General features: G+C 36.7%; 1 protein-coding gene across 1 annotated transcript; it reads right to left on the bottom strand.

Moving 5' to 3' along the window:
• Positions 1 to 23,993: 23,993 nt before the first annotated feature.
• Positions 23,994 to 24,536, bottom strand: LOC149848969 (uncharacterized). The gene is made up of 2 exons (XM_090006255.1): positions 24,316 to 24,536; positions 23,994 to 24,150 (listed from the first exon to the last, which is right to left on the bottom strand). The coding sequence occupies exons 1-2, from the start codon at positions 24,534 to 24,536 to the stop codon at positions 23,994 to 23,996; spliced, it is 378 nt and encodes a 125-aa protein (XP_089862381.1).
• Positions 24,537 to 72,089: the final 47,553 nt, after the last annotated feature.

The following is a 72,089-nucleotide window of genomic DNA, read 5'->3' as shown; positions in this document are numbered from 1 at the left end:
AAGTAAAATTTGAGTGGGGACCAGAATGTCAGCTCTCATTCGAACACATCAAGCAGTATCTTCTAAATCCACCTATTCTGAAGCCACCAGAACTCGAAAAGCCACTCCTTTTATATATTTCTGTCAACCATAATGCTTGCGGCGGATTTCTTGCACAATACGAGGAAGGCAGCCGGATAGAGCATGCCATCTACTACATCAACAAGACCTTCATCGATTACGAGAAAAGATACTCTCAGATAGAAAAGACATGTCTAGCCTTAGTATGGATGTGTCAGAAGCTGAGACATTATCTTTTAGCTTCAGAAATTAAAATTCTGTCAAGACTCAATCCTCTCAAGTACATCCTTGAGCAGCCTTTTCTTACTAGGCGGATTGCAAAATGGCAAGTCCTCTTGATGCAGTACAATTTGGATTATGTGTCTCAGAAGTCAGTCAAGGGTCAGTCCATCGCAGATCAGTTGACAGATTTCCCATTGACAAAAGAGATCAAAGCGGAAGATGATTTTCCCGATGGTCGCATCTGCAGCGTTCAGGAGTCCCCAATTTGGACTCTATTCTTTGATGGAGCCAGGAATATGTCTAGTATAGGGATTGGGATCTTGTTGATCACTCCTGAAAAGGAGATGCTCCCTTATCCCCTCAAGCTCAACTTTCAATGTACTCACAATATGGCCGAGTATGAAGCTCTAATACAAGGCCTCAAGATTTTGCAAGACTTTGATGTCAAGAGAGTACACGCCTTCGGCGACTCATTGCTTGTTGTCAATCAAGTTAATGCTGAATGGAAAGTCAAGGATTCAAAATTAATCTCCTATCAGAAGGTTACCTTAGCTCTCATAGGCAACTTTGAAGAATTTCAGCTCAACCATGTCAAGAGGAAGTACAATCATATAGCAGATGGCCTAGCCTGTCTGGGTTCCATTTTATCTTTCAAAGACAGTGAATCCTGTCGTTCCTTCGAGATCGGCAGACTTGATCAACCTGCCTACATTCCAGCTGAGCAAGTGAACCAAGCCACTCAGAAAGAGAAGCCTTGGTACCAAGACATCAAAAGTTTTATTAAAACTGGTAAATTTCCATCAGAAATGCCAAGAAAGGAGCAACACGCGATTCAGCGCATGTCAGCCCGTTATTTCATCCTTGCCAATACTCTCTACCATCGTGGGTTCAGTTCTGAGTACGCCAGATGCTTAGATAAGGATGAAGCCATGGAAGTTGTCCAAGAGGCACACGAAGGAATTTGTGGTGGTCACGTCGGCTACCAAACACTCGTCAAACAGATTATCCGGGCAGGATATTACTGGAAAACCATGCAGCAGGATTGCCATCAATTTGTAAGGAAGTGCGTCAAATGTCAAATGCACGCACCTTCCATTCATGCGCCTGCCGCATACTTGCAGTCTGTGGTCTCTCCTTGGCCCTTTTCGATGTGGGCCTTCGACGTGGTTGGCCCAATGACTCCTTCGGCTTCTAACGGCCACCGATATTTCCTCGCAGCCATAGAATATTTTACCAAATGGGTCAAGGTCGTGACTCTGCGAACCGTAGAAGGCCGGCATGTGGTTTCGTTTATTCATAAGAATCTTCTTTGCCGCTTTGGCGTCCCACATGATATTGTGTCAAACAATGGCAGTCATTTAAAAAATGAGAGGATGAAGACCTTCTGCTCGAAGTTTAGGATTCATCATCACTTTTCGGCTCCTTATTATCCTCAAGGAAACGGCCAGGCAGAGGCTACCAATAAAATCTTGATCCGCATTCTAGAAAGAACTGTGGAAACGGACCGCGATTGGCACGAGAAGATGCATGACGCACTTTGGGCATACCGAACCACCATTTGGACCCCAACCAATGCTACTCCTTCAGAGCTTGTCTATGGGACTGAGGTAGTATTACCTCTCCACGTTTAGAACCCCGCACTCAAGTTCGCATCACTCATCGAACTTCCGCTTGATCAGTATCAGCAGCAGAGGTTGGTACAGCTTCATCTGTTAGATGAGAAAAGGCTCAAGGCAGCAGAGCATGCTCAGGCCTATCGTCAGAGGATAGCTCGACACTACGCCAAATCAGTTATTGAGAGAAGATTCCGAGTCAATGATCTTGTGCTCAGATCGACAGCTTATCTCAAGCATCGGCCGAAGGGCAAGTGGTCACCCAATTGGGAAGGCCCTTATGTGGTTAAGGAAACGCTGCCTCGTAATTCCTATCGCCTAATCAACGCAGATGGAGTGGAACTGCCAGATCCTATTAATGCTTTACATTTGAAGAGATTTTACACTTAAATTGTTCATCTTAGCCTTTTGTACTCTTCAAAAGTCTTTCAATAAAGCAATAATCTTCTATTAAATTCTCACATTCTTCTCCCTGATACTCAGGCATTTTTATTTTCGATCTATACTTCCTTCATCATATGCAGGCAGGATCAGACAAACTCTTTTTCTAAAGAATCTTATCAACTTTTCAATTAATCTTGTTGTCTTTATTAATTGCATTCATTTCATTTTCCAATTTAATCAAATTTTCATCAATTTATTATTTTTATCAATTTTTGTCAAGTTTTTATCAATTTTTCATCAATTTTATTAAATTTTATCAAATTTTATTCTTTCACATAACCCCTTCAGGTTAAGGGATAAACCTGATGCCTCTTTCCCATGAGGTATTCTTTTATTCTTTTCCCTCTCAGGTTAAGGGATAAACCTGATCCTCGTTGTCCGAGGTGCTCCCATTCAGGACAAGGAATAATCCTGAAACCTCTCGTAGGAGCAATAACGCTACCTATGAGGATTCTTTTGTAAATACCAGTTTCGTCAACCTTTATTGATTCTCTAAATTTATATCAATTTCTCTTCATTTATTTTTCTTAAATTCTATTCTTTTCCCCATTCAGGATAAGGGATAATCCTGAGACCCCTCGTAGGAGCAATAATGCTACCTATGAAAATTCTTTTACAAATACCAATTTTATCAATCTTTATTTTCTAAATTTATATCAATTTCTATTTAAATTTTATTCTGTTGTTCCCATTCAGGACAAGGGATAATCCTAATACCCCTCATAGGAGCATCAGTGCTACCCGTGAGAATTTTTTTCAAAGTAAATTTTCAATAAATTTTTTTTTTCTTCCCCATGTTTATAAATTTTATTCTTTTCCCTCTGAGGTTAAGGGGTAAACCTGAATTATTTCTCATAAATTCCTCAATTCACATCAAATTTTATTCTATACTCCTTCAAGATAAGGGAAAATCCTGAAGCTGTCATAAATAGATTCGGATCTTAGGCCATCTTGGGTCAAGGGTCTCGAATAAATCTCCCATCCTCTTCATTGTCGGAATCTATTCATACATTTTGTCAATCCTTCTAAAATCCGATTCTTGGGTAGAAATTATTTCCTTCCCGTCTGAGTTCCGACTCAGGTTTTTGTTTTTGTTTTTGTTTTCATTTTTGTTTTAAAGATCCGGGTTCTGACTCGGGTTTTTCCTTTTTATATGGCATCTGAAGTTTTGAGTTCCGACTCGGACTTCCTATCGGATTCAACATGCGTGTTGGAACCGATCATTCCGTTGAAGATTCGAGTTTTCAAACTCGGGTTTTTCCCTTTTTATTATTATTTTAAAAATCTGGGTTTTGACTCGGGTTTTTCCTTTTTTTATATGGCATCTGAAGTTTCAAGTTCCGACTCGGACTTCTTATCGAATTCGACATTCATGTTGGAACTGATCGTTCCGTTAAAGATTCAAGTTTTCAAACTCGGGTTTTCCTTTTTTTATTATTGTTTTAAAGATCCGGGTTCCGACTCGGGTTTTTCCTTTTTATATGGCATCTGAAGTTCCGAGTTTCGAGTTCCGACTCGGACTTCCTTCTGGATCCAATGCTCGTATTGGAACTAATCGCTATGTCGAAAATTCGAGTTCTCAAACTCGATCCTCATTCATTCTTCTATTTTTGAAAAATCGAGTTCCGACTCGGATTTTCCCTTTTGTATATTCTTATTTTTTCCGAGTTCCGACTCGGACTTCCTTTTGGATCCAATGCTCGTATTGGAACCAATTGCTACATCGAGAATTCGAGTTCTCAAACTCGATTCTCATTCATCCCTTTATTTTTGAAAGACCGGGTTCCGACTCGGGTTTTCTCTTTTTTGTATATTCTTATTTCTGATGTTCCGGGTTTCGACTCGGACTTCTTTTTGGATCCAATGCTCGTGTTGGACCAATTGCTACGTCGAGAATTCGAGTTCTCAAACTCGATTCTCATTCATCCCTTTATTTTTGAAAAACCGGGTTCCAACTCGGGTTTTCTCTTTTGTATATTCTTATGTCTGAAGTTCCGGGTTTCGACTCGGACTTTCTTTTGGATCCAGTGCTCGTGTTGAAACCAATTTCTACGTCGAGAATTCGAGTTCTCAAACTCGATTCTCATTCATTCTTTTATTTTTGAAAAACCAGGTTCCGACTCGGATTTTCGCTTTTGTATATTCTTATTTTTCTCAAGTTCCGACTCAAATTTTCTCTGTTAATCCAATGCTCGTGTTGGACCAAGTTTCTCCTCGCCTTCCCTTTCAGGTTAAGGGACAAACCTGAACTTCCCCTTCAGGATAAGGGATAATCCTGAAACACTGACAATCATTCTCGCTTAAATTCTCAAGTATCTTCGAATGTCGGTCTCATTTTCAACTCTCCATTTGAAAACCAGTGCTCGTACTGGTATGCATTTTCGAAAACCAGTGCTCGTACTGGTATGCATTTTCGAAAACCAGTGCTCGTACTGGTATGCATTTTCGAGAACCAGTGCTCATGCTGGTGTGTATTTTTCGAAAACCCAACGCTTATACTGGGGCATTTTTCGAAATCCAGTACTTGTACTGGTGTGTTTTTCAAAACCCAATGCTCATGCTGGTACATCTTTAAATACAGCGCTCGTACTGGTACATCTAGCGCTCGTGCTAGTGTTTGGTTGACTGATTAGTTAGCACTCCAGGTTCAGTCTTTATACTAACCATTCATCACATTCAAACTCTAAATTCTCAAATTCAACCTTCGGGTAATCATTTTGTCAAAAATCAATCTTTTTCTCTTGCGAAGGACCCTCTTCAGGGAGAGTTCGAGGGAGTTCGTTCCTTTCGCATGTAACCGTCTTTCGTTCGCAAGAATCCTCTTCCAGGGAGAGTTTGAAAGGACTCATTTTCTTCACGAACAGTTTGCAAAACAACAACCAACTTTACACAAAAGAACCTTTTTTCCAGGGAGAGCTTCGACGGATGCTCGTTTCTTTTTGTGGCCCCTGTTTTTTCTCATCTTTGGCCAACCCCTTTACAAGAGGACCCTCTTCTAGGAAGAGTGTGATGGACTCGTTCTTCTGTGATACTTTCTCAACTTTGTTTTTCGGCCGCCTTTCCATTAGAGAAGCCTAGAGATAGGAAGTTTTGACGAAAACTTAATTTCTCTTCGAAAGTTCTGTTTTGCAAACACCTCCTCTTTGGGGAAGAGAGGAGTATTTCCAACTTCCTATTCAGGTAAGGGCTAAAGCCTGAGTCTCTCTTTTTGGAGAAAAAGAGAGGAGAATTTTGTTATGGATGTGTCGATTCGATATCAAGCGTTTTCTTTCATCAAGGATTTCTAGATTACTTTGCCAATTTGCTATCAAAAATCATTGTTGATCTCAAAATTTTCATAAAGAATTACCTCAAACTACCTTTAGTATTATTTCCAAAAAAAGCCAGACTTTTGCGAAATAAGAACTAAATTCAAGCTTTTTTCTATTGGTCAACCAAGAGGATGAAGAAAAATCTTTGATATGACCGGCAAAGGAAAAATTCAATGATGTTGAAAAGCCATAAGTGAATTGATATTGATCATAGCTATGGCACATTCTTAAAAATCATTCTTTTGGAAGTAAGACAGTGGAATAATCCTGGGTGGTAAAAAAGAACCTACCCAATCCATATCTCCTCAGTCCTTCAAAGCTGCAATCAAATATCCGCAAAAGGGATCTCTCAATTGTTGTCAAGATGAAGACGAATTATGCGAACTAGATCTCTGGGGCCAAAGAAGATTTGGATCATCTCCAAGATGAAAGAGTTTGTGAAGGATCCTTCCAGGGAAAGTTCAGATCACCGTCAAGATGAAGGCAAGTGTGATGGACCTACCGACAAACCCTAAAAGATATTTGATTTCCGCTATCATCTAGAGATTTTTACCAATAAACCTATATCATCAAGCCTAATTCCTAAGAAAGAAAAAAAAGAAGGATCGGAACATTGTAAACACCCCAAATTTTCACTCACCTTCTTGATATCGCCCTCAATCACCACATTTCGGTTCTCCGAAACCCATGAAGGGCAAAATGGTCATTTTCCAAGATTGAACCTTGCAGAAAGTCCTAAATTTCATTCTTGAGCCTCAAAATTTCTATATTTAGGTTCAGAGACATCTTCAAATTGCCAAATTTCAAAATCCGCTTTCTGGACAAAAAGTTAGAATTTCCAAGTCTAAGCTCAGAGTGACATTTCACTGAAACATGTCTTTGCATCGCATTGCATGAACACTTTGCATCATTTTACTGCATAGCATGTCATTTTGAGATCCAGAACTCCTGATTTTCAAAATTGTCAATCCAGATTTGATTTTTAAACTTTTTCAAATTGATTTTTAAAACCCTGGGTATTCAAAATTACCAAATTTTCCCATTTTACCCCAGGACTTTGAATTACAAAAACAATCTGGATATTTAGATATTGATTTTAAAGATTTTATTTCAAAACTTTTTGCAAAAAGGATTTTAAATCTCTTTACAAATTTTGTTTTTACATTTATCCATATTTTTGCCCTGAAAAACCAATTTTCCAAATTCTTGAAAAACAAATAATATTTTATCTCATATCTTCAAGTAAATGGAGCGGGACCCGCCTTTTGAACTAGCATCATACTCAGACTCTCAGGTAAGTTGTTTATTCTCAAGCGGGACCCACCCGGAGTTCATACCAATTCGCAAATTTTTCTTCATTTTTCAATGTTTATTTATTTATTTAGTTATGTATTTATTTTTTTTTAGCTAGTGGGCCCACACACATGTGGCACCCCAATTGAAAATAAAAGATTTTACAAAACAAAATAAAGCTTTATTTTCAAAAAGGATTTTAAAAGTGGATTGAGGTGGCATTTCCATAAAAGCCTCTCATTTTTTTATTTTATTTCTTTTTATTTGTTTAAATAAGTTTTTTTTTTAGAAGGAGGCAGCCTTAAATGGCACAGCCGAATTTCCCTAAAATCATAAATTTGATTTTGCCTAAAACTTAGGGAAATAAAACCAAAATTTGAAAAAAAAAAAAGGAATGCGCCTCTCTTGAAACGGCCATTTCAAAATTTTTTAAAAAAATGAGGTAACGGAACCTCATAAATGAAAGGGGTGCGTTTTTTTTAAAAGGGCTGAAAAGTTTTTAAGAGGAAGAGGGTCGATTGAAGGGAAAATGAGGGGGGATTGAAGGAAGGCTACAGATTCAAGGGGGGAGAGCAATTGAATTTTCCTTCTTCGGTGGTGTAGGGGTCTTCTTCTCAAGGGAGAGGCTGCCCAGCTGCTGAAGCTGGCCTTCAACCCAACCACAGGGAGGCTATCATCCACAGGCGCAGGGAGGTCCATCACGGCAAGCTGCCCATCCCACAACTACTGCAGCTACCTTCTTCATTCCAGCCAACCGCAGGACTTCCTCTAGATCCTTCCCTTCCTTCAACCCAGCCAGCAGAGGTTTTAGCAGGGAGCTCCTCCTCACCGTGTTGCTGCCCATCCCACAACTGCTGCTCAGCCCTTCTTCAACACATATCCTTCCTTTCCTGCAGCCCAGCCAACGTTTTCCCCCTTTCTTACTGCCCATTTCCTGCAGCCCAGCCTACTGCTGTCCAGCCCAACCCTTCCTCATTCCAGCCACCGTCTACCCTCTTCATTCCAGCCTTTCTCCCCATTTGCCTTCAGCCAGCCAACGTCTACCCTCTTCATTCCAGCCACCAAACACTCCAGCCGGTTGCTACCCATTTTTTCTTCAGCCCACTTTCCTCCAGCCCCACGTTGTTACCCATTTCAGCCCCAGCTAGCAGGAGATCCAACATTTCCCACCTTTGCTTCAGCCGAGCAGCAAGGAACAATTCTCATTTGCTGTCTACAAAGGTCACAAAGTGAAGAACGTGGCTGCCTCTTTCCTTCAAACCACCAGCTACAGTGGATCTAGCAGCAAAATTGCATCTCCACTTCAGCCCAAACAGCAGGAGATCCCCAATCCAGCAGAGATTTCAACGTGTTCTCCACTTCATTCAGCCCAACTACATCACTATTTGATTTAGGTGATCATGTTTTGTTTAAGCTTAATGCTAAATTTTTGTTTTAGGAAGCTATGTTGGAATATCATTATTTGATTTATGAAATTTTGTTTAAGCTTGCTGCTAAAATTCTGTTTTATGAAGTTATGGCTGGAACTTCATCATTTGATGCTACAATTTCTGTTTTTATGAAGCTATGGGCTAGAACATCATCATTTGATTTATGAGCTTGATGTTCAAATTTCTGTTTTATGAAGATATGTTGAAACTTCATCATTTGATTTATGAAATTTTGCTTAGCTTGAGGGTAAAATTCTGTTTTATGAAGTTATGGCTGGAACTTCATCATTTTATGCTACAATTTCTGTTTTATGAAGCTATGGGCTGGAACATCATCATTTGATTTATGAGCTTGATATTCAAATTTTTGTTTTATGAAGATATGTTGGAACTTCATCATTTGATTTATGAGCTTGATATGCAAATTCCTGTTTTTATGAAGTTATGTTGGAACACCCTCATTTGATTTATGAGATTTTGTCTAGCTTGCTGTTAAAATCCCTGTTTTATGAAGCTATGGCTGGAACATCACCCTTGGTTTTATGAGATTTTGCTTAGCTTAGTGCTAAATTCTTGTTTGCTATATCACCCCATTTGCAGCACCAATTATACATATTATTTCATCATTTTCCACGACATTTTCACCTATTCACCAAGCTTTTCATATCCTTTTCATGATATCCTTGAAATAGCCCATGATGCTTCCATAACCCATTTCCTGCACATATTCATTTTCTGCTGCAAGTGTGCAGTCTTGATATTTGGCCATATTCATGAACGGATATCTCTATATCCAATCGTGATCTCCCAACCATCTTTGGCGTGCTTCATTATGGATATATAGGGAGGCTCCATACCTATTTTCACTGGAAATTGCATTATAATTTGAGAAGTATGGTTGTGTGAAATCACCTACAGAAACTGTATATACCTGTAATTTCTGGTTTTACCTATTATACGTAATTTCCATTAGTATGTACATATTTTCTCATTATATGTATATATATATCTATATATATATGTATATCTATATATATTTACCTATATGTATACGTATATATGTATATATATGTATATATATATACATAGATATATACTTTATATATATATATATATATATATATATATATCTTCATGTGCTCTTATTTCCATGTATGAACATTCATATATTTTCTCCTATAGTTACACCTCCATTGTTACATGACATTTAGCACCTATTTTAGCATTTTGATATATGTATATGTCTCTTCGTTGTATATATTATATATATATATGTTCATTTCCTTGGTTATTTTGTACTAACTCTCATTTTGCAGGAAAATCTAGAAGATGCAGATTCCTTGGCTCCATTTCAATTTTCTTTTACTTTATGTTATGCAATGTAACAATCCAATGTAAACTTTGGAATAAGATTTACTTTTACTGCTTAGATTAGGTTGCATCTCATATAGTTTGATTTCAGTAATATCCTGATTATATGATGCATATATCTCAATTTTCCAAATTCACCGTGGATGAACACGAATGGCACATGCACCAACTCTTAGAGAGTTGATGAACTCGGTGGAGTCCATATTTACGGCCCTAGTCGGAGTATGGACGAGACCCAGATCCATCATCTCTCCACCAGTCACATTGAGCCTACACTCTTAGGCTATCTTGAAAATGCACCTCATATTTCCAATGTTTTCAACATATTGTGAATTAACTCAAATAAATCCTGAATATATTCATGGCCATAGTCAGAATATATGAAGGATTTACTTTGGCTTAATCCACATTTTTCCAACCAATTTTTCAGAAATCTTTTCAAAGTGCATTCATTCATTCAAATCATTTGCATCATTCGTTTTCTCATGATTTTCTCAAGAAATTTTCACTTCATGGAATCGATTTCTCAAGAAACTATGATGATATTCGAAGTTGGATTTTCCAAATCAAAGTTTTCCCGTGATTTTCCCTAAAAATGTTATTTTTCTTGAGATTCTTTTCAAAAGGAAATTTTCATCTTTCTCCAGAATCAAAGCTGATTTTCAAATATTTCAAAGATAAGATTCCCAGGATTTCAATTTTCTAAGTTCTGAATTTCCTTCTCCAATGATTTTTCCTATAGATTTTCCCTCATTTTCCTAAGAAAATTCTCAAAGTCTGAGTTTTCCCGATAAGTGCTTTCCTTTTCAAATGTTCATCTTTTCTCAAGAATTCCTTCAGTTTTCCTAAGATTCTCATTTCTTCATGGTTTTTCTAAGTCTTTCTAAACTTTCTCAAACTTTTCCTGAGATTCTCATTTCTTCATGGTTTTTCTAAGTCTTTCTAAACTTTCTCAAATTTTTCCTGAGATTCTCATTTCTTCATGGTTTTCTAAGTCTTTATAAATTTTCTCAAGATTTTCTCGAGATTCTCACTTCTTCAAGATTTTCCAATTCTTTATAAACTTTCTCGAGATTTCAAACCTTCTTCGTCTGAGTTTTTCTGAGTAATTGATTTCCATCTTTTCCTGAGAAATGCTTTTCAGCTCCAAATGTTTTCTAAGCATACATCATATTTTCCAATTTACATTTTCCAAAAATCTCATAGCACATGCCTGAATTCTTTGTGCATTTAGGATAGAACACAATTTCGATAATTTTACTGAGTCAAGCATAATTTTGGTCCTTGGTTCGATTACCCCTATTAAAGGCGACAGGAACGGTCGAACCTCGTACCGACAGGTCGAGCCCCATCCCATGGATTTTCCCGCAATTTTCAAAACGGAGGCGAGTATTTTTAAAACAATTTCCAAAATCCGGTCAAGTTTGAATCGCGAAACCATTTCCATCTCTCTTCTGCAAGGAAGGGAAGACGGGGAAAAATTTTGCGACGATAACAAACATCTCCAAGATGAAGGAGTTTGTGACGTACCCTTCCCCGAAAAGAGAGAAAAGTCAGGACATCTCCAAAATGAAGGATGATGTAAAAAGCCCAAGAAAGCTCCATGACTCAAAAGAGTGCAAAAAGATCATCATGGGAAATGCCCAGTATATGAAACTGCCCAAAACTATCAGGAATCATCTTTATTTATGTGAAATTCTTCTATCAATATCTTTTTGCTCAATCGCTTTTATGAAGCTAAGAATGTTTCCTCTCTTTTCATATCATGAAAATTGATATCTTCCTTGAAGAAACTCAACAACAACAAATCTGAATTTGACTCTTGATTCTACAGAGTTAGCCCAATTGGAGCTAATACTCTAGGTAGAAAGAGGTGATATTTTCACATATATGCACAATTCAATCATTTTTTAGTCAACTACAATTTTGACATCTTATTGGCAATATTTTCTCGTTATCCCAAAATGAAGTAAGAACTTGATGTTCGTTTTGACGTATCCTGACATCATTCCTCCTTAGGACTGAAAAGTCCTTTCCTTCCGTCTAATCTGAGTGTTCTCAAATTTGCACACATCCTTGCGTTCCCCACTGTCCCACCATAGATAGTTCCCGCTCAGAATAAGGGTTAAACCTGAACTTTCTGCGAAAGGTCTGTTATTGTCAAAAGCTATTTTCAGTCTCAGCAATGAGACGCCCAAGAACAACCCCTTTTCAAGCTTTAGGGACCCCCATTTTCATCCTTTTGCAAACCCCTCTCGAACTTGTTGTGTGAAGTCTAGAGGTCCCATCACAGTTTCCCCGCTCTTCGAGGATTCTGTATCCATTCAGGCTAAGGATTAAACCCGTTACCTCGCTCCTCGAGGTATCACCCAAACCTTCTGCGAGAGGTCGTCTGTTTTTAGAAAGCTGATTTAGTCTCAGCAATGAGACGCCCCAGATCATCCCCTTTCCAAGCTTTAGGGAATCCCTTGTTTTCCTCTTCTCGCAAACCCCTTCTGGATTTGTTCGTCCAAACCCCGAAGGTCCCATCATGGTTTCTTCATTTGAGGATTGTGTATGGTCGCCCCTTTCAGGTTAAGGGTTAAGCCTGAACCTCGCTATGCAAGGTATCTTTCCATTCAGGTTAGGGTTAAACCTGAATCCCGTTCGACTAGACATCCTTTCTAGTCCCACCACGGTTTCTTCATTTGAGGACTTTGTGCGATTTCCCCCCACTCAGGTCAAGGGTTAAACCTGAATCTTGCTTCGACGATTCATTTGTTGTCCCATCACGGTTTCTTCACTCAAGGATTCTGTATGGTCATCCCTTTCAGGATAAGGGTGAAGCCTGAGCCTCGTTCTGCGAGGTACCTTCCGTTCAGGTTTGGTTAAACCTGAACCTTGTCTCGATGAGGTAATCCTTCCAGTCCCATCATGGTTTTCCCCACAAAGGAATCCATGTTCTGTATATCCATCAAGGAAAGGATCATGCTTGAAGTTTCATCTCACGAGGCATTTTCACAAAAATGCCCCATCGAGGTCCACTTATATTCCTTTCCCCATCCAAATTATCTTGATCTATCTTCGTCCCATCCAGGTTAAGGGCTAAACCTGAGTCATTCCAAAAGGCTGATCTTGTCTCACCCATGAGACTTGATCAAAATGCTTATCTTTCATCATTTCGGGATCTTCATCCAAAGTCCCGTCACGATTTCCTCATTTCTATTATCCAGTCATATCATTGTCGAGGATTTCGTCCCCCTAGGACCATTCAGGATAAGGTTTTAAGCCTGAAAAGCCATGCTTTCAAAATAAATTCTTCCATACCCAGTTCAGATCTACTGAATGGAACATTTTTCAAAATTTTGAGTATTTCTTTGCCACAAAGCTCAGCTTTCAAATCGGCTTAGTAGCAAAGAGGGGCATCTGTGAACACCCCAAATTTTTCAAAATCTTATAAATATTCTCCTTTTGCCCCTGACCCCATTTTTTGAGCAATCGAGTCAGTTTTAAATCTAAATTCCAGTTATTTCTCAGATTTTATTGAAATTAAATTAATTTTATATATCTGACTCAGTTTCGGATTCGGATTCGGATCCATTACCAAAATCCAAGCCTAAGCCTCGTTGTACAGTTTTCAAATCAAAATTACAAAAATACCAAAAATAATTTTTGAATGGCTCGGACAGTGCATCCGGCATCCGTTTGGATTCATTGCTCGATATTCCTCAATTCGAGGTTTAAAACTCAAATATTTTCTCAAAACTTGGGTCCAAACCCATTTTTTTGAAGAAATTTCTCCAAAATAGCCTTGAATTCTCAGAAAACCCCTCTTTTGTAAATATTTCTCAAAAATACAAAAAATTTGTTTTAATCTTTGTTTTCTCATGAATTTTAGGGTTTTATTCCAAAAACATAAAAAAAATAATATAGAAAATGAAGAAAAGAACAAAAAAAAATAATAAAAAATATAGAAAAGAAAAAAATAGTTTTGAAAACCTCCTTTTTGAAAAACATATTTTAAACTAAAACCATTTTTTTGAAAATACTTTTGAAAAGGACCACCTTTTTGAAAAGGGTTTTAACAAACTTCCTTTAGGGCATTTTCGGATTCTAGCTCCTCTCTTTCTATCGCACCCTCAAAGGCCCTTCCAGAACCCTCTTCCCCATCTTCGACCCTTCATGGCCATCTCGCTCAATCCATCCCCATGGATCAACCATCCACCCTCCATCACCAATGGCTCCAACCCCTTGTTCTCAACCCTTCATCGCCTACTCTCTCCCTCCTCCGTTCATCTTCAACCATTTCCCCTCTCGAATCTTCCTTCTCATCTTTAAAGAGAGCATTCGGATGCCCCTGGGGATCATCCATTTTTTTTGGTTTCTCGCATTCATCTTCCTTAAGGGAAAACACTATCGATTACATCCGCTTCAGAACTTCTGCAAAATCAGTCTCATTCCCCCTTTTCATCCTTGATGGAGTGAAGAAGATTCAGTGGCAAGGAGAAACGAGCTAGTTCTCTCCTTCTTCATTCTGTCTGAAAGGAGTTTGGTAGCCAAGCCCCCATCTCGTCCAGATTTCCGCAAGTCGCTTCTATTTGCATTCTCCTGCAAGGATTGTTGCATGTTCTGAATAGGAAAAGACAGAGATCTTGCCAGGGGGTTAGGATGTTCTCTATACGCAACAACTTAGAAGATACAAGCATCCCTCCGCATCTAAAAAAAAAAAAAAAATTCATGGAGAAGTGAAGGACACTACATTAAGCTCTCTGTAGGCTGATTAAAAGTGCAGCTCCATACCCGACCCCTGTCAACTATCTTCATGCAGCCATCTTTTCATTCTGATATCTACTTAGGTATGTAATAACAACTTACTGCTGCCTCACAATCACCACTGCGTGTTGGTAAGGCTGCCCAAGTGAGTTGTATCAGATTTTCTGCTTGTTGCTCAATGCATATGAAGTCGTTTTGAGACTAGATGTTTGGTTCACTTTGCATAGCATCTTCATACTAGGAGCTGTGAGTGTTTTGTCAGAATACCCTGCATAGTCATTTGCACCTCTCTATGCTGTCACTCGTATTAAGCACCTGCTAAACACACTGTTCCACCACCTGTGTCTATTTCTTATACTTAGTTCATTAAACCGCTCAGCATCAATTTGCATCATCCCCATCCATGCCTCATGTTATTCTTTATTTTATAAAGCATTCAACGTCATATGGCATCAATTCCAGCATATCATTCATGCCATTTCCGCATGATTTACTATTCTGTACATTAAATCTAATTTATATATATATTGTAACTCTGTAAAGCATCACTTCATACTTTACATTTGCTTGATGTTGCTTAAATCAAAATATTCATAAGGGTCTCTGCCAAATTTTTTTTTTTCTTCTGCCATACCTTTCAATTTACATGTTGGAATTTATATCCTGCTATGAATCCTTGTGTGCATAAGTTCACATACATCTGGTAATGTTAGCTGGTTAGTATACAAAACCCAAGAATTCTGACTCTACAATCTTGAAAATCATATCAGAATTCACAAACTATTATCAGTAAATGGTTGGAAGGCCAGAATTAAGTTCAAGATGAGTAGTTGTGTTGATCCTTTACTATATGTTGAACCAGATCTGAGTAGGGGTATCCTGTCTGAAAGTGAGACCATCTCATATGGCTTTACCAGGTATCGATGTTTACTTGGCTGCATCTTCTTCTTTTGGCGTATGCATCTACGTATGCATGTCACAGATGTATACACGGTTTGTCTGTTGTAGTATAGCTAGGTCATGTGTATTATACCCACAAGGATGTTTGCATTCTCTCCCTCAGCAGCCCAAGCATTTCTCACTTTAGCATTCCACCCAATTCTGGTTAAAGCATGGAAAATTGAACAACATCTAGGTAGTTCACTAGCTAGCATATGTGCTCATCCGGCTGCACCCTACAGCAGCACGAGCTTCACATCCACGACAATGTCTTGTCGCAGCCTATTACACAGCAGCATATGTCTAATAGCCTACTTACCATACAGTTGAACACTCAATCTTCACACTCACATCTCTCATATTGCCTTATGCCCACCATTTCCTACAAGCCATTTTCACTCATATATGACAACTTGTAATATACATATCTTTCATCTAGTCTAGGTGTCATCTATAGCTAAAGGTTCACGCATGTAGACATTCTGTGTGTATTTTGAAAGTGGCATAAAAATGATAATTTGTATATCCTCCAGTAAAGCAGATATAGACATCTGCACTCGTGTCTTGATATAATATATTTTCATTCACCTTATATTGACTCTTGTTCTTCTTCCTTTTTCCCAGGAATTAGGTAGAAGATGATGTCTTCCCTTCATAACTTAGAAGTTGCAATTTTATCTCGAATTCAAATATTGTAAGAGCTAGAATATAATGAGAAATTTATATTTTTGCAATAGAATATAATGTATGAGCATCCAAATATTTTGAATTGTATGTTTCATATCATCTTTGCTTTCATTAGTCCACTAATGGTGAAAACACGAATGGCACATGCACCATTCTAATAGGAGGTGATTAAATCCTAAGTTGATGATTTGCATCAATGGCCATAGTCAGGGTGTGAACAAAACTTAAGATTTTCATCTTTTATGGAATAACACTGGATCCACACTGGATCCTCTTCAAAATCATCATATTTTCAAATATTTTTTTCTTTTATTAGAGTTTAATTTAAAATTGTCTCAAAATATATATCAATGGCCATAGTCAGGATATATGGAGAGTAAATTTCATTTTAAACTCTATAAAAGCACCAAAATATGTTTTATTCTTCATATGAATTTAAATACAGATTATCATATAATACATTCAATGACCATAGTCAGGAGTGTATTACATTTTCAATCTTATTTTAATTCACTTAAAGAATAAAATATGATTTTCAAAATCAATTTCAAATTCTTTAAATTCATTCCATCATTTAGGATAGAATTGCATCATATTTTCAAATTCTTTTTCAAAATCCAAGTAATCTTGAATATCTTTCTTCAAAATTCATCAATTCTATCTCATTTTCAAAAATCCAATTTCAAAGTCCAATTCGACTTTGAAATTCCAAATTCATTTTATATTCAAAACTCCAATTAAATTCAAAGTTCAATTTAACTTTAATATTCTTGATTCATTTTCTAAATTCCAAATTCAAGTTCCAAATTCAAAGTCTAATTTGACTTTGAAATTCATTTATATATTCAAAGTTCAAAATTCTCAAGTCAATTTTCAGAATCTCAATCCAAAGTTAGATCCTAATCCCAACTTGGACCCAGATTTCCAAGTACAAATCTCCACTTTTTGGATCTCAGATCTCAGATCCCAAAATCCATTTTAGGATCCATAATCCAATCTCATCTTGGATCTCAGATTTCAGATCCAAATCCATTTTAGGATCTAGAATCCAATTCACTTTGGATCTCAGACTTCAGATCCAATTCCATTTTAGGATCCAGAATCCAATTTCTATTTTGGATCTCAGACTTCAGATCCAAATCCATTTTAGGATCCACAATCCAATTCCATCTTGGATCTCGAACTTAAGATCCAAATCCCATTTTTAGGATCTAGAATCCAATTCACTTTGGATCTCAGATTTCAGATCCAATTCCATTTTAAGGATCCAGAATCCCATTCCATCTTGGATCTCAGACTTCAGATCCTAAATCCATCTTTAAGATCCAAAATCTATTTAGGATTCAAAGTCCAACCCTACCTTAGATTTCAGATCTTGGATCTAATTCTATTTAGGATCCGGAATCCAATTCTATTCCCAATTCTAGATTTCAAACCCAAGTTCCATTTTCAGATCTCATCTGAATCCATTTCTATTTCCTATACCATTTAGGATTTCTCAAGTCCATTCTGATTTCAAATTTGAAATTCAAAATCCATTTCAAGTATTCATTTCCTTTCCTAAAATCCAAGTTTAAAAATTCAAATTCAACTTCAAAGTCTATTTCTGACATTGAAGCTTCATTTCCTTTTTCACTCATCTCCAAATCATTCTTTTCAAAATTCAAAGATTTATTTTTCCCAACTCTGATTATTTCAAAGACTTAGAATTTCAAATCTCTGATCTATCTCAAGTTCTAAAGTTGGAATTTATCATCCAAAAAACCATTTCTTCATTCCATTATCAAGTCTATCTCAGAAAACTTGGAGATTTCCAAAACATCTTTCAAAAGAGCATACATCCTTGCATTACACAAGCATGATTGTTTGTGCATTTAGATTTAGAATAAATTCTTAGAAAATATTTAGACAAAGCAAAAGGCATAAATTCGATCCTTGGTTCGATTACCCCTGGTAAAGGCGCCAAGAACGGTCGAACCTCGTACCGACAAGCGAATCCTGTCTCTCTATTTTTCTGCAATATATTTCAAAACGGAGGCGAGTAATTTTCTAAATATTTTCAAATCAAGGTCAAGTGAGACCCCACAAAAGAATTCCTCTTCTCTCTCTTCATTTTTTTCTCTTCTCTCTTCTTTTTCTGTCTTTTACTTTCCTCCCTTCTAAAAAGGAGGAAAATAGAGGCTAGAAAAGGAAAAGAGAAGGAAGAGAGAGAAACCATAAGAGAGGAAAAATTTTGCGATGATCACAAATGCCCTTGCCCAGTCCAGAGTTCTAATAGTGTTGCAAAGTCCCCTATTGTTCAGCAGTAGGAAACCTCAACTCTTATACCATTAACAAATCTTTTTGCCAATATCAACCGTCACTTGAACCCGTCATAATCCTGTACACTCACATTATGCACAGTATGGGCTATACCTTAATCTGTTATATTCTGCAATTTTATTCACGCACAGCACCTGTAACATCATTTTACATTTCACATAGCCCACGCTTATCACCATGTTTTCACAGTTTTACCATAACCTCATTATCATCCTTTGCACTTGCCCCATCCCTCTTTATGTCTGTGGCAGATTTAGGAGTGTTCTGGTACCTCATATACATGCATCGCCATACATATTTCATTACATCCATAAGCATCTTACATTTTCTTTTTCTTTTTTTTTATATAGATGGCATCTCCATATACATATTACACATCCGTTTGGGGTCCTTATAGCATCCTTCATATGCTTTTCATTGTATTTTCTTTTGTATACTAACCCTGTTCTGTAGAAGATACATGGAAAATCACTATTTCTTCCATAAAACTAGAGACTCTTGTAATCTAAAATTCAATCCAAGTTTGTAATAGCTAGAGTGTAATAAGAAATTTCCATTTCCAGCCCTAGATTAGAATGAATGAACATGCATATATCTTAAGAAATTGTTTGTTTTCATATCATTTTTTTCCTTTTATTTCAAAAATTCATGAATGGGAACACGAATGGCACGTGCACCATTCTAATAAGAGGTGATTAAATCCTAAGTTGATGATTTGCATCAATGGCCATAGTGAGGATGTGAACAAGACTTAGGATTTTCATCTTTTATGGAATAGCATTGGATCCACACTGGATCTCCTTAAAAATCATCATATTTTCAAATATTTTCTTCATTTATTAAAGTTTAATTTAAAATTAGCTCAAAATATATATCAATGGCCATAGTCAGGATATATTGAGAGTTAATTTCATTTTAAACTCTATAAAGGCACCAAAATGTATTTTATTTTTCACTCGAATTTAAATATGATTACTATATAATACATTCAATGGCCATAGTCAGAGATGTATTATATCCTCAATCTTATTTCAATTCATTTAAAGAATGAAATATGCTTTTTAAATCCAATTTCAAAATTCTTTAAATTATTTCATCATTTAGGATAGAATTACATCATATTTTTCAAAATTCTTTTCATATTATTTCAAAAATTCAAGTGAATTTTGAAATATCTTCTTCATTTCTCAAACCAATCTTCAATTTCTATTTCAATTCATTCTTTTATCTTATTTCAAAGATTCAAATTTCAATTTCAAAGTCCAATTTGACTTTGAGATTTCAAATTCATTCCTGTATTCTAAAATTCAATTTCCAATCCAAATCCAATTTCAAAGTCCAATTCAACTTTGAAAATTCAAATTCATTTTCATTTTCAGGATTCAATTTCAAATTCAATTTAACATCTCAGATCAAATTTCAAAGTTCTGGTTTAACTTTGAAATTTCTTATTCATCTTCTGACTTCAAATTCAAACTTCAAAATCAAGTCTATGTTTTACCTTCAAAATGCTATCTAAAGATTGAGTCTCGATTCGCAATTCAAAATCAAGGTTTTGAGATTGATTCTGAATCTCAAAATTTGATTTTTCCTAAGTTGTAAATTCAAATATGGATTTCTAAAATCCAGATCCATCAACAAGTCCCATTTGGATTTTCAAAATCAAATTGGATTCTAGATTCAGAATCCAGTTCCACCTTGAATTCAGATTTCCATCTTGAATTCCAGACTTCGGATCCAATTCTATTTGGGATTCTGGAGTCCAAATCCAATCTTCATCTTGGATTCCAGACTTTGGATCCAATCCCACTTAGGATTCCAGATTTCAGATTCAACTCCATCTTGGATTCCAAACTTCGGATCCAATTCCATTTAGGATTCCAGATTTTGGATTCAACTCCATCTTGGATTCCAGAGTTCGAATCCAATTCTATTTGGGATTCTAGATTCCAAATCCAATCTCCATCTTGGATTCCAAACTTCAGATGCAATTCCATTTAGGATTCTAGATTTTGGATTCAACTCCATTTTTGGATTCCAGACTTCGGATCCAAATTCCATTTAGGATCCCAGATTCGGTAACGTCTTGGATGCCAGATTTTAAATCAAAATCCATTCCAGATTTCAAGTCAAAAATCCATTCTAGATTTACAATCTAGTTACATTTCCAATTCTCATTTCCAAAATCCAATTTTGAATTTATTTCTCAATTCAAATTCAACTCTTGTTCTAGGTCTTGAATTCAAAAGTCTCCTTTTCAGAATCGATTCTTGAAAATTGATCCAAAATCCCTCATGACTTTGAAAATTCATTTTCTATTTCAGAATTCCAATTCCAAATTCCTTATCTCTTCAAATCAAAGTTCATCTTTCCAAAATCTGATCACTCCAAGACTTAGAATTTTAAGTCTCTTCTTCCAGATCTATTTCAAATTCTGAGTTAGACTCAAAATCTAACTTTCTCAAACCAATTTCAAATCTTTGAATCCTTTCTTCACTCCATTATCATATTTGTTTCAGAATCACTTGGAAAAATCCCAAATTTCTAAAAGTGTTTTTTTTCAAAAACATACATTTCTGCATTTGCATTGCATAAGCATGACTCTTTGTGCATTTTAGACTTAGAATAAATTATTAGATGATATTTTAGCAAAGCAAAAGGCATAAATTTGATCCTTGGTTCGATTACCCTTGATAAAGGCGCCAGGAATAGTCGAACCTCGTACCGACGAGCAAATCCCATCTCTTCATTTTTTCCGCAATTTTTAAAACGGAGGCGAGTGATTTTCAAAACGTTTCTTTGGTCAAATGAGACCTTGCAAAAGAGTTCCTCTCTCTTCTTTCTTTTCTCATTCTCTCTTTTTTTTCTGTCTTTTATTTCCCCTTCAAAAGGGAATAGAGGCTAGAAAGGGCAAAGAGAAGGAAAAGAGGAATGAGAGGAAAAATTTTTCATGATCACACCCGGGTGTTGCCTGCACCCAGTTACCAGCCTTTTCAAGGCTTACGACAGGGAGTCCCTGCTCGGTTCTGGGTGACCCTGACAGGTCTGAACCAGGGTGATTCAAGCCAGTCAAGCCGAAGGCAAGAGGGCCTGGGCTAAGGTGCTGTTGTAGCTTGGCTATGGACAGGGAAAGGGGAAGGGGAAAGGTGGCCCAGACTGACCATCACTCGGTCGGCTTGGGTCATGGCTGCAGCACATGCAACTGCTGCAACACAAGGCTATGGAAGCCTGAGAAGGTGAAGAAGAGGATGGTGACTAGGTTGGGCTGCGAGTGAGTCCAATCTGGTCACCCATGCATCCAACCAAAAACAAAACATGAACTTGCATGTGTGCGAAACTAAGGAAAATGAGAAGAATCTTTCTACTATATGCAAGAAACGAAAAACAAATAATGCTTGCATCTTATCCACCTAGAACCCCTCATGCTTCATGGAATGAAAGGAGGAAGTTCAGGGCTTTGCTATAGTCCACAAAACAAAAGCATTTCCAAAAGAAATCAGAAACAAACGAAGATGAAGAACATCTTCAAAAATGCTAGAGTGTGTGGGTGCTCAAATGAAATAAAAAGCTACATGCATTAGCAAACGAACACCACTAGTCTGCCAAAGATTCGTGCCTGCAACAGATGTACAAGGATCTCTTTGGCTTCACGCATTAACCAACATGCAAATCCAAGTAAAATGGAAAAATAGGGTGAAATACTCACATTGATTTCGGATTGGGGAAGGAGAAGAGAACGACTTCTCTTAGTTTGAGATGGAACCTTCACAAAAATGAATGCCCACACCACACACTCACACTCAGATTTTCGGAAGAGCTAGAGGAAGATGAGAGAAAGAGAGGGAGAAGGAGAGCTCCCAAAAATGTCACCTTTTTGGGCTCTCTTTCTTTCTTAAAAGCTTTTATATCCCTAGCATGGGATATGAATGGCTAGGATCTCTTGGAGAGATTCAATGGATGAGATGCTCTACACACCCCTCTAGGCGGTGGCAAGGGTGTAATACCCTTGCATGGCTGCCCAAAGTGAGCCACTCATCCACCTCTATTTAAATTTGCTTTTAAATTTTTCCAAAGTGCCATGGGGCAGCCGCCCCATGCACCAAATGAGAATACACTACTTTAATTATTACTCTTCTTGATATTACATGGATGCCATGGGCTGCCGCCCACATGGCCAATCCATGCTTTCTTTTTATTACTCCCTTGCCACCGCCCAGCTTGGTCAACGTGACTAGCTGGGCTACCTCACATGGGTGATGCCCAGTGAGGTCGAACCAAGGCTGGGTTCGACCTCCCAGTCGAGCCCAAGCTCGCCTACGAAGAAAATTGAAATAAATTTTGTATATATATATATATTGAGTTGCTCAATTTTTATTTTTGATAAAACCCATAATTCTTTTAGAGCCACATTCAAATTTCTTGAAATGAAAGGGTTTTAAATCAATCAAATTCATCGATGTGCAATTCAATTGATCTCATGCAATTTGAATAAAACTTAGGGTTTTGATGAAAAATGCATTGCAATATGCATACATGTGTATTTGTTTCAATATATATATATATATATATATATATATATATATATATATATGTATGTATGCAAAGATCCTCATAGATATACAAAAGCATTTCTCTAAAAATTCTTATTATGCATTGAATTTTCTAGAAAAATTTGTGGGCCTTACATCCTACCCTCCTTAAAAAGGATTTTGTCCACGTAATCAAAAATATCAATCATCAAAGAGATTAGGGTATTTCTCCCTCATGCTCGCTTCAGGCTTCCATGTGTATTCTTCGATGCCATGGTGTTGCCAACATATTTTAACCAACAAAATGGTCTTGGTACGCAAAACTTGATCTCAACGATCAACGATCTCGATAGGCTTCTCAGCTATCGTCAAATCTTCCTAAACTTCTACGTCTTTATATCGAATGATGTATGATGGATCAGGAATATACTTCCTTAGCATCGACACATGAAATACATTATGGATCTGGGCATATTTTTGAGGTAGCTTAATCTGATAAGCTGCTTCTCTGATTCTCTCGAGAATCTTGAACGGTCTGATGTATCTGGGACTCAACTTTCCCTTCTTTTCAAAACGAAAAATGCTTTTGGTCGGTGAAACTCTCACAAAAACCATATCACCAACCTCAAACAAAAGTTCTCATCGTCTCTTATCAGCATAACTCTTTTGTCTATCTTGCGATGCCTTCAAATGCTCTTGAATCTTCTGCACTTGCTGAGTGTAGTACTGAAGAACAATCAGCGATTCACTGGATTTATTGCTGATATCATCCCAATATGATGATCATCGACAAGGTCTCCCATACAATGCTTCGTACGGAGCCATCCCGATACTAGCGTGATAGCTGTTATTATAGGCAAATTCGACTAAACACAAGTGTGAATCTCACTTGCCTTGTCAGTCGAGCATACAAGCTCGCAACATATCTTCTAACATCTGGATCGTTCTTTCTAACTGACCATCGGTTTGAGGGTGAAAGGCAGTACTAAACTTCAATCTTGTTCCCAAAGTTGATTATAACTATCCCCACAATCGTGACATGAATCTGGGATCACGGTCTGAAGTAATGGACATCAGTACACCATGTAACCTTATGATCTCTCGGATATACAAGTCGGCTAAGCTTTCAAGAGATTGACTGATCCTGATAGGCAAGAAATGAGCAGACTTGGTGAATCTGTCCACAATTACCCAAATTGCATCATGTTTTCATCTAGTTGGTGGTAAATCTACCACGAAATCCATAGTAACATCTTCCCATTTCCACTAAGGAATCTCGATCCTCTACATGAAACCTCTAGGACGTTGGTGCTCAATCTTGATTTGCTGACAAGTCAAGCACCTCAAGACGTACGCTGCTACTTCTTGCTTCATTCTGTTCCACCAATACTTCTGTTGCAGATCCTTGAACATCTTCGTACCACCAAGATGAACGGTGTACTTTGACATATGAGATTCATCAAGAATCTCCTTCAACTCAGGGTTATCTGGCACCCAAAGTTGATCCTTCATACGGATGCTACCATCATCCGCAGTTTGAAAAGATGTACCTTCTTCCTCCATTCGAGCTAAAAGCTTTACGTACTGAGCATCAAGCTTCTGTGCCTCGACAATCCTAGGCAAAATCTTTGATCAGATGGTTAAACCAGACAATTTGATTATTCTGTCTCTAAGCAAAAATGGCTTCCAAGCCATGAAATCCTCGATCAACTTTTAGCTCCACACAAGGCTAGCCAAAATAATGCTCGATTTGCGACTAAGCGCATCTGCCACGACGTTCGCCTTACCAGGGTGGTAAGACAACATGAACTCATAATCCTTGAGGAACTCGAGCCAATGTCATTGTCTCATATTGTTATCATCGCAAAATTTTTAACTTTTTGCAAGTCAAACTGACCTTTGAAAAAGATTTTGAAAATAACTCGCCTCCGTTTTTAAAATGCGGGAAAATTCCGTAGAATGGGACTCGCCTGTCGGTACGAGGTTCAACCGTTCCTGCCACCTTTAACAGGGGTAATTGAACCAAGGATCAATCTTATGCTCTACTCTATTCAACTTGTCTAAATCATATTCTAATTTCTAAATGCACATAGAATCAGGCATGTGCTATGAATTTTCAGAAAATGCACATTTGAAAACATGATGTTTGCTTTGAATGATTGAAATATTTAGAAAATGTAAATCTTGAAAATGATATCACATGGAAAATCGTGAATTAGGACTTGAAAGATATTTCTGAGAGAAATAAAATCGATTTTGAGGAATCCTTGACATTTGGTGAAAATCGACTCTGAGAGACTTGGTTTCTCTGAATTCAAACTTTGAAATTGAAATTCTAACTTAGAAAATTTGAATTTGGAACTTGGGAAATATTTGAAATATCATTGGCAAATCCATATTCTTTTGAATAAGACTTAGAAAAATTCTAACTTCAAACTTTGAAATTGACTGCATAACTTTGGAAAATTGAGTTTATGAACTTGAAAAACACTTGAAATATTCTTTGAAATTCAATGTTTTTAGGAAAATCGATTTTGATATAAGACTTAGGAGATTTTGAGAAAATGAACTTCTTTGAATTGACAATTGCATGAAATGAATGAATATGGATTTGAGGAATTGAGAAATACTTTTTGTATTTTTGAGAAATGCAGTGCATTTTGAAGTTAGCCTAAGAGTGTAGGCTGAATGTGGCCAATTTGAAAAAGTCTGACCAGTGAATACTGAATTTAGAGGGTTCGACCAGTAAAAACCAGATTCAGGAAGTTCGACCAGTGAATACTGGATTCAGGAAGTTCGACCAGTAAAAACCGGATTTAGGAAGTTCGACCAGTGAATACTGGATTCAGGAAGTTCGACCAGTAAAAACCGGATTTAGGAAGTTCGACCAGTGAAAACTGGATTCAGGAAGTTCGACCAGTGAAAACCGGATTTAGGAAGTTTGACCAGTAAAAACCGGATTTAGGAAGTTCGACCAGTGAAAACTGGATTCAGGAAGTTCGACCAGTGAAAACTGGATTCAAGAAGTTCGACCAATAAAAACTGGATTTAGGAAGTTCAACCAGTAAAAACCGGATTTAGGAAGTTCGACCAGTAAAAACCGGATTTAGAAAGTTCGACCAGTGAAAACTGGATTCAGGAAGTTCGACCAGTGAAAACTGGATTCAAGAACTTCGACCAGTAAAAACTGGATTTAAGAAGTTCGACCAGTGAAAACTGGATTTAGAAAGTTCGCTTCACCCGAAGGTTGACCGGTAAAAATGGTTTTGATAAAAACTCGGCCCGCAGGACGAACTTGAAAAAGGTTGGTGTTTAGAAAGCGCTTGATGATTGTAATGTGAGATTTTCAATCTTTTACCCTCACGCTGACCTAGACAAATGTCGGGGTCTTAGAATTTATCCCTTATCCTGAATGGGTAATCGATGCAAATGCAAATTGATGCAGATGAATGCGAATGAATGTATGCAAATGCACATGAATGTAAATGGGTGCACATGCATGCACAAGTGCGTGAAATGAGAGATTTGTTCATCCTGCCTGCATACAGAAAGTTTTGAAGATAAAATGAAAATTTTGAAAATGCCCCAGTGTAACTGGGAAAGAAGAATTTGAACAAAAGGATAAATGATTGATGTTTGAGGAGCGCTCTCTGAAGGTGACACGACAATTGGCTTTTGATTGATTCAGAAGAGACTCTGAAGAGGTCATTCCTCATAAAAGAACATTTTGCCGAGGAGAATAAAAAAAATGGCACTGAGCTTGCGAGAAAAACTGACAACTTTATTGATGTATTGAAGGAAAGGTAACAAATAGAGGAAAGACAGACGAGATTACATCATCCCTTTGAAATAATAAAAGCAAGATGAGAAATTAGGAAAGTGCTAGTGTTATCAAATTTTTGAATGATTGGGGAGAAACATGATCAGGATGAATGGTCCTTCTTTTCATCTCCAACGAGAATATTCTTGTCAATGACGTCTTGGATAATATTTTTAAGGACAAAACAATGCTCAGTATCGTGACCCATTGCCCGATGAAATTTGCAGAACTGATCTTTAAACTTTCCCATGGTCACAGGAGGATTTGCTATCTTGGGGAGTCTAACCTTCCCTTTGGCTATCATGTATTCCAGAACTTGCTCCAGTGGCTGTTCTAAGGGAGTAAAATTGCGATCGTACCCCCAACCATCATGCTTTGGTTTTCTTTGGAATTTTAATTCGAATTGGACACTTGAGGAAGACTTGTCATCTTGCTTGTCCATTTTATCCTTCCGACTTGTGAGGTCATTTTTCTATGAGTTTGGATTTCCTGAGCCTCCAGTATGATTTTTTTCTACCTCCTCTTTTGTTTTGTCCATTGCTACCTCTGGTAGAATTGGTAGAAAATGTGGAGTGAGCCTTCAGAGACCCGACTGTATCTTTTGTGTGCATGTATTCCAAGAAACTCTCGAGTATTTGATCTAACGAGGCCATCTTGTGGTCCTGGTTTGGATCATCACGTTGCATCTCTTGTCGAGTACTTGATTTTTGCTGAGACTTGGATAAGACAGTTGACCAGTACTCTTTCTCATTTTCAATGAAGAGATTCTTGTCGATATGATCTTGGATGATATTCTTAAAGACGAAACAATGTTCAATATCGTGCCCCGTTGTTTGGTGGAATTTGCAGAAGCGGTCTTTCCATTTCCCTAGGGCGACCAGAGGATTAGCAATTCTTGGAAGCTTAACCATTCCTTTGCTCAGCATGTATTCAAGGACCTCTTCGAGGGGCTGATCTAGAGGAGTGAATTCGCGATCGTAACCCCAACCATCATGCTTTTTCTTCTCTTTCTGTTGACTCAATTTTTCACTCTGCTTTAAAGATTTCTCTTTCTGACTTGTATGATTGCCCTTGTTATCCTTGCACCCCTCGCGGTGGGCCTTAACAGAATTTGTCTTTTTTGAATCTTGATTATTCCTGACGGGAGTGATGCTCTTGTAGAAATCTTTGCTTCTAAAGACCTTCTTGCCCTTGTCGCGAGCTTGCAAATCTTTAATCTTCTTTGCCATTTCCTTCAGCTGTATTTGGAACGGATCATCCATTGCTTGATTTTTCCCTTTATAGGTTGTCCCTTGCCTATGAGGGGATCTTTGAAGTGCTTGCCAGACTTCAAACTCTTTATCAGTGCCGCCTACTGATTCTGACTCATCAGATGTATCCTTGTGTTGGATATATTTCTTGGATAGTTTTAAAACTTTCTTGGCTGACCGGCCTTTTGCCCTCTGCTTGACCTGGATCTTTTCTGTACTAGCTTCAACTTGTTCTGTCAACATTTTGGTCATCATCTCTTTGAACATAGCATATATCTGAGGATCAACATCATCCTCTGCTTGCTGACCTTGACTTCTGACTGATCGGGGTGAGTCCATTTCCTCTTCTAAAGTGACTGAGTATGCAACACCTTCAACTGATGAGGTTTTCTTTCTGGATCTTGTATCAACCATCGGGTATCGCAAATGTTCTCTTGGATATTACTGATGCCCTCTGCAAGGTAGAACTGATGATTAGGCTTTTGAAGGAAATTTGGTTGAAGGAAAATATTTGTTGAGAATTTTGATAGACAATTGAAAGAGTATCCCATTACTAGGGATTGAGTCATCGCTGGAATTACGACAATTGCGCTGCTATTCTTTGCAAAATAAACAACTGGAAATATGCCTTGTTACCTAGGCGAGGTCGTCAAACCAAGATGAGATGTAAAATAAAGGAATTTTATTGAGGGGAAAAACATGATTTTATCAATAATACTCTTGACAGAGGGGAGGGGGACAAACAATTTTCCACCACTCTGGATAATCAGAGGACACTCGAGGACCAGGAAAAATAGTAAGATTGACAAAGGAATCCCAGCCATGTCTGGCAGAATGGTATGCTCCGGACCACTGATCTGATGCGAGGTTGAATTCTGGCAGAACCCCTGCTAGTGGACGAATCTCTACGCGCTTCTACCTCTGAGAGAACTGCCTGACACACCGCTCTGTATGATAGTATGCGCAGAAGAAGAGGCCAAGTAGTCTAAATCGCTTGCCATAAGCATAAGTGTATCTGGGAGGTGATTCCTGATGATCAAAGTAATCCCATACGACCTCTTCCTCCTGAAGGTTGTCGATCAAGAACCGGTATCGCGCAACTGGAAGAAGCTTTTCACCATTGTATCTGAAGGAACTGGCTCGGACTGGCATATGCCGGAGGAACCAAGATTGCAAGGCATAGGTGCACCCTTCGACTAGAATCGATTCTCCGAGTGCGAAACGAGTCAACCCTCGGTATAGAAAGGCGAGTGCGGCCATGGCTATTGAGAGGCGGCTGGTCTGTCGACTTCCCCATCTCCTTAGAAGCTGAACTATTCTGATATCCATGTAATTCCGTCCATCGGGAAAGAAAGCCAATCCCACCGTGCACAGAACCATCGCGTGCTGAATTCTCTCTCGAGCTGTTCTAGACAACGAACTGACTTCCACAAATGTCCCATGCTGTCTGTAGATTTCGAGCAGATCCACATATTCATTTCCATCTTCTTCAATCAGAGGCCAAGACTTGCGTCCTGTCATGCGGGCTAAGGCATCCTTAGGGTCCAGACCCTTAACATTAATCAGAAACTGTTTCTCCAATGGATCTCCAGGCTGACCGGCTGGCTCGGGCAATCCCATGATCTCTGAAAATTCATCCATCAGCACTGTCATCTCGCCCCACGGGAACCAGAAGGTAGAAGTGCTCGGATTCCACCGTTCTGCTAGTGCATGGATCAAGTTGCCGTTGACTGTCTGCTTTCCCACTGCGGACGCCAGTTCCAATCCACACTCGTCCAGATGGTCCGGAAACATACGAGAGAAGTTCTTGAACCATGAATAATACCACCGGGGAAAGAAGGATCCGGTGCTGAGGACTCGATGTTCGGGAAGACGTTGTCGCACCTCGTAGGAGATGTGACTGTCAGGGAAGACTGAATCAAGCTGACTGGATGCCATCGGACTGGAAGACATGGAAATTGGAGTAAGACTTGGAAAATACAGGAATTTTGAGAAAAATGCAGCCAGGATAAAAATAAAGCAGGAAATTCGAAATCCAGAAGATAGGAAAGATGGGAAATCACCTGGAGTTTTGAAGAAAATGGAGGAATTTTATGAAAATCGTCCAGGGTTTAATGAAATATGAAGAAATAAATGAAGTATTTGGAAAATCATTCAAGGTTTAAAACATGGACAGTACATGGACATAGATTGAGGAATTTTGAAAAATCGTCCAGTAATTTAGAAAATTCAGAAAAATGTGGAAAATAAAAAGGAAATAACATATTCAATCAAATTCTGCATAAACAAGTATGCACAAACAACATTCCCTAAAAGCTGACTCTAGATGCACAAATTTTGAAATAGCTGTAGGACCTTAATCCTAACTCTAAGGTTCAGATCAACTGTATCCAATCCAGTTATGCCTATATACTCAAGCCAAGGCTCGATGTACGTGGCATAAAATCAATTTCTCCGGTTCTAGGTTCAAGTTTTCCAACATCCTTGAGCACCTGCCGATATACGTTGGACTATGGCCCTTGGTACGTGGCAGGGGGGTTTTCGCCCAAATAGGTGGCCCAGTTGTGAGGCTCTGTCCCGAACTATGGTTCTGGAAGAGAGCCCAGCAACGTGAAGACCTTGACAATATAGGTGGGGTGATTTTTGAAAAACATGAGCACATGCAATCAAACAGAAGGCTCTAAGTCCTAAAGAGATAGAAATTTGAAATATTTGAAGAAGCAAACATTGTTTTCATACAATTCCTAAATTGAGGAGTGTTGTATTAGACCTAAGTCTATGTGTGCATGAATAATTCTCCTCAATATGGTCCTACCAAACCATACCTAGTCTATATGCATTCCATGTCAGCTGGGTTCAAGTCTAGGCTCCTAGGTTCACATGATATCATAAAGCAAAGCTGACATTCCATGGAAATCGATTTTGACAATTTGAACTAACTAGAGCATTAGATTGATCAGGCGAAGACAGGTCCCATCACGGTCGCCAAACCTGTTATCATCGCAAAATTTTTAACTTTTTGCAAGTCAAACTGACCTTTGAAAAAGATTTTGAAAATAACTCGCCTCCGTTTTTAAAATGCGGGAAAATTCCGTAGAATGGGACTCGCCTGTCGGTACGAGGTTCAACCGTTCCTGCCACCTTTAACAGGGGTAATTGAACCAAGGATCAATCTTATGCTCTACTCTATTCAACTTGTCTAAATCATATTCTAATTTCTAAATGCACATAGAATCAGGCATGTGCTATGAATTTTCAGAAAATGCACATTTGAAAACATGATGTTTGCTTTGAATGATTGAAATATTTAGAAAATGTAAATCTTGAAAATGATATCACATGGAAAATCGTGAATTAGGACTTGAAAGATATTTCTGAGAGAAATAAAATCGATTTTGAGGAATCCTTGACATTTGGTGAAAATCGACTCTAAGAGACTTGGTTTCTCTGAATTCAAACTTTGAAATTGAAATTCTAACTTAGAAAATTTGAATTTGGAACTTGGGAAATATTTGAAATATCATTGGCAAATCCATATTCTTTTGAATAAGACTTAGAAAAATTCTAACTTCAAACTTTGAAATTGACTGCATAACTTTGGAAAATTGAGTTTATGAACTTGAAAAACACTTGAAATATTCTTTGAAATTCAATGTTTTTAGGAAAATCGATTTTGATATAAGACTTAGGAGATTTTGAGAAAATGAACTTCTTTGAATTGACAATTGCATGAAATGAATGAATATGGATTTGAGGAATTGAGAAATACTTTTTGTATTTTTGAGAAATGCAGTGCATTTTGAAGTTAGCCTAAGAGTGTAGGCTGAATGTGGCCAATGTGAAGATCATAAATCTAAGTATCATTCATATTCTGACTATGGCCATAAATACAAATTCCACCAAGTTTATAAACTTCATAGAAGCTAGTGCATGTGCCATTCGTGTAGACCATGGTGAATTTGTAAGAATATGCATGAATCATCATTCATCACACATTAACATTATTTAAAAAAAATAAACTATATGCAATGCTGCCTAAGCTAAGCAGGAAATATAAATTCTTATTCCAAAGTTTAATTACAAATTACATCACTATTGAAATTTAAATACATGAAAAATAAAGTCTTCAATGTATCTGCAAAACTAGAAAACTTGGTTAATGAAAATATGTTGGCTTTTCTAGATTTATCCAGTAATATCTAGAAATTGCTGGATTTTGCTAGATATAAGCCTTTTTGCCTTGATTCCCTTAAATCAAAATGATAAAGTATGAAATAAAATGGAATAAATAAGGAAGAGAAGATATGAAATTTCGAAATTGGGGTCAAAATAACCAAAATACCCCTAATAACAAGACTATGGCCTTGAAATTAGGGTTTTTAGAAAGATATTTTGATAAAATGCAAGTTTTGAAATTTGAATGGAATAAACTCAAACCAAATATGCTATGACATGATTAAAAATATGAAATTAGGGTTAGGGATTTCGAAATTTAGGTCAAATGACCAAATTGCCCCCGATAGCAAGACTATGGCCTTGAAATCAAGGTTTTCTGAAATAGATTTTGGTAAAAACTTAGGTTTTATGCACTAAATGAAATCAAATGAGCACAAAATTAAACCTAAAGCATCCTAATATGATTATGAACATGATTAAATCCTAAAAATATATGCTTATGCACGAAAATCCAATAATATCACAAAAACTGTGATTTTAGCAGTGTTTTTGGATCTTTCAGGAACCCGGTTTTGCAATTTGCTTAATTCAGACATCAAATGGATTCCAAAATCCATACAAATTGGTACCTGCACTTGTTATAACCCTAATGTCGAATTGGAATTATAAAAATAATTTTTTGACATTGCATTAATCCGAAAATTGCATTAAACCCTAAAAATATGCTATTTTTGACCTAATTCACAAACCAGTCTCAGTCCAAGACCTGAACCAGGGGTCAAATCTCCATGAAAAATTATGAAATTTTACAGAGACTAACTAAGAAGAAAAACAGAGATTTACCAATTTACATATCGGAAAAATCATCTCCGGTTAGGGAGAAACCCTTCCGGCAATCTGAGCTAAAATATATCACTCTTAACAGGGATTAAAACAGCTATTCCAGATTGAAAATACAGACATAAATAGCAATTCTAAACAAAAATCTCTGAAATTTTAGTGGTAAACAGTAGACAGAAAAATAACAATACTCACTTTTTACATATCTAAAATCGGATCTGTGGTTTGGGATTTATGACTAACACAAGTCTGATTAGGGTTTTGGTAAACCCTAACGAGCTTTAAATTTAAAAACAGATTCTCTAAAAGGGGAAAAATACTAAACATTGATCAAAAAATCCGAAAATTTCCCATAAGGCAGTTCTACTCAATGTGAATCCATAGCACTTTACAGATCTAAAATCGGATATAAGATGAGAGAAATATCATCACAGCAAGTTACCTTCTTGATTTTAACCATGATTTTAAAGCTTTAAAAACCCGATTTGATGTCTGATTTTTTTGACAGAGTTCCCGAGATGCAAAACCTCTGATTTTTCTACAGTAACTTAATGACTCATGCATTCACCACATATAAAAAAATCAGAACTAAACAATGAGAACTTCAATCCGAAATAACATTATCTTTACTATTCTAAACCTAAAACACACAGAAATTTAAGAAACTTGAAAAACCATGCATTAACTAATGTAAATAAATAAAATAAACCATAAAACAGTAAATAAAAATTATTTTTATGCTGTAAAACGTAAAACAAACATGAATAAACCATGAAAATAAATTAAAAACAGGGAATCAATGGCTGGAATTTGATATCACCTTTAAAACATAGATTTAACCCATTAAAAAGGGTAAATCATATATTTTATTGGTTAATAATATAAAGAACCATATTAAAATCAATTCTAATGGATTAAAATCCCTGTAAATCATCCAAAACAGGGTTAGATCACCTTCTTGTATTGTTCTTGCTGATTCTTGATGGTTCTTGAGGTTGAATCCATGGTTTAATCCATGAAGGAGATGACACCAATGGCTAAAATTGATTTAAAACATGAAAAAGTATTAAATAAAACTAAAAAATATTAAAAATATTACCTTGGTGCTTGCAGCTGCAATGGAGGAAGGTGGAGGTTCTGGAGAGGAGAGAGAGGCCACGAAAATTGGAGAGAAAAGAGTCCCCCTTTTGGCCCCCCTTAGGTCCCTTTTTATAGTTTTTCAAAAAGTCACTTAATTAGGGTTAATTAAGAGGTTTTTCATTTTTTTAGGACTCTTTCTAATAAATCCACTAAAGGCAACGATTTTTTGTGGTTTTCTAACCTAGGTGGGACTCTAATTAATCCCTAATTAGCCCCTAACTAAACCTAGAAAACCCCCAAATGTGATGCCACTTGGCATCTTTCACATTTGGGTTTTTAAAACACCTTTAAAAACATTTAAAAACACTAGTTTTAAAAACTAATTTTCAAAATGAGTTTTCAAAATGGTTTTGACTCTTCTAAACCTCTAACACTAACCAAGACATCAACTAACCCTAGTCTAGCCCTGACTTACTCGAATATGGCGCCACCCCGAGTGGGCCCTACTTGAGTTTTTCAAAAAGTGATTTTAAAACTTGAAATTGAAGGAGTTTTCAAAAGATTTTCAAAAGTAAACTTAAAATTAGGATTTTTGAAATGGCATAAGGTCCTAACTGAGTTAGAATTCCTCTGGATATGATGCTAACTGAGTGAGCCCACATCGAATTTTGAACATTTTTTAAATAAACACTGAAAATGGCTTTGAAAAGGGGTTAAAATCAGTATTTGAAATTCAAGATCTTTGAAAATAGGGTCTCAAGCGAACTGGAACTCCGGGTTAGAGTCCTGAACTCTTAGGACTCTGAGATTTTAGATTTTAAAAGCCAAATGAAAGAATTTTCAAAAGATTTTATCAAGAAATGATGAAATAAGTCAGAAAACACAGTCAGGGTTAGACTCCCAACTCGACCGAACTCTAAAATAGAGTCCTGAACTAACTGGACTATGTAAAATGACCTAAATTTTGAAAGCAAACGGAAAAGATTGAAAATGGAAGTAAAACAGACTTAAAAACAGACTCCTGACTGGATTAGGACTCTGAGACAGAGTCCTGATCGGACTGAAACTTTCAAAAATTTGAAAAATTTGATGAATAGAAGAATTCAGAAGCGACACCACCTCAATGGGTCTCATCTGTGAATTGAAATCGATTAAAGTTTGAATTTGAAAGGAATCTAGATTGTTTTCTGAGAAAATATTTTGAAATATAAAGTCCTGGGGTTGGAAAATGACAAAGTATTGAATAAAAACCCAGGTTTTGAAATTGATTTTGAAATAAAGCTTTAAAATTCAAATCTGGATTGAATGTTTTGAAATAGGAGTGCTGGATCTCGAAGATGAGATGTAATGACATGCAATGCTATGCAGAATACATGCAATGACATGCAATGATCTGTAATGACTTATGAAATGGACAAACACTGGATGAGGGTGAAAATTTGGGGTGTTTACACATATTCAATTCTTTCTGAGAGAATAGGTACTTGAGAATCTTGTGGTAAAAAAAGATCTCGAATGTATCTCCATATAAATAATGTCGTCAAGACTTCAAGGCGAACACTACAGCTGCTAACTTCAGGTCATGAGTTGGATAGTTTCTCTCGTGAATCTTGAACTGCCTTGATGCGTATATAATAACTATTCCATGTTGCATTAGCACGCATCTGAAACATGTTCCTGAGGCGTCTGTGTACACCACAAAACCACCTCCGCCAGAAGGTAAAGCTAACACCAGAGAGGTCGTCAGCTTAGTCTTGAGGATCCAGAAACTCTCTTCACAAGCGTTAGTCTACTCAAACTTGATGCCTTTTCACAAAAGCTTCATCAACGATAGTTCAATTCTAGAAAAATCTTGGATGAATCGTCGATAGTATCCTGCCAATCCGAGAAAACTGCGAATATCAGAGACATTTCAAGGCTGCCTCCAGCCTGACACGACTTCAACCGTAGCTAGATCCATTGAAACTCCATCACTAGATATCATGTGACCCAAAAACATAACTCGCTTGAGCCAAAACTCATATTTGGAGAAATTGGCAAAAAATTTGTGCACTCAAAGTACTCCCAAAATGATATGCAAATGCTCTCGATATTGCTCAGAACTCTTTGAGTAGATCAAGATGTCATCGATAAACATGATCACGAAGGTGTCCACGAATGGACGAAAAATTTGGTTCATCAATTACATGAACGTTGCAAGTACATTGTGAGCCCGAAAGGCATCACTTCGAACTCGTACAACCCGTATCTCATTCGAAATGCTGTCTTCGAGATATCTTCCTTCTTGATTCAGAGTTGATGATAACCCGATCTGAGGTCGATCTTCGAGAATATCTTCGCTCTCTGCAACTGATCGAAGAGATCTTCAATTCTTAATAGTAGGTATTTATTCTTAATCGTCGCTTGGTTGAGCATTCTGTAGTCAATGCACAACCTCATAGATCAGTCATTCTTCTTCATGAACAACACTGGTGCACCCCATGGAGATGCACTGGGTCTGATGAAACCTTGCTCCATCAACTCTTCCAACTAATACTTCAGTTCTTCAAGTTCTATCGGAGCCATATGATACGGTGTCTTAGAAATCAGAGTCGTTCCAGGCAATAACTCGATGCAAAATTTGATCTCGTGCTTTAGAGGTAATCCGGGCAGTTCCTCAGGAAACACGTCAGGAAACTCCCACACTACATCTAAGTTCTTGATTGAAATTATCTCTGGTTTGACTGGGGCGATACTAATCAAGAATGCAGTACCCACATTTCGCAAGTACTTCTGGGCTTTGAAGAATAAAATCAAACGACTGTCTCGAATAGATCGAGAGAGTTTGATTTCCAAAATTAGATGAACAGGTTGATATAAAACCACTTTGCCTTCTCTACAAAGAACTTGAGCGTGATACTCGAATAACTAATCCATACCTAGAATGACATCAAACTCAGTCATGTCTAGTAGGATTATGTCAGCTGGCGAATTCTGACATGCCACTGACACCTCGATGCTCAGAATATAGTCCACACACAAGGACTGATCACTGGTCGGAGTATGGACTTCCAACGGGTAATTCAACGGTTCCACAGACATAGGCAAAGTTTTAGCGTATCTAACAAAGATGAACGAATAGGAAGCACCATAATCAAATAAGGTAAAAGCCACTTGTCCAACGACTAAGATAGTACATTGGACCAACTCTCCTTTGGTCACTTGCTCGATAGTGGCTGCATACGCTCATCCTGCCACCATTTTCTGACTACCTAGCTTCTGCTGATGAGATTGTTGCTATTGAGGCAGTCGCTGATATATCAGTTTCAATGTTTCAGGTGTGTTTCTCTTCATGTCATCTGACTGCTTTTTCTGGTAGTCTTTGATATAGTGGCCCATCTTGCCACAATACAGACATCCTCTAGTGTCACGAGGACACAGTCAGCGAGGATGATCAACAAGACACTTTGGGCAACCTAGTATTGCCGCTAACTGCTTCTACTGCTGATGATGATGCTGGTGCTAACAGTTTTGATAACGATTGTTGTTGTTGCTGCCCTGAGAGCAGTACTTCTTTGTTGGTGGATGAAACTTCTTTTCACTGGGGTTCTTCTAAAATTGTCTCTTCTTAAGCCAACATTTTTGGCCTAACTGCAAGTTTTCTCTGAACTGTTATGCCTTCTGTGATTTGGACCAATCCTACTCCAAGAGAGTAGCCGTCTCCAAAGTCTGATCTAGAGTCATAGGGGCATGAGTATAAACCTTTGTGCGAATAGCAGGCTTCAAACCGTGAGCAAACTTTATTGCTTGATCCTTCTCGGTAACGTAAATAATAGGACAGTAGCATTCCAAACTTTTAAACTTCGTAACATATTCTGCCAGTGTAGAGCTCCCTTGCTAAAGGTCAAGGAACTCTTGCATTTTTTGACTTCGCTCGTGTATTAGGAAGTATGCGGCATAGAAAACTTTGACAAATTTCTCCCACGTGACTACTTCATTCATGAACTTGACTTCTAAGGTAGTCGCCCACAACCTTTTCATATCCTTCCGAAGTTGGTACGTTCCAAAGTCTACCTTCTGGTCATCGTTGACTTGTAGTACACAGAAGATCCACTCGATCTCTCGAACCCAATCTTCTGTTGCTTTGGGAGTCGACTTTCCATCGAAAGATGGAGGGTTCATTCTCATAAACTGCTTATATGGTACTAAGGTAGTTGGAGTCTGAGTAGGTGTCTTGCGTCCTTAGGTGGCTTGCTGAAGGTTGTCACTCATGGCACGCATGGTTTCTGCTTGACGGCCAACAACCTCTGTAAGGTTGTTGAGAGACTCCATCAAGTCATCACATTGACCTCGCCATGCCATCTTGAATAAGAAAAAGCTTGTATAAGCGAAAGTGCAACTTCCCAAAAACACAAATTCTATTTATAAGCAAAGGATTCATGCTTTTCATTACATTCAAGCCAAAATACCCTTCCACTAAGACAGGGTTACAAAACATATCCAACTACGTTGGAAAACAAAAACGAAACACTGACTTAGTATTTCCACAAAATGTTCACAATCAATCAAGCATCTTTATTTTTGACTGGTGTAATTGTCTTGGTAGTTGTTTTGATTCCCGCACCATCTCCGCTTAGGACAAGAAGGAGATGCTGGTGTGTATTGAGGAGAATTCGGTGGAGTACGCCAAGCTATCTCAAGGCCTTCGTCAGGAACTTCATTCCGCACTGGAGAAAGAGGAGGAGCTGGCATGTACTGAGGGGAAACAGAGTATGAATAGGATGCTAGCGAGTACTGGGGAGAATTTGATGAAGTGCTCAAATCCCCCACATGGTCAACTTCAAGTGGTACCGGACTGGTCTTAGATGCCACATCTTCAACTATTTTAGCATTACCCTTGGCTATTTCATCTCCCACTTTATGCTGGTACTCAATCTCAATATGCCTTCTAAGGCCACAGTAAGGGCAATAGCTTAATTCACGGGGACAAATTTGTCCCACATGATACAGCTTGCATCTAGCATACTGTGATCATTGCAAAATTTTCCCTTTTTCTTTTTCTCACTTTTTCTCTCCTTTTTCCTTTCTCGCCCTTTTCCCTTTTTGAAGAGGAAAAAGAAAGAAAGAAGAGAGAAGAGAAAGAAAGAAAGAAAAGAAACTCTTTTGCAAGGTCTCACTTAACCTTAATTTGAAAAAGAATGTTTTGAAAATTAACTCACCTCTGTTTTTGAAATATTTGTAGAAAAATGATGGAGAGATGGGATTCGCTCATCGGTACGAGGTTCAACCAATCCTGGCGCTTTTACCAGGGATAATTGAACCAAGGATCGAATCAATTCCTTTTGCTTTGCCTAAATTTTGTCTAAATGATTATTCTGAAATCCTAAAAATGCACATTGAATCATGCTTGTACTTATGAAAATGCAAGGATGTATGCTTTTTGAGATACTTCAGAAATTTTGGGTTTTCCCAAGTGATTTTGAAATAAGTTTGAAAACATCTTTGGAAAAATGGTTCAAAAAGTTAAACTTGATTTGGAAAAGTTGAATTTTGGATTTAAACTTGAATTTTGAAATGAATTTGAGATTTTGAAAAGAAAACTTAGAATTCTGAAGTTGAAATCCTAACTGAGATCAAAGAAGGAAGACTTGAAATTGAAAATGAAATTTGGAAAATAAGAGTTGAACTTGGAATTGATACTGAAATTTGAGATTTAAACTTTGAAATAGAATTGGAAATTGGATTTAAAAATAGAATTTGAAATCAGAATGGAATTTCAAAGTTGAATTGAACTTTGAAATTAGAATATTGAATTGATTTTGAAATTGAATTTTGATCTTGGAAATTGAAATTGAATTTGGAAGTTTTTTAATTGAATTCAGAATCTGAAATGAAAATTGGATTTATAATTCAAAGAATGAATTTAGGAGTTGAATTTTTAGAGAAATGCACTTTGGAAATAGAATTTGAACTTGGAATTTGAAATCAGGATGGAATTTGAGAATAAAAGATGAATTTGAATTTATAAATGAGAACTGAAAATGATTTTTTAATTTAGAAATAAAAACTGGGTTTTTGAAAATTTATTTCAAAATCACTTAGATGATTGGAAGATAATTTGAAACAATATGAAAAAGAATGCAATTCTATCCTAAACGATGAATGCTTTGAAATTTATTTAAAGATTGAGATTTTAAAATCATGTTTCATTCTTTAATAGAATTAAAATAAGATTAAATCATAATACATTCATGACTATGGTCACAAACATATTATAATATAATCTATATTTTAATTCTAATAAAGAATGAAATAAATTTTTGGTGCCTTTATAGGATTTAAAATGAAATTAACTTTTAATATATCCATGACTATGGCCACAAATATATCTCAAGTTAATTCACATATTAAATTCTGATAAAGGAAAGATTATTTAAGAAAAATATGATGATTTTCAAAAAAGACCTAAGTGGAGGTCAAATGTTATTCCATAAAAGATAAAAATCCTAAGTATTGCTCACATTTTGACTATGGCCATAGATGTGAATCATTTACTTAGAATTATTTACCTTTTATTAGAAAGATGCATGTGCCATTCGTGTTTCACCATTGTGGATTTTTGAAATAAAAGTAAAAATAAGATGAAACAAGTAAGTTATGAGAATTACATGCTCATACATTCTATTCTAGACCAAAAAGTAAAGGTTCTCATTAATATCTAACTATTACAACCTTGAATTGGAATTGAAATTACAAAATTCTAATCTAAGAAGGAAAAACAATATTTTCCATATTTTCCATGCAAAATTGAGTTAGCACAAAGCAAAATGTAGAAAATATATGAGAAAATGAGGAATGTTATATTAAAAACCAACATGTATATGAGAAGGCATATATCAAAATGTATATGGGAATGCATGCGTACATGAAAATATATGTAGGAAAAGTGGATATGAGGGTATACATATACTCTTGTAACCAAAATTCCAATATGAGAACTTGAACATGCCTATGTGATGTATGGGTGCTATGAGAATGCATGTAGGATGGAAGGACATGGGTCTACTGAAAGTGGTGAATGCAGGTATTGCAAGGTGATTGATGATGCATAAATATCATATTTTCTTAACATGTTTTCACTGCATAAACGCATCATCTATAGGTTAAGAGCATACACTTAGATGCATAATGATGTTAGGGAGCTCTGGTTCGAATTTCATCGAAATCGGAGTTAATTTGAAGGAATTAGGGCATTTACAGTGTAGCGGGTCAAATATCGGAGCCGATTTGAGAGATCTGGATCCAGACGCCCATTTGGATCTTGGATTTGGGTCAAAATACATTATTTCAACCCAGCTCCAGCCCATTTAAGTTTTGCAAAACTATTTTCTAAAAACCCCCTGCAGAAAGAGGCGCCCAAGAATTATTTTTATTTTAACACTGTTTTGAAAAAATGCCCAAAACAGCAAATCGTGTAAAAGAGGGAGAGGGACGCCCATTCCAGTTTGTCTTTGCTTTGGTTTTCGCGCACTAGAGGCACGATTCTAACTCCAGCCCCCTTCTCAACCCTCACCTCCTTCCATCTCCATTGAAGACATGGCGAAAAGCTTGAGATCCAAGCCTTCTACTTTGTCTCCCTTCCCAATCTTCTCATTTCTTTAATCTCCCATGTTGGTTAATCTCATGTTGTTGTGTTTTTGCAGGTGCAGTAGAGGTGGGAAACATTTTTTCTCGTGTGGAAGTGCGAAACACTCCAACGAGAAGGGCCGGCTCTACCTCCATCCGGTCTTCTACGCCCCCCGATCGAGAATCGATTCACATTTCATCTTTGGTGGATTTCCAACGTGTTGCAGCTGTAGGATATGGTACCATGGTGTATTTCCAGCATCAACAAGGCCCCGAACGGTGTGAAGCCAAGCAAAGTCCGCTCTTTTCTCTCCTTCAGTCGTCGGATCGCCTTGGAGGTAGGTCTTCTCATCCCTTTCTTCTAGTTAAAACCTATCATGTGTGTGCGTGATGTGTGTTGTGTTTTCTGTATTTTTCGTCCAGCCTTAATGTAGAAGATGTCATGCATAAACCAGCATGTAGAATGTTTAGGGGTTTGGTTGATTAAAATTAATGTTTTTCATCCAACGTTGGCATGTTTTGGGTGTGTGCGTGTAATCAAAATATATTTCTGTGTGTCTGCGTCTTTTTCATGTTTTCCCAGCAGTAGTTAGGTCTGCAAATATTCTTATTAACATGATTTTATTGCCTATTGATGCCGTTCTTAGTTCTTGATCATTTTTAGGGGTTATTATGCATGTGCGTGTGATGTGTTTTTCGGTCATGTGCTGCCTGATTGTGTACATTATTTCCTCAACTGTAGTTAGGTCTGAATGTGTGGTTACCAGCATTAGGTAGTTTATTCGTTAGTTTCATTTGATCCTTTTTGATATAATTGTTCATGTAAATTTTGCTTTAGGTAAATGATCTAATGTAGTTAGTTTACATTCTGTTTAGTTTTAGCGTTTTCTGTAGCTGTATAGGTTGTTGATTTAATTTCATTTAGTTAATTAGATGTGTAGAATTAAGTAGTTTAATCTGATAATATATTTAGTGTTTAAGAATTTCAATTTGTGTTTTTAGAATGATCAATTGTAGTGTATTATGGTTTAGCGTTTTTCTGTTTTGAATTAGGTTCCAGCATATTAGCAGTTTAATTTTTGTATTTCATAGTTTAAGATTTCAATTGTAACATGTATTAATGTAGAATATAATTTAGATTTTGTTTAGAGTATTTAGTTTATATTTTTTTAGTTGTTAATTTAATGTCGATTTCAAATTAGGTTTTATGCAAATCGTTTTTAGTTTAAAATTCGGTAGATGGCAGTTTATAGATTATGATTTAACGTGTTTTGATAAGTAGGTTAGGCATGTGTTCAATAGAATAGTTATAGTCTTTAATTTTCGTTTAGTTAATTTAGCTTAAATTTCGTGATTTAATGTTGAGTGTAGTATTTAAGTTGCTAGATTTGTTTTTACTCATGTGCCCTTGAGTTAGTTGTGTATGATTTTAATTTAGTTAGAGTAATATTAGAATAAAGTAGTTAGTTAGTTAATTTTAGATTCTAGTCAAGGGGCAACGTGGTCATTGTATTGAGAAAACGTTTTTGGTATGAGGCACCTCCTTCAATTTCGTGAATTTCAATTTGGGAAAGTTCAATAAATTTTCCAGCCAAGTCATAAATGACTTCTCCTTTCCAATGTGGAAACCCTTTGGAATTCCAAAGGTTCTTTAAAGAGGTTTACACGATTTTTGGAAAACCTTTGGAATTCCAAAGGTCCTTCTAAAAGTGTCTACACGAGTTTTGGGGCAAGTTTTGAAATTCCAAATTTTCATTTAAAGCAAACCCAAAAATCGTGTGGGATGCTTTGGGAAAGATTTTCAAAAAGAGGATTTAATGCTTGGATTTTCAAGAGAGTTTCCAAAATGGTTTACTCGATTTTGGCAAAAATTTAAATGCTATCTCTTCTTTTAAGACCAGTCAAAATCGTGTAGTGTGTTTTAAAGAAAGATTTTCAAAAAGGGAGTTAATACTTTTAATGAAAAGAAGGAAAAACGTATTCCCAAGAGGCTGGACGGTTTTTGAAATTGAAAGTTTCCCATATTTGAAATTAAGGTAATTAAGAAGAGGATAGTCCTTTCCAAAATCGTGGTTCTCATTTTTATTGCCCTATTTACTAATTGAGTCAATTGACTTAGCATTAATTAGGTGTAATTAATTTAGTAAGGTGTGCCTTAGAGTAGGTTTTATAAAATCGTGTATACTTATTTAGGTAGTTGCTAGTCTTAGTTTACATTTAAGTTAGGAGTTAATTTAGAGTTACATTAGTGTTTTAGGAAATAACAATTAATTATTAGTGTAATTAGTAATTCTAGGTTGGCGTGTAAACCAATTCCCTATCCTAAACCGCCACTTATTAACCATAGTTAGACCCCTAACTCTAGTTAAGTGAGTACTAACCGTAGGTAGGTAGTCTAACCCTAGTCAACCTAACCCTAGTTAGTTACCCTTATTTAACTCTAACCGTAACCTTAGTTAATTACTAGTTAACCCTAGTTAAACTAACCTTAGATAATTAATTTGTTCCTAACTTAGTTAACCCTAGTTATTCTATTTAACCTTAGTTAGTAGTTAGTTAATTCTAGTTAATTCTAACCTTAGTTAGCATGTAACTTAATTAGACTAACCCCTAGGTAGTTAATTAATTCTAGTTAGGTAATTAGTCTAACCGTCCCCTACTAACCATAGTTAAACCCTAGCCATCTTAGTTAGATAACCCTAACCATACCCTAGAAGCCTAGTAGATTTTAACCTTAGTTAGTAATGCTAGTTAGTTAACCCTTACCTATAGTTAAGTAAGACCCTTAACCGCCCCTAGCTAGTAGTCAAACCTAGTAAGTAGTTAAACCTTAGTCAAACCTGAGTTAACTCTAACCGATCCTAGTTAACCATAGTTAAGTAGTGTTAACCATAGCCAACCCTAGATAGTATCATATCCTAAACCGCCACCCTAATTCTCTTTAGTTAGAAACTAACCTAGTTGACCCTAACTAACCATAGTTAATACTTAACCCTAGGTAGTTAATAGTTTAGTTAGTTAGACTAACCTTAGTTAACTAACTATAGTTAGTTATTAGTCTAGTTAATTAACCCTAGTCATAGCTTAGTTAGATTAACCGTAGGTTAATAATTGCTTTATTAGGTTAGATTTAACATTAGATTAATTAGTTCATTAGTTAAGTATATTAGCTAAAGTATATTAGATTTAGTTAGATTGGTAATTTAGTTAGCTAGTTAATTAATTTAGTTAGTGAATTAGTTAGTTTAGGTTAGGTTAGAATCACTTATTTGATTAGATTAGAATTAACACTTGTTGGCTTAGCCTATTCTATTAATTTTAGATAATTAGCTTAATTGTTAATCTTTTCTGTAGTTTAGCAGTAGTTTAGGAGTATTTAGGACTGTCTTTGTTCGTGGTTTACAGTGTTAATGTGAATGATGGATTTAAATCAATGAATAGTGTACTGAACCAAAACCCTAATTTTTACCCGATCGTGCACTCGTCATCGTATGTGGATTTTTCTTGAATTTCCTGAAAATTATTTTTCTATTCACTTTATCTGCATGTCAACTATCTGCAGACCAAATTTAAACTCGATCCGAGTTGATTTGGTCTGGTTTTTAAGCGTATTATGAAAACAGCTTTTTCGGATTTTGAAATTTCGGGTCCAGCGATTTCCCAGATTATCCCGATTTTGAAACGCTTAGTTCTGGAGATCCAGAATGTATTTTTCACTTCTGTAAAATGTGTCAGTTTCTTGGATCTGACTTTTAAAGAATAGAAGTGATTTGAGAAATTTTGGAATTCGTTTGACTCCTCAAACAGTAGTTTTGCGAAAAGCTGTCAGAGTCCACATTTGCATTCTTTAGGGACAAAACAGTCTTTTAACTATTAGTCTGATTTCATGTATTTTTACTGTTTTCTAACATTGTAGTTAGTGCATTAACAGTATTTAGAGTAATTAGAGTTGCTTAGCTTAGTTAGTTCACTTAGTTAGTATAACTTTAGTTTTATATGTTTAATTTAACTGTAGTTTAATTCAGAGTTAGTTTAACACTAGTTGTAGATGTAATTTAGATTAATTATTGATTTAGTTACTGACTTTGTGTTTTCATTGTGTAGGTTGATAAGTTAGCACAGGTTCACAGGTGTAATTCAATTATAATGTGTGACTGCACTTGTGGTGAAAAGACAATTTTGCTCCTAGAGACTTGCTGAAGACTTAGCCGCCCATTGTAGTTTATTTTCATAGTTAGATTGTTATTTAATGTAACTTGTAAACATTGACATAGATTGTAAACTTTTTATGTTAATAAAGTGTTATTTTAGAATTATTTCAGAAATATCCCGTTCCCTGTGGATTCGACCCGTACTCACCACTTCGGTGGAAAGTCGGTTTTTATATCTTTGGTTGACAATTTTCCCATGTTTTTCATTGAAAAATATCTTATAAAAATACCAACTCCAGAAGTGCAACCAAATTTTGGCGTCGTTGCTGGGGAACGACGATTATATTCTGAATAGTTCTGAGATTTCATTTTATTAATATGTGTTTAGTTTAGTTAGTTTATTTAATTGTTTTAGTGTGTAGAATTAACATAGTTAGAAAAATATAGGATGCATATACTGTTTTTCTGATGATTCATTGAATTCCATGCTTTAATGATTACCTAAACAGGTGAGTCTTAGATAAAATAGTTGTGATTTCCTGTATTTACTGATATTATGTTTTAGATTAGATTTTTTATAGAGTAATTAGCTTAGTTTAACATTGTTAACATAGATTGCTTAAATTAATTAGATAGTTTTAACATAGTTTAAAATAGTTTAGTGTTTAACTTTTTGATTTAGAGTAGAAGTGTCTTTTTATTTCATAGAGTAATTAGATTATTCTGACATAGAGTTAAGTATAGTAATTGCTAACTTATTGATTTAGATTAGACTTATTATCATAGTTTAATTCTAACATAGGTTAGCTGCTATTTTGTTTAGAGTTTTACTGATTTAGATCTAGATTTAGGTTATTAATTGCATTGATAGAATAATTCTAACATAGTTAGTTGTTTTATATCTTAATGTTTTTATTTTAGTTAGGATGTATCATATGTACATTAAAAATAAAGTAGTATTTGTTTATGTGTTTTGTTTTGTTATGAATTTTATTTTGATTTCATTTGGATTTCATGGTTTACATGTATGAACATCCGATCCATCAATGTATGAGTTCAAGTAACCAGTCATAAAGAAGCCTTCAAGAGTAGAACATTGACCAGATGAGCAGAAAACTATGCATTTGTACATGCATAGTGGTGGTGCGAAGTCCAGTCAATCGACAACTTTAGATGGTTCGAGTATGCCAGGTTGTATCAATCCTTTCTCCTTATTCATTTTATTGTTCTGTAGTGTGCATCTGCATTGCATGATTGCATTATTCTGTATGCCACTAGGGACAGTGTCATTCAAGCATGGGGGGATGGTTTAGATGCGCAATTTTAAAAATTTTCTTTATGTCTGATAGCTTTAAAACTCATAAAAGTAGGTGTTTAAGAATAAGTTATAGCATTTATGATTGTATTTCTGCATGATCTGACAAGTTAGAAAATTGTAAGCCCCATGTAAATTTATTTTTTCTGATCTGATTTGAATAGAGTAGTTATTTATGAAATAGTTAAAGAAAAGATAGTATTTGATTGTTATAAAGTTTTGAATCACTTTAGTATAAGGATGCACAATGTGTTTTATGAGAAAAGTGAGCAATTGAATTATGTTTTTGAAAAATGATCTTAATAGAATAGAGCTACGTTTAGTTGTTGATTTCTTCGTGAATCCTAGTAGTAGAACTCAGACACGAGTTGAAATGTTTGAATCTCTTACGAAAAGGATAACGAAGGAGATCATCTTCTTATCTAGTCGATATCTGTGGCCCTTGTGGTTCGAGTAAGTAGAGTCTGAAGGGTGTTTTACACCTGGTGCCCTAAAGCCAGCTGGTTTGGGAGTCATCGACTCAAAAACTTGTTACATGGACTGCATAGAAAGCCTAAGGGATAGAGACATTTCACATGATGAGAGGAAAACTATACGTAAACTATTAGAATAGAAGGTTTAGTGACTCGAGCAATTAAGTCCGAGGGATACTCTGTATCTGGTGCCCTAAGGTTGCCTGACCTAGGAGTCACTGACCTAAAGCTCGCTACACGGGTCATGAGACTTGATATTCGAAATAGTGCTCAATTTAGAATATCAAGAAAAAGAGTGGAAAATTGAATATCAAAAGAAAAAGAATAAGCTAAAAGAGAAAATTTCATTGCTTAGAATAATTATTGAATATTGTGCAGAAAACATACAGGTGAGGATAAATGAGTAAAACATGATAATACTTGACTTTCTGAGAAAATTCATAAATAATTACAAGTTTAGAGAAGTGAAAGAAAAATAATTTTTACTGCGGTGGCATAGAAATTTCTGAATTTGTTTTGAGAATGTAGATTACATGAAATATTTGTTTACAAAGAGTTTTTAATTGCCTATTATTTCTGAAAAATTATTCATGCATGATATTGATGTTTGTGGGTAGCATCTCTGCAAACCCTCACGAGACCTTACTCGTCCACTGGGGTAACCCAGGGGTTTAAAGGGCTTGTTGCATAAGCTAAATGCAACTGTGATTCCTACGAAAGTGAGTTATTTTTATTTATTTTTATTTAAAAAAAGCTTTCATGTTAATTGGGTAGTCCATATTTTCATTGCATGGTAGAGTGTATTGCTAGGGACTAGCAATTATTCTAGCATGGGGGTATTTGATGATGCATAAATATCACGTTTTCTTAACATGTTTTCACTGCATAAATGCATCATCTATAGGTTAAGAGCATACACTTAGATGCATAATGATGTTAGGGAGCTCTGGTTTGAATTTCATCGAAATCGGAGTTAATTTGAAGGAATTAGGGCATTTACAGTGTAGCGGGTCAAATATTAGAGCCGATTTGAGAGATCTGGATCCAGACGCCCATTTGGATCTTGGATTTGGGTCAAAATACATTGTTTCAACCCAGCTCCAGCCCATTTAAGTTTTGCAAAACTATTTTCTAAAAAACCCCTGCAGAAAGAGGCGCCCAAGAATTATTTTTATTTTAACACTGTTTTGAAAAAATGCCCAAAACAGCAAATCGTGTAAAAGAGGGAGAGGGGCGCCCATTCCATTTTGTCTTTGCTTTGGTTTTTGTGCCCTAGGGGCACGATTCTAACTCCAGCCCCCTTCTCAACCCTCACCTCCTTCCATCTCCATTGAAGACATGGCGAAAAGCTTGAGATTCAAGCCTTATACTTTGTCTCCCTTCCCAATCTTCTCATTTCTTTAATCTCCCTTGTTGGTTAATCTCATGTTGCTGTGTTTTTGCAGGTGCAGCAGAGGTGGGAAATATCTTTTCTCATGTGGAAGTGCGAAACACTCCAACGAGAAGGGCCGGCTCTACCTCCATCCGGTCTTCTACGCCCCCCGAGCGAGAATCGGTTCACATTTCATCTTCGGTGGATTTCCAACGTATTGCAGCTGTAAAATATGGTACCATGGTGTATTTCCAGCATCAACGAGGCCCCGAACGGTGTGAAGCCAAGCAAAGTCCGCTCTTTTCTCCCCCTCAGTCGTTGGATCGCCTTGGAGGTAGGTCTTCTCATCCCTTTCTTCTAGTTAAAACCTATCATGTGTATGCGTGATGTGTGTTGTGTTTTCTGTATTTTTCGTCCAGCCTTAGTGTAGAAGATGTCATGCATAAACCAGCATGTAGAATGTTTAGGGGTTTGGTTGATTAAAAATAATGTTTTTCATCCAACGTTGGCATGTTTTGGGTGTGTGTGTGTAATCAAAATATATTTCTGTGTGTCAGCGTCTTTTTCATGTTTTCCCAGCAGTAGTTAGGTCTGCAAATATTCTTATTAACATGATTTTATTGCCTATTGATGTCGTTCTTAGTTCTTGATCATTTTTAGGGGTTATTATGCATGTGCGTGTGATGTGTTTTTCGGTCGTGTGCTGCCTGATTGTGTACATTATTTCCTCAACTGTAGTTAGGTCTGAATGTGTGGTTACCAGCATTAGGTAGTTTATTCGTTAGTTTCATTTGATCCTTTTTTATATAATTGTTCATGTAAATTTTGTTTTAGGTAAATGATCTAATGTATTTAGTTTACATTTTGTTTAGTTTTAGCGTTTTCTGTAGCTGTATAGGTTGTTGATTTAATTTCATTTAGTTAATTAGATGTGTAGAATTAAGTAGTTTAATCTGATAATATATTTAGTGTTTAAGAATTTCAATTTGTGTTTTTAGAATGATCAATTGTAGTGTATTATGGTTTAGCGTTTTTCTGTTTTGAATTAGGTTCCAGCATATTAGCAGTTTAATTTTTGTATTTCATAGTTTAAGATTTCAATTGTAACATGTATTAATGTAGAATATAATTTAGATTTTGTTTAGAGTATTTAGTTTATATTTTTTTAGTTGTTAATTTAATGTCGATTTCAAATTAGGTTTTATGCAATTCATTTTTAGTTTAAAATTTGGTAGATGGCAGTTTATAGATTATGATTTAACGTGTTTCGATAAGTAGGTTAGGCATGTGTTCAATAGAATAGTTATAGTCTTTAATTTTTGTTTAGTTAATTTAGCTTAAATTTAGTGATTTAATGCTGAGTGTAGTATTTAAGTTGCTAGATTCGTTTTTACTCATGTGCCCTTAAGTTAGTTGTGTATGATTTTAATTTAGTTAGAGTAATATTAGAATAAAGTAGTTAGTTAGTTAATTTTAGATTCTAGTCAAGGGGCAACGTGGTCATTGTATTGAGAAAACGTTTTTGGTATGAGGCACCTCCTTCAATTTCGTGAATTTCAATTTGGGAAAGTTCAATAAATTTTCCAGCCAAGTCATAAATGACTTCTCCTTTCCAATGTGGAAACCCTTTGGAATTCCAAAGGTTCTTTAAAGAGGTTTACACGATTTTTGGAAAACCTTTGGAATTCCAAAGGTCCTTCTAAAAGTGTCTACACGAGTTTTGGGGCAAGTTTTGAAATTCCAAATTTTCATTTAAAGCAAACCCAAAAATCGTGTGGGATGCTTTGGGAAAGATTTTCAAAAAGAGGATTTAATGCTTGGATTTTCAAGAGAGTTTCCAAAATGGTTTACTCGATTTTGGCAAAAATTTAAATGCTCTCTTCTTTTAAGACCAGTCAAAATCGTGTAGTGTGTTTTAAAGAAAGATTTTCAAAAAGGGAGTTAATACTTTTAATGAAAAGAAGGAAAAACGTATTCCCAAGAGGCTGGACGGTTTTTGAAATTGAAAGTTTCCCATATTTGAAATTAAGGTAATTAAGAAGAGGATAGTCCTTTCCAAAATCGTGGTTCTCATTTTTATTGCCCTATTTACTAATTGAGTCAATTGACTTAGCATTAATTAGGTGTAATTAATTTAGTAAGGTGTGCCTTAGAGTAGGTTTTATAAAATCGTGTATACTTATTTAGGTAGTTGCTAGTCTTAGTTTACATTTAAGTTAGGAGTTAATTTAGAGTTACATTAGTGTTTTAGGAAATAACAATTAATTATTAGTGTAATTAGTAATTCTAGGTTGGCGTGTAAACCAATTCCCTATCCTAAACCGCCACTTATTAACCATAGTTAGACCCCTAACTCTAGTTAAGTGAGTACTAACCGAAGGTAGGTAGTCTAACCCTAGTCAACCTAACCCTAGTTAGTTACCCTTATTTAACTCTAACCGTAACCTTAGTTAATTACTAGTTAACCCTAGTTAAACTAACCTTAGATAATTAATTTGTTCCTAACTTAGTTAACCCTAGTTATTCTATTTAACCTTAGTTAGTAGTTAGTTAATTCTAGTTAATTCTAACCTTAGTTAGCATGTAACTTAATTAGACTAACCCCTAGGTAGTTAATTAATTCTAGTTAGGTAATTAGTCTAACCGTCCCCTACTAACCATAGTTAAACCCTAGCCATCTTAGTTAGATAACCCTAACCATACCCTAGAAGCCTAGTAGATTTTAACCTTAGTTAGTAATGCTAGTTAGTTAACCCTTACCTATAGTTAAGTAAGACCCTTAACCGCCCCTAGCTAGTAGTCAAACCTAGTAAGTAGTTAAACCTTAGTCAAACCTGAGTTAACTCTAACCGATCCTAGTTAACCATAGTTAAGTAGTGTTAACCATGGCCAACCCTAGATAGTACCATATCCTAAACCGCCACCCTAATTCTCTTTAGTTAGAAACTAACCTAGTTGACCCTAACTAACCGTAGTTAATACTTAACCCTAGGTAGTTAATAGTTTAGTTAGTTAGACTAACCTTAGTTAACTAACTATAGTTAGTTATTAGTCTAGTTAATTAACCCTAGTCATAGCTTAGTTAGATTAACCGTAGGTTAATAATTGCTTTATTAAGTTAGATTTAACATTAGATTAATTAGTTCATTAGTTAAGTATATTAGCTAAAGTATATTAGATTTAGTTAGATTGGTAATTTAGTTAGCTAGTTAATTAATTTAGTTAGTGAATTAGTTAGTTTAGGTTAGGTTAGAATCACTTATTTGATTAGATTAGAATTAACACTTGTTGGCTTAGCTTATTCTATTAATTTTAGATAATTAACTTAATTGTTAATCTTTTCTGTAGTTTAGTATTAGTTTAAGAGTATTTAGGACTGTCTTTGTTCGTGGTTTACAGTGTTAATGTGAATGATGGAATTAAATCAATGAATAGTGTACTGAACCAAAACCCTAATTTTTACCCGATCGTGCACTCATCATCGTATGTGGATTTTTATTGAATTTCCTGAAAATTATTTTTCTATTCACTTTATCTGCATGTTAACTGTCTGCAGACCAAATTTCAACTCGATCCGAGTTGATTTGGTCTGGTTTTTAAGCGTATTATGAAAACAGCTTTTTCGAATTTTGAAATTTCGGGTCCAGCGATTTCCCAGATTATCCCGATTTTGAAACACTTAGTTTTGGAGATCCAGAACTTATTTTTCACTTCTGTAAAATGTATCAGTTTCTTGGATCTGTCTTTTACAGAATAGAAGTGATTTCAGGAATTTTGGAATTCGTTTGACCCCTCAAACAATAGTTTTGCGAAAAGCTGTCAGAGTCAACATTTGCATTCTTTAGGGACAAAACAGTCTTTTAACTATTAGTCTGATTTCGTGTATTTTTACTGTTTTCTAACATTGTAGTTAGTGCATTAATAGTATTTAGAGTAATTAGAGTTGCTTAGCTTAGTTAGTTTACTTAGTTAGTATAACTTTAGTTTTATATGTTTAATTTAACTGTAGTTTAATTCAGAGTTAGTTTAACACTAGTTGTAGATGTAATTTAGATTAATTATTGATTTAGTTACTGACTTTGTGTTTTCATTGTGTAGGTTGATAAGTTAGCACAGGTTCACAGGTGTAATTCAATTATAATGTGCGACTGCACTTGTGGTGAAAAGACAGTTTTGCCCCTGGAGACTTGCTGAAGACTTAGCCACCTATTGTAGTTTATTTTCATAGTTAGATTGTTATTTAATGTGACTTGTAAACATTGACATAGATTGTAAACTTTTTATGTTAATAAAGTGTTATTTTAGAATTATTTCAAAAATATCTCGTTCCCTGTGGATTCGACCCGTACTCGCCACTTCGGTGGAAAGTCGGTTTTTATATCTTTGGTTGACGATTTTCCCATGTTTTTCATTGAAAAATATCTTATAAAAATACCAACTCCAAAAGTGCAACCAGTGATAATGGCTGGAATGTAAAACTGCAAAGAGGGAAGGTGATGGGTGCAGTAGTGAGGAGTGCTGTAATGATAGATGGCCATATGCTTGCTGAAATGGGTTGCATTGGTGTGCAACAGATGTGGCTATCAAAGTGTGTAGTGGAGAATAATGCCTGGGTGGTGTTTATCATATATGGATGATGAGCAATATGCAGGGTACGGGAAGGTGAAGATACAACATCATCAAGATGCGTTTATGCAGGTAATCAGGATGATTTCACCCAGCACCTCAGTGTATCAATATAAAGAACAAGGAGTTGGGGATGTTGTAGATGAAGTCATAGCATAAACATAGCAGATGCAAGTTAAAATCTAGAGATGCAAATGAGAATAAAAACAAAAAAATAAAACCAACGTTAGGGACAATTGCTTTTATTATTTGAATAACAAAAGCAACAATTTCACTGTCAATCAGAAGCCTTTTGTCCTGGTCATGATCCCAGAGTTCCAGCTCTTTCTTTATCAGATTGATATCATAGAATACAATAAAGAAGAAAGGTAAGCTATTGATAGCAAATCACAGTTTTCTGAACTGAATGTTACCAAGTCTCAAGGAAGTTATATATTTCAGGCTAACTCATGCTCAATCAAGTCCAAGTCAAATCCTAACACAGACACTCAAAATTCTTTTATTTACAATCAAGATAATATAACTAAGGCCTCCATCATTAAATAAACTTATATTCAATTTCCTTGTTAAAAATTCAATGTAAATTCCCAATTGTTATCCAAAATCTGGCAAACCAGATAAAAGTTGCGATTTTCTAGACTATCACCATGATCCTATGATGTATAAAATAATGGAAAGACCGCATGATCAAACCTTTTCATTTTGAAGATTGGAGGTTTCTCAGAAGACTGATACTTTGCAGTCTGCTTCATCATGAATGCTCAGGTCAGTAAGCATCTGAATTCCTCTTTCTCTGAGTTTCCTTTGCTGCGCAAATTCTTTGCTCTTTGAATTCACACCACCAAATAGCATCTGTTAGTTCAATTGACTCTTTCATCTCTTTTGGATAATTGCAAATAGTCAATATTCGTAACATGAAGGGGATCTTTCAATAACCAGGGATTATAAACCATATTTCCTATCGTGACTGTTGCTTCAAATGGTGAGTTTTGTCCTCACTATCAATATGACTCAGGAATGGGGTATTCACATATGAAGGTAATGCATCTAGAGGATGAAGCGATGATGCAAAATGCTGTTGTGAGACTGAATGACTGAAAACTCAAAGGGATGTTGTTGCAATTGTGGATTGGATGTTGTTGCCTGTAGGGAAGTGAGTGTAATGAGGTGTAAGAGTGACTGTGGTCGCAGAGATGGCTAGGATGATTGTTGCAGCTATGTAGGGTAGAAGTGTGAAATGGTAAGTGTCAATGAACTGGCAGTGTGCTGATGGTGATGTGCACAGGGAATGATGAACATGCTTGTGTCATGGAGTGAAGGAGTGAAAGTGTTGGCAATTGGAGTGAGGGCAGGTAAGTAAATAGCCAATATTATGCTAACAAGATATGCAAAAGATACTATGGGGTGCTGATGCATAGGTGAACTAGGTAGAACAAAATCACATATATGTGTCACAGTTGGGCCTAAACAAAACATAAAAAAGGGGAAAACAAAATATGGAGATGCTACAATAGCTGGTGTCGTGGATACAAATGAAGCTACAACCGTCCATGGTTGTCATGAATGTAAATAAAACTTACAGCAAAAAACAAGCATCGCAGGGCACAATAGTGAGAAGGAATACTAAAGTAATTAAGAGTGGTGTCAGGTTCAATCTGTTGTGGAGCTGGATTGAACTGAAGAAATTTCTGCTCCATTGACTCCCCAACCTTTATTATAGCAGCAATATTACTACAATGGTGACAGTAGTTAGGCATACCAAAAATAGTCACCACCAATTAAAACTTTTCATCACAAGCTAATGAGCTCATGGATCAGTACAGGATTGGGGGAATTCCTGCACTGTCTCGCATGTTGGATATCTAATCTTGAGCTTGAGGACATGGATGTCTCACGGTATATTGAACTGGGTTCACCAGGCCATAGCGATGGTTGGCCCTTCTTCAATAGATCGATGCAAGTATTTGACAGAGACAGAACCAATTTTTTACATGAATTTATAAGCCATCCACAACATTGCAAATGTAGCACGGGTTATATTATCACAAGATGCTAAGGCCACCATGGAAAAAAAATTTATTTCTTAAATTCAATATTGGGCTTGATAGATGATAAAATAAAGGACTCAGAAATCAGACTGCTATTGTAATAACCATGTAGCTAGGATACATCATTCCATCATCAAGGCTGAAATAATACATGCTGAAGTAATTTGGGGACAGAAACGAAGGTCCTGGGATAACTATGGTTAGAGCCATGCTAGCAACTATCAGCTTGCAGAATCGATCGTGGTGTTGTGAGATTCAACTGTGAATCGATCTCACCATGATCCAAATGATAAACCCACTGTTGTTATTTTCAATTTTCAGCATATCTTTTAACATGCATGTCGACATAAAACTGAGTAAATGGCCAAGAACAGAGAAGAGGAATCAAAACAAATGGAGTGAATGATATGATGCAAAATTGGACACTGGATGCAGAACACACACATGCAATGTTTATGCCATACTAAACATAGGATGCAAATTTCATAGTATAATCCGATGAAAGACGAAATTTCAAAAGAACAAAAGAAATGAAATCAATCACAATGTTGAGAAAGAAATAAAGATAATGTAATATGGACAGTATAGATCGCAACAGGGAATTAAAAGAGATATGATAAATAAATGCATTCAAATAGTATATCAGGAATTAAACAGAAAACCAGCAGAAAAACGAAAGAAATAATACTAAAAATCAAATTGATAACTACGTATTAAGAAAGAAATGTAGGAATATACTTATTCTGGTGATTTTGCAACATGCAGGTCGATTCTGCTATATGAAGATCGACACTGCAAATTATGCACTTAATGAATAGAGATAGAAAGCAAAAGAAATAAGCTATGCAAAAATTGAAATAGAGAAGTTTTCGAGATGAAAAATTTTACAGAAAATCAAAGGGGAAGGGGGTAACTCTTACCTTGGCTTGTGGGATCGACCATCTTCAGTCGATGGGAAAGCAATCCAGAGAAGTGCAGAGAGGAAAGAAGAAGGAGAAGAAGAAGAAGAAGAAGGAGAAAAGGGAAACGAGGAAAGAGAAGATGCTGAGGGGAATGCGTGAGACGGAGGGGTGAAGACGATCAGAGAGAGGGAAATGTTGGGGTAAAGAGGTAATGGAAAATGTCGATCCCCTATTGTTGGTTTTATAGGAGAAAGCCGTCAGGCTATTTTTCAAGAATGATCTTTTAATTTTAGGAATTTTCAAAAAGAGGGCCTATTTATAAGTTTTCTTCAAAATGGTGTAAAGGCGATATTTTTTTTGAAATATTTTTATATTTTTGAAATAAAACCTAAAGATATAAAGGAAATATGGAGGATTTTTAGGAAATGGGGTCGAAATGAGGTTTTTGGAATATTTTTGTAAAATATTTGTTTTAAAAATTGAGGTTTTTACAAAAGAAGATTTTGTGAAAATACATGGTTAAATTTCAAAAATTGGGTTTCAAAATGGGTCTGGATCTAAAATTTTGAGAGAATAATGAGTTTGGATCTCGAATTGAGATTGGATCCAAATAAAATATCTGAGAAAAAACAAAGAATTGATTTTTTTGATTTTTTGAAAAATAGAAGATCCGGGCTCAGAATCGGATTCGGATATCAAATCTGGGTCAGATATGGAATTTGAATTTGGATTCCAGTGAATCCGAGAAATGAATAGAATTTTGATTAGAAATTGATCCAATTATTCAAAAGTTGGGGGCCAGGGGCAAAAAGAGAATTTTTTGAATTTTTTAGAAAATTTGGGGTGTTCACACACACGGAGGTGTTGGATGTGCAATCACTTGAGCACTTCATACTATCTGCTGTACTGCTCGGTCTAGGGCTTCTAGGCCTTGAACCAAGTCATGCAGGGCTTCAAGAATCCTTTCATGACCCGCGTCCGATGACATCTAACAAACAGATATCTAACTATGCATAAAGACTTAAACAAAGCAGTAATCACGCAGGAAACACTAAAACTACTAAGTGAAGTATACTTATAGTGTGATGGATGATGCACGTAGAAGTCTTGGACCACACTTAGAACTCAGCTCTGATACCAACAACTGTAACGCCCCAAATCTAAACCTATGAAAAACCATAGAGTTTTAGGGTTTCAATTTTTTGTTTTTTGAAATGTTTTGAATAAGCAGTGGAAAACAAGGGGAAACAAGGGTTGCAAGTTTGGACGAGTTACAGAGAAAAATAAATACAAAAAGTCAAAAGTCACTATATCAAAGTCCTTTTACAAAATGAGACTTATGAATACATCATAAATACAAAGTCTCCCAAAAGGTCGGAGAACAGTCTCCTCAAAACCAAAAAACAGGATCACAAGTCCAAGTGTGGGTCCCAAGCCTCCCGCCGTGCAGCTGTTACATCGCAATTCAAGCTAATCATCACTTGCATCCCCATAAAATGTGGTCAGTGCTCTTACGAGTTGGTGAGATAAATCATCCATATTATACCATTCTAAAGGAAAGCATGAAGCATGATAGCAGTTATGGCATGAATCAAAAGTAAACAGCAGAACTATGGCTAACATGATAGAACAATTTACAATATGGAAACAAAGTAAATGTGTGTGCGAGCATATATATGTGCAACATGCAACAAGTGCATGAACTAGCAAAAATAGCAATACAATGCTATATGCAACATGATAAGATAGTTAGAAACATACAACCAAGATTAAATAACTATGGTACGTACAATGAGGAAACAAAGAAAGGAAACACTTGTACAACTCTAATGTATGAAACAAAACAACTAATCAAGGTCAGTCAGCCTGTGATTGGTTAGTGATTATGTTCTTCTTGCTTACTCCATTGGGTACGTGAAGGAACCTTGCATTCTATGAGACATGCACCTGGCGTCTGTTATTCAATTTTTAATGTGGTAACCGGAGAAGCTACAGACTGAGTAACCACATGCGGGCAACCCAAGGCTGAGAGAAACCATGCATAGGTAATGGATTGCAATTCTCACTACTGTAGTAGTGGAGGTACCTCAAAAGGTAACCTCGACCTCCCTAACTCCGAGTAACTGGAGGCCAAAAGGATGCCTTTGCTCCTATTAATGTTTCGTAGTAACGACCTGTCACTCGAGGTTTGTACCATCCACCCTCTCCAAGTGAACCATTTTGTAAATGGGTAACCGGGCGGTTTATCTTTCTTAAGCTGGTTTGACAACACACATGCCTTGTGGTCCCTGTAGGGTCACACAAACGAGGTCTTGCCCTTCCATTTACGTGCTCAAGTCTCACATGGCCAAAGAAAGAGCACATCGCCTGTGAAGGCGATACAACACTATTTTATTCTTAGGGTATCACAACACGTGAGCTCTCTCACGAACATGGAACCATCGCTCAACATGACTCCGATGGAGTCGCATAACCTCAACTGGCAATTTGTGCCAATACCCTTCCAACCCTTTGTCGGGATACATCAAGTGCGTAGTGTGCGATAATGCATCAGTGTAATGATAGTGCACAAAACCTAGATACGACACTCGATTAAGTAAAAGACAATCTAGTCTAGTGTCTTGGCATGCCAAAGTGCGAGTGCAAAGGCATGTATCATATTATACACATTCTTGCACAATTATCGAATATAAATGGTAACATTTACGTATATCACATTCAATCCATATTGCAACATGCAAATATATGCTGGTGAGAAGTGTCATTTAGCAACAATATGAGATACATTAATCAAATAGGCAATTCCACCAATTTACTTGCAATTACGACACTAAACACATTTTATATGAAAGACATCCATGCACGTGCTCATATATGTGAGTGGTGTGCGGGATTCTAAGCAATTGAAACACAAAACTATATATATGTTTGTGACATTGCGCACTCAAATCACCATTTCCATACATTTAATCGGTGACCATTGTGCCACAACAAGCGCTTAAAAATACACGGCTATCACTTGCATTCCTGCGAGCAAGAGAAAACTACTAAGGCGCCACGCCTTAATGCCAAAGTGCTGAGAATAAAGGATTGCATTCTGCAATAATGCACATAGCACGAATGTGCAGGAAGAAGGGGTGACAAGGCAGCTCAACCTGTTGCCTTGAGCCATACTCCGCAACAGTCCGCGGGACTGTGAAGCATAGCAGCGCATATGCTGCTAGAAAAATAGGGCTGCTACCCCGCACACACACTCGAGAACGGCCAATAGCAGGCCTGCTGCCGACACCGACAACAACAACGGCAAAGGCTGCAAGGCCAGCTTGCCGCGGACTGCCCTGGACTGGGTCAGTCAAGGCGTCCAAGCTCTAATGCCATAGAAAAGGGGTATGGTCTGTAAGACCCATGAATTTTTTGAGAAATTTTCCAATAGAAGATGAAATTTCATAATGCAATTATCTATGTATTTGTACATACATATGTATATGTGCACATATGTATATATATATATATATATATTCCTTATAATTATACCTAAGTTTGGTTCAAAAGCATATAATTAATTGAATTTCATCGACGAGACATCTAAATGATCTAAACCCGTTCATTTTACGTAATTCGACAAGGGATTGAGGTTTGAGAAATTCTTAAGTCTTACTGGAGTATAGATAAATGCATATGTATGTGTATTGCAATGAATTATTCATCGAAACCCTAAATTCTAGTCATATTGCATAAGATCAATTGGATCTAAAATCAAAGAATTTAAACGATTTTAAAACCCTGTCATTTTATGTAAATTAATAAAGAATATATTTTTAAAGGAGTATGGGTTATGCCAGAGATGTCTTTTTCACGAAGAACATTAATTTAGAATATATTTTTGAATTTCAGGTTATAATTGAGTTTCTGTCGAATTGCCTTTTGTAGGTGGGCTTGGGTCCGACTGGGGGTCTACCCTAGCCCATGGTCAACCCATATTTGGACTTTGGATAACCCTGGAGACCAGCTGGTCATGTTGACCAGGCTGGGCGGTGACACTTCTGTAAGAAGTGCAGGAGGTTTCAAAAAGAAGGCCATGATTGGCCCAATGCTTGGCTCAAGGCCTCATGATGATGCATGGGGCATCATCATGAGGGAGGGGCAATTTTGCCCCCTCTCCCTCTCTTTTTCTCTCTTCTCCTCTCTTCTTCCTCCAAAGACCGAAAATTGTGTGTGTGGTGTGTGCTCCAATTTTTTATCTTGGTTTTCTTCTTCAAACCGAGAGAAGAGACCATCTTCTCCTCCTCCATCCAAATGCAAGGTGAGGTTTTCCTTCCTATTTACTATTTTTGGTTGGATGAAATGGTGAATTTATGTTTCAGTTAAGGTATGAAGCCTACCTCCTACATGCATTGGATGGAATGCATAGGAAAGGCGGATTAAATATGTATATTTGCTTGCATTTTTAGTTCTCCACTATTTCTTGAGCACACACGCACCTCATGTTGTGTGTTTTTCCATGTTTCATTTTCCTCCATTGAGTTAGGGTTCCCACAGTTTTTTCATGACCGTGTGGAGCTCCAGCTGAAGGGAAAATGACATGGGATGCTGGAACGCGCCCTTTCCAGGGTACCCCCACCACCCTCTCCTTTGCTTGGTGGTTGTCCCCTTTCCCTTTTGCTTTCATTTCCATGCTACAGCCACTCCCCAACCTGGGCTGTTGTAGCCTTTTTGTTCTTTCCATCCTGACATGGTCTAAACCAAATGCGGCTCAGACCTGTCAGGGTCTCCCTAGGCCAAGCAGAGGCTTGGACAGGTGCTCCTAGCATTGCAGCTCTGCTGTGGCTAGCAACCGGGTGAAAGCTGCATCCAGGTCGCTGGTCATTGGTTGCAGGCCTCCCGGCGCAAGCCTCACGGTTTGCACCATTTATCCCGGGTCCGAACCTTCCTGGTTCAGACCAGGGCGTGGGTGTGTTCAGTTGGGTCAGGTCCCTCATGGACCAGACCTGGCTTTGATTTGTTTTGGCACCTTGGCGCCCAGACTGTCACAGTCTGGGGCAGGCTGTCGCGGCCTGCAGGGCAGCCGCAGACTTGCCTTGCAGCTCGTGACCTGGTGTTGCAGTTGGCGTCAGCAACAGGCCATTCCCTACTGCTCGATGTCCCAGCTTGGGTATAGGGCTGCAGGACCGTTGTGTTGGCAACATGATTGTTGCGGTAGTTTGCAGTCTCGTGGACTGCTGTGGTGCGTGGCTCAAGGCAGCGAGTTACGGGTTGCCTTGGTGCCTTTTCCCTGCACATGTGCATGGAGTTGCAAGTGTGCATAGCATTTGAATGTTGTCCCCTATTTCCTGATTTCTTGCACTAAGGCGTTGTGTCTTGCAGTTTTCTTTGTGCGCGAGAATGGTAAGTCAAGCCTACGTATGAGTTCTGGGTGCTTGTCGTGGTGCGATTTCGCTTGTTTGGTGCATGGCTTTCGGTAAATGGTTGCAAAATATAACATGCCAATATATTTTCTGCAATGTTATTATTATCGCACATCACTTGCATATCATAACACGTGTTGGGGGCTACAAGTATGCGTTGGCAGCACGCCTTTGATGGTTTCTGTGTGGCAAGTGAGTTGGGTAGCAGCCTGTGCTCACCGCCATTCCTTATCAAATTGCGTTAATATATGCGATAGCATGTTGTAGAATGAATTACGAGTGTATGAAAAAACAATGAGCATTAAATGAGACACGCCAATACCAACATTCAAGATTACGCTAATTCATTGATAAAAGAGCTCGCAAAGCTAGTTCCTCGCAAGATGTTAGGAAAACTGCCCTGTGTCACATGCACTTCGCACATCATGACACTTATGCAAATTGTTACGCAAAGATTATATGTGCCGCATCGCATACGTGGTGAGGTGTGAGCGTTTTGAAAATTGGGAATGCTTGTAAGCGGTCATAGCTACACCCTTGCTCACTTTTGCATAAATATCATAATACATCATGTGATGTATGCATCATATTGATTGTGCAAGATATTCTTCTCGCATGTGTGTCAAATGGATTGGAGCTTGTCTTATGGCATTAGAGCACCACATGCACATGATCACACTATGGCTCAAATAAACATACTCATCCTCAAGTGTAGAAATCAATGATAGTATTTTTTCGACATGCTATGTTAGAACTCAACTCATGTATGTTTCACACTACACGAATGCATATTGTTCTACCTACACTTGATGCATCCCAATGTTTGGGACAAAGAACACCATGTTAGGATAGCTACACATTTCCAAATTGTCTTTCTGAACTCCAAGGAGTTGTGTTGGGCAACGTGCCCTCATTTGTGAGTGAGCTCATGTAGTACTATGTTGCACACTCTATGGAATGTTAAAATGGGGTTATGTCGCCTTTACCGACAAAGTGCTCTTCTTAGCTTGTTTGTGCTAGGCACATGAATGGGCGGACTAGATCTTTATACATTGTTCGTGTTTCTCTGCGGGGAACACAAGGCCAGATGGGCCAAAGTATCTCGAAAGGAGGGAGTGTTGCTAGATAAGCATAATTATGATAACTGCCTGGTTGCCCATTTCATGAAATAGTTTGCCTTAAAGAATGTAGATTGAATGTGAGTTTCCTTCATGTACCCGAAGGAGTAAGCAAGAGAATACTATTACATATCTTGTGATACGTTTCTAGAAACGCCTTACCCTAGTTAAATGTTTCTAACTGTCTCATCATGATGCACATTGTTCGATATTGTTACTTTTGTTAGCTCTCGTACTTTTTATACGATGCACATATACTTTGGTTGCATGTTTCTAGCAAATCCATCATGTTTGTCATAGTTCTGTTATATACTTTTGATTCAAGTTCATTCTTTTCTTAAAATGGTACATTGTGAATGGTTTCTCTCACCACCTCGAAAGAGGTCTGACCCCATTTTATGGGGATGCAGGTGATTGACAGGTTGTGTGATGGGGTTCAATGTGTTGCAAGACTTGGATCCCACAATTCTAAACTTCTCATGATTCTGGCAGTTATTTGGGGGAATGTCCCATCTTTTTTAGAGACATTTTGTAAAGAAATGAATTGTAGATATTCTGTCACATTTTATAAAATAATGGCAATGCGTTGTTTCTATTTGTTGATTCCTCCTATAACCCGCTCAGAATTTCCAACCGATTTTCCTTATGATTTTTAGATTTGCATAATGTTTTCAATGCTTTAAAAAAAAAGTTTACTCTAAAATTCAATGGATTTTTTTCAAGTTGGGATTTTGGGGCATTACATTGTCCATGCAGGACCATACGAGCCTGAACCACACCCATGCCCTGGTCTGAACAAGGGTGGTTTGGACCAGAGGGTGTGATGTAGCCCACTGCCAGAAGCCCTGAACTGCACCAGTTCAAGCGCTTGATGCCACACACACACCAGCCGGGTCTGGTCCAAGCGGGACCAGACCTTGCTTGCCAAAAGAGAGGGGGAGACCCTGGTCTGAACCAGGGTGGTGTGATCATCACAAAATTTTTCCTCTCGTAATATTCTCTCTCTTCTCTTTTCCTTTCTAATCCTTATTTCCTCCTTTTTGAAGGGAGAAAATAAAAGACAGAAAAAGAAGAGAGAAGAGAAAAGAAAAAAGAAAAAAGAGGAGAGAAAGAGGAACTCTTTTGCAGGGTCTCACTTGACCTTAATTTGAAAATATTTGAGAAAATAACTCGCTTCCATTTTGAAATATTTGCGGGAAAACTGGGAGACGGGATTTGCTCCTCGGTACGAGGTTCGACCGTTTCTGGCGCCTTTACCAGGGGTAATCGAACCAAGGTCGAATTCATGCCTTTTTGCTTTGCTAAGAAATAATCTAAGAATTTATCCTAAGTCTAAATGCAAGAAGAATCATGCTTGTGCAATGCAAGGATGTATGCTCCTTTTGGGAAAATGATTTTGGAAATCCCCAAGTGTTTCTGATGAATAGAGGGAAGAAATGGTTTCTAACTTAGAACTTAAGATTTAAAGTTCTAAGTTTTTGGAATAATCAGAGCTTGGGAAGATAAATCTAAACTTCGAAAGGAATGGTTTTGAAGTTGAGATAAAAGGAGAAGAAAAGAAATTTCAAAGTCATAAATGGACTTTGAGTTTAGAATTTTGAATCAGGATAGAGATGAAATTTGAAATGGAATTTGAATTCTAGTTTTGAAGTTTGAATCCATAATGAGATTTGAGAAATCTAAATAGAATTGGAAAATAGAATTGGTTTTTGGAATTTTCAGAAATCAAGAAAAACTTGGATTTTGAAATCTAGAATGAAATGGAATTGGATTTGAAAAATTGGAATTGGGAATAGAATCTGGAATTCAAGATGGAATTTGAATCCAAAGTTTGGATCTTAAATAGAATTGAGATTCAAAATTGAATTCTGGGTTTAGAATCCTAAATGGGAATTGGATCTGAGTTTTTGGAATGGAGTTCAGATCTGTAGTCTGAGATCCATGGTAGAAATGATTTCTGGATCCTATACTGGATTTTGGATATGAAGTCTGAGATCCAAGATGGAATTGGATTCTGGATCCTATACTGGATTTTGGATCTGAAGTCTGAGATCCAAGGTAGAACTGAACTCTGGATCCTATACTGGATCTTGGATCTGAGATCCAAGGTAGGATTGGATTCTGGATCCTAAAATGGATTTTGGATCTGAAGTCTGAGATCCAATATGAGATTGGATTCTGGATCCTAAAATGGATTTTGGATCTGAAGGTCTGAGATCCAAGGTGAAATTGGGAACTGAATCCTAGAATGGATTTTAGATCTGAAATCTGAGATCCAAAAGTGGAGATCATACTTGGAAATCTGGATCCAAGCTGGGATTAGGATCTAATTTTGGATTTGGATTTTGAAAGTCCAAATGGGACTTTTGAAGATGGATCTGGGTTTTGAAAACCCAGATCGAATTTGAAATTTTAAGAAGGATCAAGTTTTGAGATTCAGAATCAATCTCAAACTTTGGTTTTGAATTTGAAGATGAGAAAAAATAAACTTGATTTTGAAACAAAAGATGACTTCAAAGTTTAAATCGAACTTTGAAGTTTGGATTTTGATTTGGAAATTGGAATTTGGATACAAAATGATTTTGAAATTTGAAAGTCAAATTGGACTTTTGAAATTGAATTTTTGAATCTTGAAATGAGATAGAATTGAATTTGAATCTATAACTAAGATTTGATCTGAGAAATGAAGAAAAAAAAATCATTTTTGAAAATATGATGTCATTCTATCCTAAATGATGAATGAATTTAAAGAATTTTGAAATTGGATTTTGAAAATCATATTTCATTCTTTAAATGAATGTAAATAAGATTAATGATATAATACACTCCTGACTATGGTCATTGAATGTATTATATAATAATCATATCTAAATTCAAATGAAGAATAAAATACCTTTTGGGTGCTTTTATAGAGTTTAAAATGAAATTAATTCTCAGTATACCCTGACTATGGCCATTGATGCACATATTTAATTAATTTTAAACTAAACTCTGATAAAAGAGGAAAATATTTAAAGAAAACGTGATGAATTTTGAAAAAGACTCAGTGTGGATCCAGTGTTATTTTATAAAAGATAAAAATACTAAGTTTTGTTTACATCCTGACTATGGCCATTGATGTAAATCATCAGCTTAGGATTAATTACCTCTTGCAAACTGGTGCACGTGCCATTCGTGTTTCACCATTGTGAGATTTTGAGAAATAAAGGCAAAAATCATGAAAATAAGCAATTTATGATATTTACAATGCTCATTCATTCTATCTAAAACAGGAAATGTAAATTCTCATTAAGATCTAACTATTACAATACATGAAATTGAATTCACAACTCCAAATAATGACTTTTCTTCACATATTCCCTGCAAAGCACTTGATTAGTATGAAAAAGAGAAGAAAAATTGCACATATCATATAGATATCAATGGTAAAGTGCTCATGTGCCAAGATGTAAATGGTGGAAAGATGGAGAATGACACTACATACCTATATACATGCATATATATGTGTATATCCATATCTATAGATATATATATGTATATAGGTATATATATATATATAGGGCATATATAATAGTTTGTAAGATAAGAAATGTGGTGAAGGGTTGTAGCCGTTCATGGCTGCTGTAGAAGGCAAAAGCCATAATGGCCCAGGATGAACCACCGTGGAAGGCAATAGCCATAAAAGTTCATGCTGAATTAATGCACAGGTTTAGAGCCATAACAGCCTACCACGAATTGATGTAAATGGCAGCGGAGGCCACTATCATTTGGAATGAACTACTGTAAGAAGCCAGAGGCAACAACAAATCAAAAGGACTGCTGTTAGGGTAGGTGTTGTAAGTGACTGCTATAAGGATAACTGATGTGTAGTGGGTCCATGGACAACTACTGCATGGTGAGGTGTTTGGATGACTATGCTGTGGCAATACATTTGTCAGGGCATTTGTGAAAGTAAATTGACAGATTGAATATTTGTGGAAGATGGATTGTAGCTGGAAGGTATATCTATACTATGGAAATATTATGTAGAACTGGGAATGATGGAGTGAGTTGGTGACGAAGATGGTACTGAAGGCTAGAGGTGAAAGCTGAAAATGCAGGAAAATAGTATATGTAGTGGTTAAATGATAGTAGGAGAGGATGGGACTGTATATATGCTACTGTGAAAGAAAAAAAAATGTTATGGAAAGGTGGCAGCAAATGAGGTAGATGTATACAATATGATTCGCAGTATACTGTGTAATGGGACGATATTGGAAGGTGGCCAATATACGCACTATGGGTAATGAAGGTTCCAGATCTTCAAAGGTTGGATATAGAGATGCACGATATGATTAAGGGGTGCTATTCTGCCTAATATACAACAGTGATGCAAAATGGCCTAATATACAATATGCACAACATGGGCAATGATGGGTTTAAAAAAAAAAAAAGAAACATGTTATGATAATGTAAATGATATGCATAGTTAAACACACAGTTTGGATGATATAATATAGATTTCTGAAAACATGCATGATGCTAAAGATATGATATATGGTACAGAGAAATTTTGGAGCAGATTGCCATGAAATAGAACTTTATATTTTATTTACACTGCAACAGAAATTTAATGGGGAGCCTTAAATCCAAATCTGCATTTTACTACAGGTCATGCGAAACCTATGCTGGGTTTATGCTTGTGCCTTAATGGAAATGGGCCCTTTGTTGACTTCTAGAACCATGCTATGATGATCAATTGGAGGCAAACTTCGAGCCTTAGGACTCACATGGTTTTGTAACATCCTCCAGGTGATGCTGCCTATGTTGTAATGTGCATGAGGGGTGGAAGGTAGTGAAGAAGGAGGATGATTATGGCTGTGCAAATGGCTTGTGAGAGCCAGGGTATAGGTAAAGATTCTGATGGTGAAGACCTATTGGCTGGTACAGGGGGGTAATGGGATGCTGCTACGCGACAGGAGCTGCTGGTGGGTATGGAAAATGAACAGTGTCATTTGAAGGAAACTGCTGTAATGGATTTTTTTTTTGGGGGATGGTGATAATAGATGTTGTACAATAAACACTAATGGAAGTGTGGGGATATTAGCACTCTTTGAAGTGCAGAGGAAACAGCACGCACCGAGTCGTGACCTTCATAATGAGACTGATCTACTGACAGGGTTTTGAACCAGTCTAATCTTTCGATCCTACAACCCCTGTGACATTCACTTTGAGACCTCAATATTGCTGACAATGAATAATCTGTGCATAGACTCCCTCCCAGGCTCGATCAAACCCAGCAACCCTACTTTTAATCTCCAGTTTAATCTGTCCTAAACCCTGCATAATGGTGGAAGGTTCCACACCAACTGTGGGCCCGATTTGGCTGAAAATTGGTGATAGGCTACAGTGATTGCGGGAGACATCATTGGGGATAAGAGGTACCAATAGGTTGGTGGTTGGGCTGCTATGATATATGACACAAGACAGAGATGACAATGTTTTACCATGAAGAAGAGGTGTAGGTGTGTGCCACATAGCGGATGTGCAACAACGATGGAGTGTGAAAATGAGTGGAACATGATAGTGGAGCGGGTGATAATGACATGGTTGCACATATGCTAAAACTGTAGCTACCTTTAGGAAGCCCTCAAATTGGATGTGTAAGTGATACAGTGAATTTAAAAATCATAATGAACTTTCAGCAAAGCAAAAAAAAAAAAAATAGAATGTAACATTCAGTAATGACATCCCTGCAAAATCAACATCTAAAAATCAATAGTTAAGAACAAAATGCAGTGAAAATTCACAATGAGTTTCAAGCATCTAAACATGGCACAGTTGCCTCATCATGGTGAATTTCATACTGCAGGCATCTAGATCTTTGGGAAATCGCGCCAAATACTGAGAAATCAGGTATAAGTGATTCCAAACTCAACTTTGGCCAGAGGAGGCGACAAATAGTGGTTTAAAATCAATAAATCTGATTGAATCGATATTTACTAGAGGTCAAATACACGCCAGATTCAAATAAAAGCATTGAATTTACATAATCGATCATCGAGGAATAATAATGGTGTCGATCGAGAATTTCAAATTATCGACCATCATAGATCGACCAGAGAGGGGGTGAACGGTAATCACCAGAAAGCACATTGATTGATTCAGAGGATCGATCTGTCTGTAAAAAGGGAAAAAGAATTTGAAAATCGATTCAGATGATCGATTAAATTTCAGTAACTTTCAGCGAATGTATAAATGAATTGGATGATTGAAATGCAACCATTCTGGCTTAGATGCTTGAGTTATGTTAAAAAAAAATATGTTTGCTGGAATGCAAATCAGACCCATCCTGATACAGATTCCACGGTTATGCTTCAAATGCCGTGATTCAGATTTTCACATTATCAAAGTTTGAAAATAATCAGAATTAGAAGATTGAATCCAAAAATCAGATGCTCTGAATAAAAAAAAAGTTCCATTCCAGGACGATGACAGACCAGAAATCAGTCGTCAATCCAAGATTCCGGCTGATAAAAATAAAAAAAAACAACAACAACCGATCCAATCGGAGTTGGGATCGGTCAGAAATCTGATATTTGATCGACATAGATCCATTACTAACCGATCAGGTGAACTGAATTGAAAGTGTTGTACACTAAGACCGATGAAGCAGTTTATGCTAATACAACGTCTGTATTGAAATTAAGCTACAGAAGTTTAAACGCAAATAATAATATGAAGGCTATGCTACGAGAAATCATAACATACAGAAACTTGAAAACTAAAAAAAAGAGAAAGGATGGAAGAAGAGAAAGAAGAACAGATGTCGGTATTCACATATTCTGTTAATTTTGCATAGGCACAGGTCGATCTTGCAATGAGCAAATTGACACCACGTCCATTGCGTTGATGGGGGCGATAAATAGAAAGGAAAACCAAAGTAGAAGAAAGAGAAAAAGAAAAAAAAAAGGAAGAGGAAGAGAAAATCCTTACCAGGTTATCGAAATTCTGATGTAGGGAGCCCTCTTTCTTTTTGTCTTCTCGTTGAATCTTCCTTTGACGATGAAGAAGAAAGGAGAATGGGGGAAAATGAACGAGAGGTAAAAAGTAATGGGGCAAGAGGAGGTGAATGATCGATGAGGGATTAGTAGGAAAACTCCATTAAGTGGGATGGAAAATGGGGTCGGCAATGGATCAGAAGGAGAAAACTTGATGAAAAGATGTTGATAATGGATTTTGCAGAGAAACTCGATGCCCTGGAGGAGACGAGGTGGCTCTTCTTAAAGAGACCCTGAATGATTCGAGAATGGGTTTATTGAGGATGAAAGGTGAAGAACGGAGGGAGTTGTTCGAGATCAACGATGGTGAGGAGAGGAGGGAGGCGCAGGAAGGAATCTATTGGAAATTTTCCCTTTTTCCAAAAAGGAGGTCCCCTTTTAAGAAATTTTTGTAAAATGGTTTAAAATGAGGTTTTCAGGAAAATTAACTTAAAAAGCTTCAAAAACCATTTTTTTTTCTCGTAGTTTTTCCAATTTTTTTGGTTTTTGTGTTATTTTTCATTTTTTTGCATTTTTAGAATAAATCCTAAAGTTTTACGAGAAGACAAAGATTAAAACTAATTTTTTGTATTTTTGCAAAAAAAATTACAAAAGGGAATTTTTCTGAGAACTCAAGGCGATTTTTGGGAAAATTTCTTCAGGAAATAGGTTTATATCCAGATTTTTAGGAAATATTCGAGGTTTACAACCTCGAACTGAGAAATATAGGGTTGGGGATCCAAGAGGATGTTGGATAAACTGCCTAAGCCATTCAAAACCATTTTTTGGTATTTTTGTAATTTTAATTTGGAAATCTGACAACGAGGCTCAGATTTGGATTTAAAACACTGGGTTCGGATACGGAATTGAATTTGAATATATCAATATGGAATTCAATCCAGAAAATCTGAAGAATGACTGAAATTTAGCTTTGGTTTTCTCAGAACATGGAATTAGGGGCAAAAAGGTCATTTTTATCAAACTTTGAAAAAATTGGGGTGTTCACAGATGCCCCTCTTTGCTACTAAGCTGGTTGAAAAGCCAAGCTTAGTGGCAAAGATAACATTCCAAATTTTGAAAATGCTTCAGTCAGCAGATCTGAACTGGGTGTGGAAGAATTATTTTGAAAAACATGGCTTTTCAGGCTTAAAACCTTATCCTGAAATGGTTTTTTGGAGACAAAATCCTCAAAAATGACATGACTGGATAATAGAGGATGAGAAAATCGTGATGGGACTTTGGGTGAACATCTCGAAATGGTGGAATAAGAATTTTGATCAAGTCTCATGGGTGAGACAAGATACGCTTTTTGGAATGATTCAGGTTTAGCCCTTAACCTGGATGTGACAAAGATATATCAAGATGAATTGAATGAGGAAAGGAATACATGAGAACCTTGATAGAACATTTTTGGGAAAATGCCTCGTGAAATGAAACTCGAGTATGATCCTTTCCTGAATGGATATATGAAGCATGGGTTCCTTTGAAGGAGAAACCATGATGGGACCGTGAGAAAACATCTTGTCAAAACGAGAAATTTTGTTGGAACGAAACTCAGGTTTAACCCAAACCTGAAAAAGGAAAATACCTCGTGGCACGAGGTTCAGGCTTAACCCTTATCCTAAAGGGGACGACCAAATGGAATCTTCGAACGAAGAAACCATGATGGGACCTTCGGTGTTTTGGACGAACAAATCCGAAAGGGGTTTGCGAAAAGAGAAAGATGGGGTTCCCTAAAGCTTTTGAAAAAGGGATGATTTTGGGGTGTCTCATTGCTGAGACTGAAATAGCTTTTGAAATCAATGACCTCTCGCAGAAAATTCAGGTTTTGACCCTTAACCTGAGTGGGAAACGACCATACGGAATTCTTGACTGAAGAAACCGTGATGGGACAGGAAGAAATACTTCAACTGAAT

Source organism: Nuphar pumila, chromosome 1 (genome assembly GCF_984573655.1).
Source record: "Nuphar pumila chromosome 1, dmNupPumi1.hap1.1, whole genome shotgun sequence".
Taxonomy (NCBI): Eukaryota; Viridiplantae; Streptophyta; class Magnoliopsida; order Nymphaeales; family Nymphaeaceae; genus Nuphar; species Nuphar pumila.
The sequence above is the reverse complement of the archived record's forward strand: the minus strand, read 5'-3'. Positions and strand labels throughout refer to the sequence as shown.

Bases quoted from the DNA above. Each gene is read 5' to 3' on its own strand.
- LOC149848969 (XM_090006255.1), bottom strand. From the start codon at position 24,536: ATGGAGGAAGAAGGTACATCTTTTCAAACTGCGGATGATGGTAGCATC. The intron at 24,151-24,315 runs GTGCTTGACTTG...AATTGTGGACAG, and splicing joins GTAGCAGCGTACGTCTTGAG to ATTCACCAAGTCTGCTCATT.